At 36.9% G+C, this 72089-nt stretch overlaps 1 protein-coding gene and 1 long non-coding RNA gene across 12 annotated transcripts; one reads left to right on the top strand and one right to left on the bottom strand.

The window, feature by feature from the left end:
- Positions 1-26114: 26114 nt before the first annotated feature.
- Positions 26115-52476, top strand: LOC112175539 (MADS-box transcription factor 23). 5 transcript variants are annotated; one of them, XM_040511081.1, is made up of 11 exons: positions 26160-26270; positions 26410-26427; positions 26541-26761; positions 40089-40167; positions 46737-46798; positions 47569-47668; positions 47749-47790; positions 47874-47957; positions 48084-48238; positions 50416-50617; positions 51683-52476. In XM_040511081.1, exons 3-11 carry the CDS (start codon positions 26580-26582, stop codon positions 51791-51793), a joined length of 1017 nt encoding a protein of 338 aa, XP_040367015.1. In that variant the 5' UTR covers positions 26160-26270; positions 26410-26427; positions 26541-26579; the 3' UTR covers positions 51794-52476. The 5 variants fall into 5 exon arrangements, 3 of the variants coding, with proteins under 3 accessions (XP_024168989.1, XP_024168987.1, XP_040367015.1); XR_002926491.2 differs by lacking the exons at positions 26410-26427; positions 51683-52476 and adding an exon at positions 48332-48407 and having other exon boundaries at positions 26115-26270; positions 50416-50550; XR_002926493.2 differs by lacking the exons at positions 26410-26427; positions 51683-52476 and adding an exon at positions 48335-48407 and having other exon boundaries at positions 26115-26270; positions 50416-50543.
- Positions 32753-55201, bottom strand: LOC112175540. 7 transcript variants are annotated; one of them, XR_005803421.1, is made up of 6 exons: positions 54699-55201; positions 54483-54553; positions 48809-48882; positions 41155-41364; positions 41007-41028; positions 33137-33151 (listed from the first exon to the last, which is right to left on the bottom strand). It is a non-coding gene; the product is annotated as an uncharacterized LOC112175540 (long non-coding RNA). The 7 variants fall into 7 exon arrangements; XR_002926500.2 differs by lacking the exon at positions 33137-33151 and adding an exon at positions 37371-38652; XR_005803420.1 differs by having other exon boundaries at positions 32753-33151; positions 41007-41364.
- Between the last annotated feature and the right edge of the window lie 16888 nt (positions 55202-72089).

Below are 72089 nucleotides of genomic sequence, written 5' to 3'. Positions count from 1 at the left end.
GTAAAGGACAACTTTATGGCACAAAAAAATGTGTCAAAATGTGTCATAAAAGATAAATTTCTCTTGAGGCACACAAAATGTGCGCCGTAAAAAACATTTTTTACTAGTCGTAAAACACTCTTTTGCGCACCGTGAAAGATATTTTACAACTTTAATTGTGTGCCGTAAAAGACTATTTTGCGTGTCGTAAAAGACCATTTTGCGTATCTTAAAAGGCCCTTTTGTGTGTCATCAAAGATGTCTTCATTTAATCTTCTAATAGACAATACTTTCAATTAAACCCTCTCGATCATTCAAGCATAAAGAAATCGTACATCATGGAGCCTACAAAGACAAGCAATGACAAACATTAGTGAATTTGGCTCTTCATTTAGTTCAAATGAATAATCCATAAAAGTCAAAACAAATAATCTCAATCTCAAGGTGAATTTAAAAGATACAAGAGTTTAATCCACATGAGCAACTCTTTAACTTCCCCATATCTAAGAAATAATTCAACCACAAATAAAAAACAATTAAACTTAACAGAGATCATTTAGTGAACAGCTTGGTCAATTTCATCAATCTTTATGCCTGACTGCCAACATATGCAACAATTAAACTTATATAGAGAGCATCCCTAACATCATCCAACCAGTAAAGAATCCATCAACAATTACTTATTAGCCAATGAAAACTACAAATCCTTAAAGCTTTAGCATATTACCTATCGGATTAACTTACAAGTTGCCTGCAATGATCAAAAGAAAAACAAAAAGATTGGTTCAAAAAGTATTACATAGATAACACACCAATGTCTTGTACCATATCCAAATCTAAAAACAGTAAAAGAAAAACTGAAGGAAAAACTCTCTTTTATTTAGGGGGAGTAGGGGGATTTTTTAAAGCAAGCAGGCTAAATGTCCACAAATGAATAAATCAACTCAATTATTGGGTTTTCAAGCATATTATCAAACTGGTACGAAAAACCTTGGAGGAACTGAACACTAAGCTATTCACCTCTAGGAAAGAGCTAACTTACTGTTCGCTCAAAAATCGTCTCGGCCACGTGTCACTGGGCCGAGGGCTTCTTTGGCTTACACGTATCCTTCTGGAGTGGTAACATATGTGCGGGCGTGCCAACTTGTGACCGGTAGGCCATGCGAGGTTTTGTTCTAAATTGTAGCTCTTGCGTTGATCTGACTTCTGATAAGTTGATTGTGGGCCGAGGAAGGATCAATCTCGGCCGCGGGGTTGTCTCTACCTTGAATACAAGGACTTTAGCACGAATGGGCCTTAACTAGCCACAGTCTTCGTGCTGTGTAACTCGGTGATTGAGGTGAAAGTGAAGTAATGATGATTATTTTTGTGATTTTGTATAAAGTAAATGACGTAAAGTAAACAACATGAAATAAATAACATAAATGAAAGTGCAGGTAAAGAAAGTGCAGGAATGTAAAGGTGCAGCAAATAAAGTGCAGAAAGATAAACTGCATGAATGTAAAGAGCAACAAAGTAAAGTGCAGGAAAGATAAATACCAGTAAATAAAGCGATAAGATAAACACGTAAAAATTGATAAGTGTTGTTGAATTGTTAAAATGTATTGAGATAAAATTTGTGTAATCGCGTAGAGCGTTTGGTCGAGGACCACTAACAATGAAACCTATGGTCCTTTTTATAGTGAAACTAAACTACTGAATGACGGAAAAGAAACAATCTCAACCTTTGACAGCTAAGACCGCATTGATTACAAATAGAACAATATTCATGTTTGTGATATCGTTAATTATGAAGATCATGGCTACCAAAAAAGAATCATGGTTGCCAATTATGCAATTGAATCTTGGTTTCCAATTAACTATGGCACATTGGCTGCCAATTAATTGTGAACTTCATGGTTTTAATCAATGAACGAAACCATGTTTTGTCAATTAATTATGGAAAGCATGGCTGCCATATAATTAACAAAATCATGGCTGCCAACTTAATTATAAAATCCTTGGCTGCCATATAATTAAATCCTTAGCTGCCAACTAAATCTTTAATGCATCATTAATGCCTGAGTCGATACCTTTCACAAAAACTGGGCTTTCCAATTAATTATGGCACATTGGCTGCCAATCAATTGGGAAGATCATGGTTTTAATGAATCATAGAATCATGTTTGCTATCAATTAAAAAACATGACTGCCATGTAATTAACGGAATCATGGCTGCCGATTTAATCATAAAATCCTTGATATTTTATGCTATGTATTTGGATATGCATCATCAAGTCGATATCTTCGCAAAAACTGGACTCCCCAATTTTTAAGAAAAATCAGGGCAACATACAATTGAATGAATTTCAATGTGCCGCACTCCTTTTCTTATTGAGTGTTGCTAGAGACACCAAAATATTATACCAAATTTCAATCTCAAATGATGTGACATTGCCACCTCATTTATAGTTATTTCCAATGTAATTATGTCAATTAATTTTCATTTATATAGTTTCTATTATATATGCAATTACTTAATATTATATTAAATGAGAAAAATAATGTTTTCCTGCAATCCCAAAAATTGATCTTCAAATACCAGGGATATTCTCATATACCACCTATCATCATCATCCTCATCTCATGCTACACCAAAATTTGGAACTCAAGGGACGAAAAATCATCTAGGATTTGAATAAATAAAAGGTCTTGGCGTATGAAAATCCAAAATAAAAAAGATGATTATGAATATAGCAACCACAAGGCATAAATTGGCTTTGTAAATCATTATCATAAGGGATTATGATGAAAAACTGTGAGTTAGCTCTTAATAAAACATTAAGAAAGATACAAATCAATACAGAAGTTAATTTTACCAACTTGTTTTGAAATTTGAATCCATTGGATTGGTTCAAGAAATTAAAAGAGAGAACAACAAATTTACTTATTCTTTTTTTTTTTTTTTTTTTTTTTACAATAGAACAAAGAATTTACTGGTTGTGGATAGATGGCTGCGATATATGGAGGATGAGTTTTGCATTTTTTAGGGTTTATCAAGACATGAGTTTGCGTACTTGTTGGATTGATTAACTTCACCGCATTTTCTTCTTCCGTTTTTTAATATTTTAGAGATAAATAAACTATTTTGAATAGATATTCGAAATATATAAAAAAATGACAGCTTGAATATTTTGATATTCATTAGGGCTGATGTGGTCAATGCCATGTCATTTGGGATCCAAAGCATTTTCCTTTCCTATTTGGATACTACTTTCCTTCTTCCCATTATTTTCATGATTCTCTGCAGCCAATGAACAATCAAAGTCCATATTTGATGAGGACTCAACATCGAGTGTATTTTAACTAGGCCATATTCAATTTCCTTCTTGAATGTAACTTTCTTTCTCTCCCAATATCTTTAGATCTCCTGCGGCTACTTGAAAATCCTTTCAAGCCTTATTCAACGGGGATTCAATCAGTGATGACCCTTATAAATACACATTCCTAGACAACCCTTATGCTCACAAAACAAACAACCATCTTGAGACTTGCAAAACATCTGCACACAATGGGGAGCCTTTTTGAAGAAGAAGCCATGGAATTCTTAGAAAAATACAACAAAGCTTTGTCTTCTGTACTTGAGAAAATGCGAGGTGGAGAGATTCATAAATTGGCAGGGCAAACTCCACCAAGCCTTTATTTAGGTCCTCACTTTCCTGATGGTACACCTCCAATCATCACAAAAACCCTTTACAAGTATCAATCTGACCACTCTAGCCACTTTGTCCAACATGATTGGTCTTCCTGGGCTTGTTCCAGGCCTGAAGGTTGGCCGACCCTCACAGAAGAATGGAAAGCATGGGTACCAAGAATGGAGTTTTTCTATGCTGACGTTTGGCAGAAACTTGGCATTTACGATGCTATTAAGCTCACGGAGCAAGACATAGTCATTGAGAAGCCCATACTAGCAGCGGCTTTATGTTTTTGGTCATTAGCCATGAACACCATGAACTTGCCGCTGGGTCCTATGAGTCCTACAATTATGGATATGTGCACTATTTTTAGTCTACGGCCTGTTGGAGTTGAAATCAGTGTGAATCACAATCTGTCAACCGCTTTTAGAGATAGCCTGCAAGCTCCAAAATTCAAGGATAAAGATGCATAGCCTCACGCTACGAATAAATCCAAAAGGTCACGCAACTATAGCACCTTGTACAAGCACTATGCTTTGCCAGACAGAGAACCAGTCAAGGAGAACGAGCATGCAGCGTTTCTGTATTATTGGCTATGCAAGTATGTGTTCTACTGCAAAGCACGACAATGTCGATTTTGCAATACTAGCCGAGGCATTAGCTTCGGGCATCCAGTTAGCTCTTGGCCCATTTGTCCTTGCATACTTGTACAGGTGTCTGCACAAAATTGTGACTAATGACATGGATCCCAATACTAGTGGACCACTCTGGATGTTCCAACTTTGGTTGCGGGCCTACTTTCCTCAAATGACAACAGCCGCACCCAAATTCAACTATAAGATGTCGTATGGGCGGTATCTTATGGCTACAGCATCATCTCATATGTCAGTGGAGAAGTGTTTTACCACGTTCTACACCCTCAAACACTTTAAAAACTTTCATGTTTGCTACACCAAATGGAAAGTAGCCTTTTTCGCAGACAACTAAGAATTAGATCAATACTTGTCCGATGATGAATGGAAAGGAACCTAGGGTAGTTTCTTAATCTCAAGAGATTTGCACTACGGCCTAACACTCGGCCGTTATTCTAAGACAAGGGTAGAAGTCTATCTTCCCAATTACACTTCCTCTATATGCATCAAGCTTATTGAACTCACTTGTCGGTTGATACAAAGCTATATCATGAAAAACTTCGTGCACTGAAATTTTCCAACAATCATGGCCTAGAGGCACATGATGCACCAAAGCTTCTGGATCTTTTGACAAAATGCCACCAATAGCAACAACTTCTTCTTCTTTAGAAAACCAACCTAGCAAGTACACCTTTTCTCCTGCATCTGTCTTTTGGCTCTTTTTCGGTCTACCATTCCCAAATGTTTCTCCTTTCCGTAAATACTTTCTTTGATTTGCTCCCTACTGTCCTCTCCCTGTTAGAACTTATAAACTTGCACCTTTCTGTTTGCTTTGTGCTATATCACTAGAACAGTTCAGGTTTCTCTTTTCGTTTTCTCTGTGCAATCTAATTAGCATAATGTTGCACACTTATGATTTCCTTAAATAACCGCAAACAAAACAATAATTATTTAACCAATTAAATGAGATAAATAGCATGAACAAAATTGAAAACGGTAGCTTTATGCTGAAAACTTGCATTGACATTCTCCCCTTTATCTAGCCAAGCAACGAGACCTTGCACTAACTTTTGTCAATCGGTCCACCTGTTGTGTTTGAGTAGCAAGAGCATTCTCTAAGATAGTGACCTTATTAGCAACATGTGTTTGATGATCCACTTTTGAAGGGAGTGCACCAAACCCAAGCCCTCTAACTCGTCCTCGCGAGTCACGACCAAGTGACTTTGCAACAGCATTAGCTTTTATAGAACATGATTGTGTTACTTGTTCTTCTTCCTTGTATTTTCTTACTAGTTTCTGGAAAATACATAACGTAATGAAAGGGTGATTAAAATCAGATCCCTTTTTTTAGTTTTTCTTTTTTCAATAAAAAAAATGTAATATACTTTGATAAAAAAAAAAATATTTTTTATAACTCATTTACGGCATGCTAGAAAAGTAAGTTGTAAAAAACTAGTGAAATAACTCATTTACTGCACACATATTTGTGCACGCTATTAATAAATAACTAAATTTACGGCACACATAAGATGCACGCCATGAATGATATGAATAAACACATTCCGAAGGCGCATAGTGAAGAAAACATTCTTTCTTTGTGCTACGTACAAAGTCAGGCTAATCACTCTATGGCTTGGAAATGTATTCTAGATGCTAGGGACCTTATTTCTCAAGAAATGTGTTGGCTAGTAGGTAATGGCAAGGATATTAAATTTTTGACCTCTAATTGGGCTTTCCCTTTTCCTTTGATTAGTCTTTTATTTGCTGCCAACATAAATTTTATTAATATTGATGAAAATGTTAGTGACTTTATAGCCAATGGCTATTAGAATGTTAATAAATTATCTGCTTTACTTGATCATAATAGTGTCAAATCTATAATCAGTATTCCTATGTCAATTATGAATGTTATAGGTGAATTTGCCTAGGGTCTTGACTCTAGTGGAATGTTTTCAATAAAATCGGCTACTTGGCTTCAATGTGATTCTATTAACCCCATTCAAACGTTAAAATTATGAATGTTATTTGGCACCTGAATATTCCTTCTAAAGTCAAGATTTTTGCTTGGCTTTTAGCTAGAGGAAAGTTGAAAACTAGAGCAAGAATTGCTCGTTATTCTAACAATTTTGATGCAACATGTGCTCTTGTAACTCAGAGGTTGAGGATATCAATCACCTTTTCTTTTTCTACCCATTTGCTATGAATGTGTAATGCCCCAAGCTGCACCTCACCAGCTTAAGCACGTCACAGTGCCGCGAGTCTCTAAAACATAAACCGAACGCTCGATTTACATTCTAGAGAACCGCTAGGCATCTTGTTTGAAAAACTTTTTGTAAAAACATAGCGGAAGCTACAAATATTTTTGAGGTGAAAATCCTTGAGTTGCTAAAATTTATTTCATTCGTCTAGAACTTGAAATGAATTCTCACACACGAGGTACGAACTTCAAGGAAATGAGAACTCAACTAAAATTGACACAAGGCTAACTATCAACAAGTCTCGAAATACGAAGTTCGAGAAATAGAATTTAGAACAAGGTCTAAACGACAAAATTTACCGAACTTGTTCCGCACACCCAGCTCCGTCCGCTATTGTCCCTTCACCAGTGCACAATACCTGCATCCACACTGTTGTAGGGGTGAGCTTTCGTACTCGCTGCTCTTACAGGAACTACCACGACTAGGTTTGAAACCACTAAATATATATCTGGGATCCCAGTATGAAAACATGCTTAAACCAAATATTTTAAAGGAACGACAAACTTTAATGTTTTTCAACTTGAAAACTTATGCATGATGATTAAATAAATACGGCGCCAAATCCAAGTTTTACCTGATGGCTGGTCCCATAGACCCACTACACGACCTTACCTCAATTTAATTTATCACCAGGTAAGCGTAGCGAGAGTGTCCGCTACCTAGCTACACACGGATCGGGTCGTCATTGCGATCACTCACCGTCCGACCGGTGTAACTAACCCTCCGGAGGTTTTGGGGATCGAACCCAAGGAAGTCAGAGCCACCCTTCGCTCTCAAGCCATCACATTTCTCGCATGGTTTGGTTAGTATGTCTTGCATTTGAACATAACCAAACCATACCAACTAACATGCATCACTTAATAACAATATAAGAAAATCACTAACCGAGGAGAGTCCTGAATCCCCTACCTGGATTCCGGTGCTTGCTTCCACGTACTCCGAGAGTCGCGAACCTTCCGTTCCTCGGGTAACTAGAGTCCTGAGTTCCGACATTTCGATAGTTAATATCTTTTGAACAATTTATGTGAAATACTGACGATTACTAAATTGTCCAACCAGCCTTTCCTGTGTTGACCAGGAGTTGACCAATTTGACCACGTTTGACCAATCGAGATAGGTTCGATAATTAACTTAGATTATCTAACATTCACTTGAAATTACGATATTGACCAAACATATATTGAGTGCACCCGATTACTAAGGCCACCCAATATATATGCTTATATATCAATTTCTTTCACTTTCTATCCATTTAACATATGCACAAGCATAGAACATGTTTCCAATTTCGTCAACAATTTATCTCAAATTTACTTAACAATTTCGTCGCATAGTAATGAATGTTTAGGCTCTTGTTGGATTTAATCATTCTGACTATCACAATTTTAGTGTTGGTTCCTTTCCTGGTTCAGGAAGGATTACCAAAAGAATACTACTGAAAATCTTCTAACCCTCTAGAAAATTTGGGAGGCGAGGAATAACCTCATCTTCAAACAGACCATTCCTCTCCCAAATATGGTGGTTCATGCTGCAGCTTCCTTGGAGATAACTATAGAAGACACAATCCTAGCCTGCTCAGGTGTCCTTCTGTTTCTTCTCGAGTTATCCGCTGGACTCCTCCTCCTGATCAATTTACCAAGTTGAACTTTGACTGCTCTATTACCAACAATAAGAAAGCAGTGGACCTCATCTTCAGACAGACCATTCCTTTCCCAAATATGGTGGTTCATGTTGCAGCGTCCACTGGAGATAACTATAGAATACACAATCCTAGCCAGCTCAGGTGTCCTTTTGTTTCTTCTTAAGTTATCTGCTGGACTCCTCCTGACCAATTTACCAAGTTAAACTTTGACGGCTCTGTTACCAACAATAAGAAAGCAGTGGCTGGTTGTGTCATTAGAGATCATGATGGCTCCTCCATTTATTGTCGGAGCTAGAGATATTGGTCATGCATGCCTCGGTGCCTATTACTAAATATAGTGCAATCCAAGATGGTATTTACCATGCTTCGCTTAATTATTGTGGGAAGATTTGTGTCGAATGAGACTCCAAATTGATAGTCGACTCAATCAACAAGGTTTGTGAGCCTCCTTGGTGCATTCAATCTCTTATAAAAAGATATCCAAAGCATGGCTAGTAACTTTTAAGCAATGTCCTTCGTTCCTCGGGAAGTCAATTTTGTTGCAGATGTTGTTACAAATTTGGGTCACAGCTTGCCAAACTAGATCATCTGGTCTAAGAAGTTGCCTCTCTCAGCTTTGTCTACTTTAATTACGACCATTTTAGTTTTAGTTGTAATAGGAGCTTCCAGCTGTAATTTTTTTTTTCTTATAAAAAAATAAATTAATTAAATCATTAGTATGGTGAAAACGAGGAGCCATGATCCCTACTATTTCTGAATTGGTCATTGAAAATGTTGATAGTACAACTTTGGAACTTGTAATACGATCTGCTGCTGAGGGACAAAGTTCTCAATTGGCAGATAGGAAATTTGGCCTATCATTTCATGATCTCAGGTGCTTCGAGAACAGAATCAAAGTGAACTCATGGGCATTGGGCACGCTGACCAATTTCCTTGTCTTTTGGAAAGTTTGTTTTAATTGCTGAAAAACTTGTTTCAATTATTATCAACCAAGAGGTTCCAACTTTTATGCTCTTTTCCTTCTTTTTTTTTTTCTCTCTCTCTTTATCAACCACTTTTAATAGAAAATTAAATGAACTTGTGTAAAATACACGACTGATTGCAGGTAATGACGAATGACGACAGCTCTAATTGAATGTTGGCGAAGGAAACATCATTGCGCATATTAGTTACTTAAGTCTCAATCTATTTAGAAAACAAAACTCAAGTTATTAGAGACAAAAGACTAGTAGTTAAACGAGAAAATAAAACCCTAGTGCCGCGAGAGAGACCCAACCTCTCCAAACGTTCCTGTCCGGCGGCGGCCATGGGCAGCGCCGGCTTCGCTGCGTTGACCAGGTTTGCTAGCTGTCGGACGGGTGCTTTATTGCCCGGGGTTTTGGTCTGCAGAGAAGGGGTTGGCTTGAGGTTTTGGCAGGATGGTTGGCGGGGAGTTTTGGATAGCGTCGCTGGGCGTTTTGACGTCGCTTTTCTGTGCAGATCCGGCATGGGGCTCGAGTGTTTGGGCGCTCTCATGGTGGACTTCCATATCCAGCGGTGCTACCACGAGTGGGTGGAGGGATGGAGAGGGGTGGTGTTTGGGCAGGTTTCCTCTCGGGTCTGGATCCCCGATCTGGATCCAGGTTGCGTAGGGATGGGATCGTGGAGTTGGAGGGTGTCCTCCTGTGGTGGTCCGACGGCGATGTTAGAGCGGCGGTGGAGGAGACCTGACGTCGATGGCGGAGTGGTGGGCGTGGTGGTGCAAGCGAGATTTTGGGCCGGGCGTGAAGAATGGAGGCCGACTGCACTTGTGTTCTGGGCTCGGGCTTTGTTGCTTGGGCTAGATGGAGTTTGGGCCTGGGTCTGTGGTTGGGCTCAGGTCCCAAAATGTTTTAATTTTAATTTTGTTTTATTGCATGTTAAATTAGGGTTTAGTTTATTTTGGTTTATTTTTCAGCAATAAATTACTTTCTAGGTTTTGTTTTAAGTTTTAGCTGTTGGGTCGGGTGCACTGCAATTTTGGCATAGACAATCTTCTATTCAGCAGTCTAGAGGTCGTTCCTGTTCTGGAGTTAGGTCAGCAGCGGTGGCGAAAATGTCTGGCGGTGGCATACTAGCATAGACAATCATCCTTGGCCTTCTAGTGGGATTGTTCCTGTCTGATCTTGAGTCGGAGGTGATGGCGATTTGGAGCATTTGTGGATTGATGGTGTTGACATTAAGGTGGCAATGGTCTTGGGTTTAATTTAGTCTCAGGTCTGACGGTCTAGCATTTCTGTTTGGTCGGGTTTGAAGTCACAACTAGTGTAGACTTGGTCGATCAAAGGCAGGTCAGGAGGACTCTGGGTGGCGAGTTAGTGTTGACAAAGTTGTGTGCCTGCGCCTATTGTCCTTGCCTTTTAATTGTAGTGCAAGTTAAGTCTGTAGTTGAGTCGGAGTTTGTTTGGCTCCGTTAGTCAGTCATGTTGGAGTTCCAGTGTGAAGTCCAGTGGCCATTTCTATGTATGAGATGATGCCAAAACTCATTGTATCCAGTTCATTATTAATGAAGTTTCTTCTTGATCAAAAAAAAAAAAAGTCTCAATCTATTTAGTTAGTCATCAGAGGTAATGGCTAATGTCCATCCTATATATACGATCATTCAAATTAGATCTCTTTGGGAGGAGATTGAGATGAACATTGGCAGATTGTTAAGGAAGAAATTACAAAAATCTCTGTAAGTGGTTTAGTGGATGCACTGGGTCCCCCACGCAAATATTAAAGATGTGGAACCCCCACGTCCTACTTTCGAACACTGAGTTTGTTTAGAGTTATATATTGAATTATAAACGTGGCCAGGGGAGTAATGCCCTGTTGGCTGCTGCCTGCTGGGCCCCCAACATATTAGTTCTTCGGCCTAAAAAAACCTCTGGGATACCATGATTAATTTGAAAGGAGGGTGTCAGAAAAAAAAAATTACAAATATTGATTCTTCGTATTGCCAATTAATATTTTGGAGGAATCAATTTAAGTTTGATTAGTTTCAATCATTATCACCCTTATTTAGCTCACATTGCGGGTACGCCAACGAATCTCATTATATCATATTGCGTCTCACTAACCACTGCAAGTGGCTTAGTGGTTCTTGCCTAGTTGGGTGTGCTCCCCAACCTAGGTTCGAACCCCGAAGCTGTCCAAGTGGCCAAGCACTATGCTACAATGCACAGAGGAGCATTTCACATGCGCCGAAGGGGTTTATCTTGGGTCTAGGAAGACTTTGGATTCCCCTTGACAAAGTCAAAAAATATTGCGTCTCACTCATAAAAGCCCGACAGAATAAATAATATTTTTTTTATGCATTTAGAACAGACGACATAATAAAATAAAATTACTAGCTTGACAATGAATAATTCTTTTAATAATGTTATAAATATTTTATTTGAGCAAGAAAGTGATTGATGAGATAACTTGATTGTCTATCATTTTTTTTAAGGGTGCGTCTATTGCCACCCTACCATTTTCTTAGTTCACCTTACAAATATTTGAATTATTGAAAGACCATATTACCCAAGTGTAAAATGATTTCTAACTACATTAATTTTCTAAAATCCAAATTTGTAAGGAAAAATAAATAAATAACCAATGAATTAACCAGAAAGATTACTTAATTTCTCATTAGATAACATTAATCTTCATCTTCTCCACCAAAATTTGCATTTATTACTATTTTTTTGTCTTTTTGTTACCTCTTCATCATGAATTCGTTATTTAGGGGGGTGTTTTGTATATGGAATTAGTGGAACTTTTAAAGAAATCTATGGAATTTAAAAATCTGGGTTGTATTCAATATAGACTTTTAACAGTCCATGAAAGTCTTGAGGTATTCAATTAGGATTTTTAAAGACATCATGAATTCCACCAAAATCTAAGGGTATTCAATTAGGACTTTTAAAAATGAATAAAAGTACAGAGGTATTCAAAATATCATTCATACTTATGGAATTAGAAAATCATGGATAATTATGGACTTTGTAGTGTTAACTATACATACCAAACTCTAATAATTTTCCAGCCTCCAGACCAAAGATTCCAAAAAGTCTATCAAAGTTTCCTCTTAAAAAAAAAAAAAAGTCTATCAAAGTTCTTCTCTCTACGCAAGAAGAAGTTTGTCATTCATCATCTATCTTTCTTAATTTTTTGTCTTTTGTCTTTTCTCTAATATTTTATGATATCAACCCTTTTTGATACCCAACATGTTCATTGTACGTAGTTGTTGAATGTGATTTTTGTTTTTTTTTTCAATTGTGATACTTCGAACCCTAATAGCAATAAAAATGATTTATGAAACCCTAAAACTCAAATATTGTGGTCTAACCCTAAGACCTTGAACCATACTAAATTTTATTTTATTAATTAATTATTTTCACTAATTTGAATTTATATTATGGTTCAAAAAAAGGTTGACCAATTGAATTTCAATTGATTGATTATAGATCAAGACATTGACCAATATTGTTACAATATATGTTAATCGGCGAAATCAAAATTGATGAGAATAATTAACCATAAACATCAAGTGTTCTATATTGTATATTTATGTTGTTGGGAGATTAAGAATGAGAACAAACTCGCTAGACAGACTAACAATTATTTATTTGAGTCAATTTCTATTAGAAGATATTGGAGCATTGAAGAAACAACAAGTTATTATTTTGTTTTGTGTTTGGGCTGCATTTGTTTTATTTTTTTTTGTTTTTGTTTTTGTTTTTTTTATATTTTGTACATCCTAGGAAATCTGTAGAAATCATTCATAATAAAGTATATAGATTTTCATGAATCAATAAAAGTATGTTGCTAAAATCAATGGTTTTAAGAAATCCATAATAGTCTATCAACTTTTTAAAGAGTCTGTGGACTTTTCAAAAAGTATGTCATTTAAAAAAATTCTGCACAAATCCAAATACAATACACCCCCCTTAATTCACAAAATCATTAGTGTTAACTACATCAAAATCTTTGCAATACCTTTTGTGAACACTAAAAGTAAAAATTTAAAACACGCAAGAAAATCTCAATATCTTCTTCATTGCTCATAGTTGTTAACTAACTAATATTTTGATATAGATTGAAATAGATTAACATTTAAGTAGGAAAAAAAATATTTTTAAATGGAAGTAAATTAGATTATGATTTTGTTAGGAAACTTTAATATGTTATAGTTGTTTTATTGGTATAAATTAAATGTAAGATTTTCATTTTTTTTTTAAAATCTCTTTTAATTGGAGATGTTATATAAGGATGTTCTTAGAAATAGAAATGGGTTACACAAGTAAATTTAATAATTGAAATTAAAATGTAGGGTGTAATGAGCAAGTAGGGTGAACAAAGAAAATGGTATGATGAAAATAGCCACACCCTTTTTTAATCCAAATCAAAATGATTTATCATTGGTCTCAAGCCAGAATGACACATTACATACATTTTCACTGCCATAGATAGGCAGATAAGAAAAGTGGCATATATGTATATGATAGTATCACTCATTACAAACATTCAAAGTTTACTTATTTAAATCAAGGTGTTTTGTCCATTTTCCCCATTTCTAGGGATTTTTTTTCCACTTAGCCCATTACATTTTTTTAATTCGCTCTTACCAAAAACACTTTAAGGAAGTCTTCTCTAATACCCCATTAAGATTTTTTTTTAATTATTATTTTTTTTTAATACCATTTTACCCTCACCCCTTTATTACTTAGAGAGAGAGTGTGTTGAGTCACAAATTACTTATGCAATTATGCCCCATAATTATGAAAATTGATTTGTCTTCCATGCTATTTTACCCTTTTTAATCCATTTCCTTTTATTTATAGGAAACCTTGCATTGAGAATAAAATGACTATTTGAGGCTTGAAATGCGGAGATTTGAAGATAGGGGAAGAAGACACAGAGATTGGAAGAAAATTGCAAATCGACTTTTCCGGCAAACTTTTCCGGCGAGCCACCACTCATGGAGGGTCTTTTTTCCACCAAAGGAGGACCATAGTGGTGAGAATCTCCAATCACTTGAAATTCAAATATCTCCCTACACCTTATCCTTTTATCACCTTGCCAATTTGGGACCATTTGGGGGACAATGGTGTAAGAGCATCTCTTGCACACTTGGGGACCAAAGATGACACACGTACCTAGCTGATCAAAGAGAGGCCAAAGACTAATTCTTCAGCATTCTTGACTCCATTCAATCATCTTCATCCTATCCAAGATCCATTTTTCTCTCTAGAGAAAACACCACCATTTCCACCACTAAAACCACCATTTCCACCACTACAACCTCATTTTCCTCCACCATTAAACACCACAACTCACCTTAGAGATTCCAAATTTCACTTTTCTTACCAATATCAAGAGCTTGGAGCAAGGAGAAGGAGGTGACTACCACCACATCATATTCTTGGAGACCCATCTCTACCACCTCTTCCGGCATCATCAATAGTCACCCTTTACTCCCTATCTCTTTATGTATTTGATGTTTATAGAATGTTGAAGCTTGTGTATCTAGCTATGTGTGAGTAGTGAACTAGTTGGGGCTGGGGTTGAAAACCCTAGCCAAACTTGCTTGGATTGATGCTGTTGTTTATAAATTGATTCATGTTGTCATTCTCACATGCTAAGTCAATAGTTGAATGCATTACTTAGACCTAATCGATTTGAGTTATATGTTTGCCATGACATGAAGTTTTTCCTAGAGATTGATTACCTTTAGGCATAAAGGGAGCATGAAAGCACACCATGTGTGCATGTGAGGGTAGTGAGCTAAAATCACCTAGAGATAGGATTGGTTTGCTTGGTTGGTTACCTAAACTCTAAGCTTTATGCATTTAGGGGCAAAAGATTGAGACCTATCTGGTAATTGAATTTGTCTCTAGGTAGTTAGCTCTAGACTTATCCGGTTAGAGTTAATAAAATGAAAGGGGTTTAAGCCTTAGTAGTCCTATCCGGATGCTAAAAGGGTAGTTGGACAATTAGCTTTGCATCATTCATATTCAATTGCTTTAATGCTTGCAAGGGAGGCAAAAGGTGAAACCCGATGCCCTAACTCCTATCCATTTGATAACAACTTGTTTAGTTTAGCTTAGTTTATATTATTTGCTTTCATTGTTTCAATTTGAATAAAAACCAATCTCAAAATCAAAATCAAACCTCTACACACCATCTTGCACATACTCACCATGAACTTTGGTTCATTTGTGAGCCTTTGTTTGTGATTGTACATTTGCATATTCTTCTAGTTTTTCCATAGGTTTTCCCTAGCTAGGAAAGGATTTACCAATCCTCGTGGGTTCGACATCCTTACTTAATTCCCTATTCTATAACTTGTACCTCTTGCACTTGAGAGTGGCTTCAATGCTAACAGAGAGAGAGAGAGAGAGAAAAAAAAACCATAGGAGACTTTGCCGGAGCCCTTCACCAGTCCCCGGAATCCAGTCACCGGTCGCGCCCACCGGATTTTTCTGAAAACCTTTATTGGCCCCAATAGACGTCTATTGCCCCCCAATAGATGTTTAAATTACCGAAATTCTAACTAATCTTCCTAAAATTACACAAATAAAACTGTAATTAAAGAAAAAAAATGAGAGATTACATCAATTTAAAAGGTATATTGCCCCCCCAATAGAAGTCTATTGGCCCCGAATAAAACCTTTTTTTCTTTTTCTTTCTTTCCAATGTGCAAAAAAAAAAAAAAAGAAATTGATTTGCAGTCGAACTCGTACCCTCTAATCCTCCGGTACGACGACTTCTGCCAGGGGACCTACAACACCAACTCCAAGTACGCCAGGTCCAACCGTTATGGCCACGCCTCCTTCTTTGACAAAGTGATGCTCCAAGATGCTGCCAACTACGATTCGCTTCCTTCCTCCACGCCATCACACGGGTCAGCGTCCCGGAGGCCTTCCTCCTCCACTTCATGTCCCTCGAATCGTGGGACCGCGAGATCCGAGTTCTCCACCGGCGAGGTAGCTCCTACCAGAGCTTCTTCGTCACTTCAGGCAAGCCAGCAGAGAGAGAGAGAGAGAAGAAGAAGAAGAAGAAGAAGCCGAAGTAGGCGCCGGTAGAGAGAGAGATCGAGGTGAAAGTGAGAGGAATGATGGCCGGCGAGATCGTCCCAGTCAGTCAGCGCAGGAAATCGTCCGCCGTGGTGATCGAGAGAGAGAGAGATTGAGGTGAAAGTGAGAGGAATGATGGCCGGCGAGAACGTCCCAGTCAGTCAGCGCCGGAAGTCATCCACCGTGGTGATCAAGTTGGAGAGAGAGAGAGAGAGAGAGAGAGAGAGAGAGAGAGAGAGAGAGAGAGAGAGAGAGAGGTGAAAGTGAGAGGAATGATGGCCAGCAAGATCGTCCCAGTCAGTCGGCGCCTGAAGTCGTCCGCCGTGGTGATCGAGTTTGGGAGAGAGAGAGAGAGAGAGAGAGAGAGAGAACGCGTTTGCAGATTGAAATGGCATGATGTAAATTCAATAATTTGGTTAGGGCAAAATTATCATTTTGTTTCAAATTGGGTTAGAGGAAATAAAAATCTGTTGATGGGGTAAGTGAGATAATTTTGGCCAATTTTAGTGCTTTGGGTCAAGGACCCTTAAATTAAACCTATGAACTATGAAAACCACAGAGTAAATAGCAAGCCTAGAAACTAAAGACACATAGAGTGTGCAAAAGTGCATAACCCTCTTTAAAGATGTAGGGAATTATTGAAAATAAGTAACTAAAACAATAGCTGCCCATTTGGGCCCAACAAGGAGAGCCCAAGCCCAAAGATGAACATAATTGTTCCAACACAAACCCAGTCACCCTCCCTCCACGCACACAGCAGCACAACCGTTGCGGTCGCCAGTCCAAGACGTCGTCGACCCCTAGAAAGTCACAACACTAGAACCCCAAGAAGATCCGAACCCAAAACCGATTCCAATTAACTGAAAAACCAAAATGCTGTAGAAACCACCCATAATTGGTGTCGCACATGGAAGCAATGAATACCAATCATCGTAAAGGCTGAAACGACCACCTCAATGCCTCAAAATTTGCACTGTACTCTGACGTCGATCAATCCCGTCAATCATTTGAGTACAGCACTCCCCATCGAGCCACATCCGAGCCTTAAAAACCAAAAACACTCGTCCGGCAGCAGACCACACAACGCCTGCGAGGTCAGAGGCCGGTCCAAACATCAGACCACCACCGGACGTGAGAGGATTTGCAGAAAAAAGAGACTCTGGTCTTTGGCAACTCTAATCGTAGGGCGGCTAGGGTTTTTATAAAAGTATGTAATATTTCACATAAGCATGAATGTTTATATTACTAGCTATTACATAGTGTGAATTATCTCAACTTCTTGAAGAAAAAACTACATGGATGCTGTTGTAATCAACGAGATATTGTTAATAAATAAGTGAGTCATATCGGTGCATGATGTCGAAGAATTGAATCCTTTAACAAGTGGCTATAAATTATCATTCAACTAAACGTGATTTTTAAAGAGAATGACCGAAAAAGAAAACAAAGGGCAAAATGAACTTTTTAATTAAATGAGCATAACAAGTACCAAGTAACTAAGTCTTAGTATACTTGATAGGATGAGCCATTGATTCCTACTATTTTAGGAAAAATCATACTTAATGGGTTTGATATATACATAGTGGGTTTGGAACTTGCACTCTCAGGTGAGGGACGAAATTTCCATATGGCAGAGAAGGCAGAGAATCCTGGAACTTCAACTCAGATGCTTTAACAACATCAAATTATTCAAATTGAAGTTTCCATTTCCCAATTTAGTAACCTTATTCTTTGGAAAGAATAAATAGAAAGAATTATTATAGCAAATGCATGATGATGGTAGCAAATTAAGAAAGACAGTGAGTCACTATACAGCCATTTCCACTATTAGATGATAATGTAATTAATAACCAAAAAAAAAGAGAGGATCTGGAAGGTATGACCGTATGATGGAAAACCAATTTTCTTCTTTGGTCGTATGAAGAAAAACAAAAAACAAAAGAACTTTCTTCTTTGGTCTTAGCTGATGACTGACACATGTTCTACGTACAGACCTACTCTTAACTACTGAAAACATGGAAAGCTCTAGTCTTAGACAATATCTAATATAGTGCTTAGTGGAAACTATTGTCGAAGATATTTAGTAGTTTATTTACCCAAAAAAAGAGAGAAGATATTTAGTAGTTCTCTTCATTGGTCATTTTCTAGTATGGATCGAATCTTAACCAATATCCCCGTGGACCAAAACGAAAACCCTAACATAATTAATAATTTGCAGCTAACTTTCACACTGGAGAATACGCAGTACTACCACCATGTGTTGTATGAGGAAAAGATGCACCCAGGAAATTCAAAATCTATACTTACGTAGTTTAACTGTCGAACTAATTTTGAACGTAGGAATAAACTCTCCTTGCATATGGTAGCGCTACAAATTAACCATGGAATAATATTAATGTATTCATTAGACATGGGAAATTACAACCGCATAATTTGGGTTCCACTTAATGTATTTGGTATGACACAACTTTATAGACTTCTTTCACAAAAGACGCCACGATGAATATTAAAAAATTATTTTATTTAGTTATTATATTTGAACAAATATCAAATTGCAAAAGCTCATATGTCATTTTATCGTTACGCAAGATCAAGTTAGATATGCATATATGATTACGTTACTTTTACATATATTATCTCACACTTGATTTTTCTTCTTTTTTAACAATAACATTAATTCATTAATCTCACACACTTGATTAGACCAAAGATTTCAAATTTCTTAACGATACATAACATCTATACTCTGACAAGTAGCAACATATTTAATAGCATATACATCGACTATATTATTGTGCTCAATGTCATTTCGAACATAACTCTTCTTCAACAAAGGCCATTCTGCTTGTAAGCTTCTTCAGGTTCTTTTCCTATAGGATAAATAGAAATGAAAATGGTGTGTTAAAAAGACCAATTGTAATTTATTTCATTAATTTTGGTTAAATAGGGGGACGTTTTGAAAAATTTAAACAAGGTACATGAGGTTGGGGAAGGGGATGGGTGCTATGGGCTCAGTGCGGCAATTGACTAGCACCGAGGAGCTAAACTCACATAAGTGACATAACACTACAACATAAAAAAGAAAAAAAATAAGAAGAAGAAGAAACCAATTTTCTCTTACATTTGAATTCGTTGTAAAATCTCCAGCACCACCAATCCACCATTCTTTTGTATTCTATGCAGCCAAAGAATCTGTCCCAACTATATGAAAAGTGCGCAGTACATGGTAGACCAATAATCAATTGTTTGTTATCTGCTCTTTTCACAAAGTATGTGATTTGAGAAGTTTCTGGCAACAATAATTTAAGTTGAGTATTATATTTAAGAGTGTGGTAATACACCTGTCATTTTTATCGTTATACTAGATCAAGTTAAATTTATACATAAAATTTATGTTAATTTTATATAGTTAAACCATCTTTCACACTATTTGTTTAAAGATGTCAGATTGCTTAAAATAAAATAAAATAAAAAAATTGTTGACAAATCCCGTAATATTTTATTAGTCTATAAGTGGATCCTACTATTTATACTCGATGTCCTGTGAAACAGGCATTCAAATTGCAATAAACACTATAAACTAAGTGGAGAAACTGCTTACAATTTTAAAATACACATAAATTCAGAGTGGCGTGAAAAATTATATGTATGGTAAAGGAGCCATTGGAAATTATTCTATGCACCGACGGTGTAAGTGACCCAACACTTATAAAATAATCTCAACCCTTGATAGTTATTATCAACTTTATTTTTAATAAACAAAAAGTGTATTTAATGCAGTCTAACCATTCATTTATGTTGGTGCAAGTGCACGGCGGTGCTCTTAATAATCTCTCAGGAGTCATAACCACCAAATATGCTATGGGAAGACCAAGAATTGTTGATTCTTTTGATTGAAATCTTTACAAACACGCTAATAAGTACGGTTGAAATGAGAAGTCATGCTTCCTACTATTTCTGGTTATCTCATATCAAATTGCAAGTGGGTTTGATATATACTGCCAAACTGCCAACTTGGGAACTTGTTTTCCTCAGGTGAGGGACAAATTTCCCCACTTGGCAAAGGATCTCCAGTACTTCGAAGTCAGGTACCTTGACAACATCAAAATTGAAGTCCTTCCCCATTTAGTAACATTATTATTTCGAAATAATATAGGAGACTTTACTGAATTCTAAACCCTAAGCGTGATGCTACCTGTACGGTATCTGCTATATATAATTAAAAGTAATAATGAGTCTGTAAACTGGCATTTCCACTCCTAGATAATATCATAATAAAGTGCTTAGTGGAACCTATATATAGTCGTAATTTAACCAATAAGAGATAACAAGGGTGATGGATATCGAAGTCTTCTAGCTGATGATTGACACTTGTCCTATTTGAACTGTACATATCATGGAATGGTACAGATCTTGAAGACTTTCATCATTGGTCGTTCTCTAGTATGGATCAATTCTTAACCAAAACGAAAACCCTAATATGAATTTGCTGCACCAAACTTTCACGCCGGTGAATCTGCAGCACGTACCACCAGTCTGGTGTGTGTCAGTAATTCACAATCTTTACTTGGGTTGTCTATCATCAAACTGATTGACCATGACATAATAAAGATTAAACAGGTAAGGTAAAAGCAACAATTTTTCTATTAATGTATTTGATTTTACTTTAATAATGACCCTAACCACCATTCTTTCATGTTGAATGAAGAAATTTTTCCAAATGGCGGAAGGCAGGAAATTCCAACCGCATAATTGTGGGTTCCACTTATAAAGTTTGCTGTAACACATTGTGATGGACACATAGAATCGATACTCAATTCCATGGATTTCTTTGACAAAGCACATAACGATTAATGTAAAAAAAAAAAAAAAAAAAAATCAATTTATGTAGTTATTATAATTGATCAGACATTAAAGATTGACCATTGGATGTCTATCTTCAAACTGATTGATTGTGGGATAATAAAGTCTTTCTGCTAATTTATTTGATTTTACTGTAATAATTATCCCAACATCATTCTTTCATGTTCAATGAAGCAATGTTTGCAAATGGCGGAAGGCAAGAAATTCCAACCGCATAATTGTGGGTTCCACTTAAAAAGTTTGTTGCAACACAATGCGCTGGACACAGAGAATTGATAATAAATTCTATGGATTTCTTTCACAAAGTACATAACGATCAATGTAAAAAAAAAATCAATTTATTTAGTTATTATAATTGATCAGATATTAAATCATGATAACTTGTTTCATTTTATCGTTACGCGATTTCAAGTCACATATGCAGTTTAGGTTACTTTACTTTTACATATAGTATAAATTATCTGATCACATGCTTAACTCGACCAAAAACTTCAAATCGCTTAAGGATGAATAATATCTATATTCTTACAAAAAGCGATATATTAATAGCATATATGTAAGTTATATTATTGGTGCTCAATGTCATCTCGATCACAAGCTGGAAATTCTTCAACAAAAGACAATCAATTAAGAAGTGGTGAGATAGTTGAGTTCTGAGTACAGAGTCGAATGAAAAATCACACGAATGATAAATGTTCTCTAAACTGCCAATCAACCAATCAAAATTTTCATGGAAGATGACAGTTAACTCACACTAGCTAATTACAAGTCACCAGGTTTAGTATTTGTTTTGCGGAAAGTTACCTGGTTTAGTATGGTTGAGACGAGAAGCCATGCTTCCTACTAAATTCTGTATATGGCCTTGGATTACAAGTGCAAGTGGGTTTTTGATACTGCCGACTTTGGAACTCTTTCTCTGCTCAGGTGTTCTCAATTGGCAGAGAGGATCACCACATAGCACTTTATTTTGTTTCAAATATTAGCTGATACCAAAGAAGAAGGAAGGAGACCTTTGGCGTACTTTACAAGCACTTAACATCTTCAATAGGTCATTATGTTTTAAACTTCTTCAATTAGTAAAGGGAAATTTGAATTCATTGTAAAATCTCCACCACCATTCCTCGCATTCTTTGAAGTGATTCATCCAATGGCTAGAAGAAGTTTTTAGACATGGGAATTTCTACCCCAAAATGGTGGGTCTACCTATGAATTTCGACACGGTGCGTTGTACATATGGAACCATTAATTATTTTTTTATGGGATCTTTCCATAAAGTATGTGACAAGATAAATTTCTCACGATAATTTGAATTGAAATTTATATTCGAACATATAAGGTTGCGACAGCTCATATGTAATTTTGTAGTTATACCAGATCAGGTCAGATCTGCACATAAATTTATGTTATATTTAAAGACATTGAATTGCTAAAGCTTTAATAATATTTAAATTGTAGATAAGTATTTATATAATTTATTAGTGTATAACTGGGTCCATATTACTATTGGTACTTGATGTTCTCTCTGTAAATGAACTGGAAAAATTGTTGAAAATTTTAAAATACACATGAGCTCAGAGTTAGAGAAAAGTTATATAAATTAACGACGAAGAGACTTGTCATGAAATGTGATATGCAAAAACCAAGAATTCTTTACTCTTTTGATTAAAATCTGTACAAATATGCATGCTATTAATTTGAAAGTTACCAGGTTTGGTATGGTTGAAATGTAGAGTCATGCTTCCTACTATTTCCGGGTATCTCAGATCAAATTGCGAGTGGGTTTCGATAGTGCCAACTTTGGAACTTGTCCCTTTGCTCAGGTGAGGGACAAACTTCTCAATTGACAGATAGGATGTACTATCTCACATAGTACTTCCATTGTAACCAAAAAAGAGAGAGAGGGTCAGGGTTGGCATACCAATTAGGTGCACACGCCAAATTTCCTCATCTAGTAACCTTATTCCTTGGAAACGAAAAAGGAAAATTTCTTTTTTAGTAAAACGTGATAGCAGCAGTACTAAAGTACTGCTATAATGGGGAGCCGTGATGCACGTGAACCTGTGCCCTTGACTTTTTCGGAAATCTCCAGGGTATCCAATCCCTACTATTAGTCGCGGGACTTGCTTAATTAGGGGAAATCATGACAAAAGAATAAAATAAAATCTTGGCTGGGATCCCCTTCTAGTTGGATATGACGGTACTATGACGCATCATATTGCTTTTTTATTTTTTTATTTTTTTTTTACAAGGAAACTCACATTAAATTAAACCAACAAGAATTTCTCAAAAAAAAAAAATTATAATAATAATAAAAATAATAATTAAACCAACAAGAAAATTACAATAGTAATTACAGGACCCAACAAGCCGGGCCAAAAAAAAATACAAATGCCCACAAGTAAAACACCCTATCAGCAACCGACAAGGGGAAGAAGACGTCACCGTGACAGTGCCACCAAAAACCAAGAACACAATTGCATGCCAGACGACAAACCGACCAAATTTGTACACCAATTCCAATCTCGATCAAAGAACACCCATGTAATCTTAAACCAAAATCTCCAGTACAGAACAACAATCTCTAGATCACTACACACCGGAAGAGAAGCACAGCCACCAATCGGAACGAAAAGACCAATGAAAGTAACATAAGGCAGATCCAACAAGGGATCAGAGAATTAGCCGCCATAAAGGTGAACAGATCGTTGTTGCACAACCGGATAGAGACCCAAGTGCTCTAGCAGGATAACCCTGCTTAAAATCAAGCTCCGAGGAGCAACTACGGCTGAGGAAAGACGATATAAGGCACTAAAATCCTCGGTGATCATATGAATTGGATCAAGAAGAAGTAGAGAAATCAAACCTGGAATAAAGACGTAAGGAGTGGACGATAGGAAAATTGGAAGATCAAAAGGGATAAAATTAAAGGAAAAGGGCAAATTTGATTTTACCTCCCTGATTTTTAGGCCCTAAATCATTAATTGTGTCTCTACATTTTTAGTTTTATCATGGGTGCCCCTATACTCACCAATTTCAGTTTAGTTTATCTCATCTCTCGCTTTCATGGTAACTATTGTGTGATGTATTTTGAAATCGTAGTCACATACAATATAATTTTGTATACCGCATTAGTGAATCATCATCATACATAGGAGCTCATTACACCCACATTTTCATTCACAAAATATATACTTGACAAAAAAAAATAATGATTGGACATGATTGATTAAATTAGAGAGCACAATGGTACATGTGATGAAATTATAAGTGTAAGGCCACAACTGATTAAACGTGTAAAGATAAGGAAGGTAAAATAAAATTAGCTCAAAGGAAAACAAGAAGAAAGCAAGCAAAGCAGGGAAAAAAAGAGGCATCAGGCCTCAGATTTGGGACAAGCCCAAGCAAAAACCACCATAATGCATCATATTGTTCTATTATGCTTTGTATTTAAGGTGGCACCTTAATTTGATTTCATTGTTTTACAATGTTATTGTACCACAAGTGGTTAATACTAACTTATTATCATTCATTTTGCTTTGCTTTGTATAATGTCACCTCAAAAAGCTATTTGAACCTAAAATCAAGAGCCCTTTACCCTTCTGCTCTTCTCAAGAGTCTTAATATCATTTTGTTACTCACCCTCAAAAAGAAACTTGTTAGAACTGTGTTATCGTGATTAATATTTTGAACGCATACAAAATATTATGTAAGACTCCTTTCAAAAAAAAAAAAAAAAATATTGGGTAAGACATTAACAATGGCTATGAGACTCACAAAATACACTACTAACCGGAATGAGAAGTGAATGCATTCCTTACATTTTTTTTATTTTTTATTTTCTTTAACTTTCTTTTCTTTAGAAAAAGAGAGATGGAATCTGGTACTTCATTAATTAGAGACATAAAAGTAATAGGTAGGATGATTTCTTTGTCCAACTTTCATTAATCTTTAACAAATATAACTTTAATTGTTCAAAATTTAATTCAATTCATTTTATCATTGCCTATTTACCTTGGTAATAATCTCAATCATTACAATGTCACATAGTAACTAGCATTTATATATGGACTACTTTTATTAATACATCTATCAAAGGGATCAACCTTTCCCGTCTTAGACAATCTTGTTCCATAGCACTTCTATATACACCTACAAAGACCAACTAAGTATATATACCTACACAGATTCCATTGAAGACTTGAAGTAGTTGTTTGTTAAGTGGGTGGGTAATTCACTTTGAAAGTCATCTCTTTCTTTTGTTTTTTTGTTGTTCTTGTCATCCTGTAAATATTTTTTGTTATTGTAAAGCTAAGTTCTTTTAGAGGTTACTATCGATCTTCACCACCAAAATAGATATCTAGCATCTTTTCCCTCAATAATAAAAAAGACAGCAGTACCTTTAATACTTGCTAAACACCTAATTAGTTTGATTAACATTATTATATAAAGCGACTATGACTGGAAAACTTCATAAGCATTTGGGGAGCCCATTTTATATGTTTAATAGTAGACATGTAAATTAAATACTTGATTATTAAAAGGCTAATAGTTATCATAGTGCACAAAAGTACCAACTTGTGATTAATTAATTAATTTTGGAAAATTCCAAAATGAGAGTGGGAGACTTTGCCCACCCTATCTCTTTGCGGAAAGCTCCCATGAAACAAACCTTAATAAATCTTCCCCTTTCGATCTTATTTAATCAGAAAGCCCAGTGTTAGAAAAACCATGATTAGATTTTAGGAACAAAATGGCAAAGTAAATGTCAAGCTTGAAGCAAACAGGACACAGCGGGCACCTGAAAAGTCTGAAAAGGGCAACTTCGTCTTCCCAATTTCGAAAAGGGAAATTCCCTAAAATAGGAACTACGGTATTCGTATTGGAGTACACACGTGTCACTGATCTATACGACAGGCGGCTCTCGACCCAAACCTAATTAACAATTCGGCTAACTCGCAATGCTATTGGTCCACGTAATCCCGAACCGGGAAAACCACTAACCACTAGTGGTTTTTTGTGCCCGAAAAGAGAGCGGTTTGGAATTGCTCAGGTAGACTTTCCTCATATAGCTTTGTGCTGATGTGAATCATCAGTACAACCAAAGCTATTTTCGGGAGAAACCTCGGTTTGTCTTCATTACTTAAAAGCTTCCAGTTCCAGTAAGTTTTGGTTTTTCCTTTTTAAGTTTTTCTCTTTATTTTGTTCCTCGAAAAAAATCAAATTTCTCCTTTGTTTTTCTTCCATTTTCTCTCTCTTTGTCGGAAAATTTCTCCTGCAATCTTCATTTTCTTCTTTTAGCAGCTCATCCTGAACAGAGTAAGCTCAGATTTTCCCTCTTACTGTATCTGTATCGTATGTTTATACAGTTTTGTATTTTTATATTAATTTGCTCGAGCTGAAATTATTTTTGTTTAAATTTTGGCTGGCAGCTTGAAATTAAGGAGTTAGATCGATTTGGTAGGTGACTGATGGGAAGGGGAAAGATTGTGATAAGGAGGATTGACAATTCAACGAGCAGGCAGGTGACGTTTTCGAAGCGGAGGAATGGATTGTTGAAGAAGGCCAGAGAACTGGCTATCCTGTGCGATGCTGAGGTCGGAGTCATGATCTTCTCCAGCACCGGCAAGCTCTACGATTTCGCAAGCACCAGGTAAGTACTCACCTGATAATAGTTGGTTCATTTTTATGATACCATCTGGTCCTTGATAGCCTGGCCTTTCAGTCGTACCTTCAGATCCATGTAACTGGATAATTTAGATTTTTTTTTTCTTCTTAAATTCTTTGTTTTATAATTGAGTAAGAATTAAAGTTGATTTTCCAAAGAATAAGGGAAGTCAGGCGATGCATGTCTCCATTTTTTCAGAACAAAGTGTAGAGTAGAAAAATTTGGGCATGAACGGACATGTACAAGGATCAATATATAGAACTACTTCCTCATTAGTTTCGAATTAGAAGATCGATCGATCATCAAGCTTATGCAGCTATCTACTCATTTTAGTAACAATCATCTGGATATATAGATCGATTTGTATGACATTATGATATCTCTCTCCATATAATTTACTCGATTAGAACATGGGAAACAAAAATTTTACAAACAACTTCTAATTGACTTGAAAGCAATGTTTTATATGTAGATGCCAAACATGAATATGATTAGAGACAGAGATGATTAACCCCTATTGTGTAACACAATTTACTGACCTAAAACAATTACATTTTCACCAGTACCCTAGTTGTATGCATACTTTACATATACATTAAACCTAGAACTTGTAGGAAGAATGTATTAAGAACATAACACTATAAACTAACCAACAATTGTTTAATTGTCTTTGGGTTCAACAGGCTAATGCTTAGAGGTAAGTGCATGCTTTACTATTGGACCTATAGATCCCCCCATTGCGCTAATTGTGTGTTTGGGGGAACACATGTTGTGCATACGTTTCTTTGAAAATAACCAAAACTATATGCTTGATAAGATTTATACTTTTAAAATTTTCTTTTTAGAAGTTGAGAGTTAATTTATATGAAAGAAATCATAGGTACTAGTTAATATCTGTTGATATATGAGCTGGTAGCTATGATAATCTTAATCTTACCATAATCTTATCATTTCAACTTACAGATTTTCTATTTCTAGAATGCTTAGCCCCAAAATGACGATGTTTCAAAAGTACTTTTTTCTTTCTAAGACTCTTGATTGAAAAGAACAAGGACTACTGGTTTAGATCCAGTGATGAAGAAAAAGCCTTGGTATCAAAATGTAGGTCAAGTTTTGAAGCATGCATGCTCTTTAGTTTATTTCATTTACAACAGATCGGTTGCATGGATACTTCCTTTAACCCCTCCCATTTTCGGTATACCTCATTCTATAGTCTCTCTTTATCAAAAACATATAGAGAATAGATCAGGCGTATCTATAAAGTAGGCGAATATACTTCAGTTATATGTTTTCAGATTTCTTTTCACTTTATTTGCTAGATCATATTTTTTGATACGAGAAGAAAAACACTGTTTTTCTATGATAGCATAAAATATATACAAGAAGGTAGCATATATGCATGTTTGGCTGGCTAAGTACTATAATGACATGTTTATTTACTTGGAATGGAAATAATCATGAATCGGAGACAACTGGAATGAGAGAAGAAATGAATCGGTATTAATTCCGGAGGAGTTGATTCCTAAACCCATCTCCCCCCTTCGGAATCAAATTCCTGAGTTCAGGAATCAATTCCTTATAAAGAGGTGGGACCTACACCCATTTCGATTCCTTCATGTGTTAGTAAACGCATGAATATTTTTACCCGGAATCATTCCAATTCATTTATGTGTTAGTAAACGCAAGAATAAATTTGCCTTGTAATCATTCCCTTCCATTCCAAGTAAGTAAACATGCCCTAAATCTCTTTGACGAAATTTTATATTTCTGAGATCATCGATCTCGATCCAAAGATCAAGTATTTCAACATACAACATTTAGGGTGACGAATTAGCAGTTTCATGGCAACATTGATGAGCCAGTAGGTTAATAATAATGCTCTTTCTTACATGCTACCATTACTTGCCAAAAACTATATGTTTTACATTTATAGTAGGTTTTGACTATCTGTCCTTACTAAGACCTAAAAAGTCCATTAAAAATTAAGATGGCAAAGCCGTATTTTAGCTATTATTATTTAGGATTAAATTCAGTTTACTCCCCTGAACTTTGGGTCTAAAATCAGATTGGTCTCTCTTTCTGAAAATCTATTACGATGGTCCATGTACTCTCAAATGACATTACCCGAGTCTAAAATTTAAATTTAGCTCGAAACATGACGTCAGCGGCTGAGTTGGAGCCGACATGGGGGCCCACAATGAGGGCAAAATGGACATTTCAAATTTTGCTCTCTTTTTTTTAAAATTTTTTCTCACTATATTCTCTCTCTCTCTCTCTCTCTCTCTCTCTCTCTCTCTCTCTCTCTCTCTCTCTCTCTCTCTCTCTCTCTCTCTCTCTCTCTCTCTCTCCTCTCTCTCTCTCTCTATCCCAGATGCTCCGATCCATCAATGCCCTCGCTCTCCAGCTCTCCAACCTCCACACCACCTCTGAGCTTCTCCACCACACTCCCCGCCCTCCGCCTCTCCAAGAAGCTCCGCCACCTCGCCGTCGACCTTGGAAAGATTGACAGCAACCAAATCAATAATCACAATCAGCCATTCAATTCATAGTATAACTTGAATTCACAAGCCCAACCAGGCATTTATCAAGCTCCAAAACGCCAGATACAAGCCCAGAACCTCCTGAACAACTGCCAAAAAAATCCCAGAAAACCATTGTGCACAGTGAGGTTCGCCAGCACCGAAAGCAACCAAAAACCAATTCGTTCATAACCTTAAGCAATCGAAAACCATGTATACGATCGTGTAGAATGTGAAGAAGAGATTGATTTTTGTACCTCATGCATTGTTGATGATCACCGGAGTCGCTAGAAAACCCATCGAAACTTCACCGTAAAACCCCGAAGCTTCAAGCTTCAATTCTCTCTCCTAGATCAATGATTAGACAAACCCATACCATGGGGATGTCAAGGAGGATGAGACGAAAGGTTTGGCCCGGGTGCGTTGGTTGGACGTGGCCTTTCCGGCCTATCGGCCTCCAGCTCTGAATTGGGCAAAAGTGAAAGATTAGGGCTTGAATCGGGTTTGGGGAGATAGAGAGAAGTTACAGAAGTTTGTGCCTACGCCATCGATTCCGATCGAGGAGGAGCACGAGGAACGAGATGGCGTGGTGTGGAGCTTCAGATCGAAGGGAGGTGGAGGTGGAGTTGGAAGTGTGGTCGTCGATATAGAGAAGGGGAGAGAGAGGGAGAGAGAGAAGAAGAAAAAATTAAGAAAAGAGATAAAAAAAAAAAAAATTAGAAAATTAGAATTGTCTATTTTGCCCTCTCTATAGGGTTTAAAATCTAAAAAGTGAGCCCCCATGTCGGCTCCAACTCAGCCGCTGACGTCATGTTTCGAGCCAAATTTAAATTTTGGACTCGGGTGATGTCATTTGAGAGTATAGAGACCATCCTAATCGATTTTCAAAAAGAGGGACCAATCTGATTTTAGACCCAAAGTTCAGGAGAGTAAACTGAATTTAATCATATTATTTATTATCATTATTTTGCCTTACGGCATTCCATCATATTTTTTTTTGCTCAGCCTTGCCTCTTCCTCATCTAGTCATCTCTGTCTGACCGTCTCGGATTGCACTTTTTCCTCCTTCTCTCTCTTCCAAATTTGCAATCACTCTTCTCTTCGTTCTCTCTCCGCCCCAAACATTTCTCTATTTCTATCTCTCCACGCATGTATCTGGCTCTCTCTTCTCTCTACGTACCTCTCTCTCTCACCCTCTCAGATTTATGCCTTGTTATTAAACCAGCATTGCAATCACCAAATACATAGAATTTCTAAGACTTGCTACACAATGTGCAGCCATATCCCTTCTTATTGTGAATGGGGAAGACATGATTAGTATTAACCAATTGGGTAGGAAGTTCTTCCATTATCGTCATCGAAGAAATTTAAAAAAAAAAATTTTAAAAACCCCTAAAATCAAATGCTATAATTATACTTTCGATCAAGGAGTTGGTAATTATGAACAAGCACTCATGAAAAAGAAGTCGTCCTTATAGTAATTAAATCAACCACCCTCGACTTCTACACTGGCAGCTTGAGTTTGTTTCTTAGACATAGGGGTAAGATAAAAATTTTAAATTTACTAGAAAGTAGGTTGCTTATTAAACAAATAAAGATGTGTGAATGTAATTATGCTTCTAGTTTAAGGTAAACACATAACTATAGCTAGAGTCTTACAGCTTCATTAAACCACCATTTTATTAACTGTATGTTTTCTATTAACTCGTTTTCAGCTCTTGTTTTGTCTCTTTCTCTTTCTAGATTATGACTCTTGTATCGGTTTTCTATTTTAAAACACATACAAGAGTATTCTATGCACCAACGGTGCAAATGACCTACCACTTAGAAGATGATCTCAACCCTTGATATGTATAATTAATATTTTTATTAATAACTTAAGAGTGTATTTAATATAATCTAACCATTTATTTATGTCGGTGCAAGTGCACGTGGGTTGCTCCCACTACGATGTACGCGTTCTAATTCGTATGTATGAACCTCTTGAAAGTCACTTGTTCAAGCTCGGTGATTAGAGCACCACTATCTAAGATCGAGGTCATGAGTTCGAGTCACAATGGGGATAGGAGTGAAATCTTTTAATCCTCTTTAAAAAAGAAGGAAAAAAAAAAAGTCTAAATTGCTTTTGCTGTGGAACCTAACTATAGGACATGATATCCAATTATACGTTGTCATGTTGATTGGCTTTGCGGATATTGTCAAACACTTATAGATGAGGTGCTTTGTTCTTAAGGCGTATTAGTAGCTCTTGGAAAGCTTTGGAGGCTATGTATTGTAGGTTAAGGCCAGATAATAATAATAATAATAATAATAATATGAAACAAACACACAAATTTGGTAAGTCTAAATAGATAAATGACTCTAAAGTAAAGACTTTAAAGCAGAGTCGTGTTCACATACTCAAATTAATTTCTTACTTAATTACCCTCAACTGCTATTGGATTTATAATTTATGGTGGAGAATAACAACGAGCTAGGCAAATAAATTTATTCTAACTAATCTTAACCCTTAGCTTTAGATTTAGTAATAGTTTAGCACAACTGACCAGAGTATAAATTGAGTAGGCAGAAAGGACTGTTCTAAAGCATGATGTTATCTTTTCCAACGTTATGAAGCTGGATAAAAAAATCATTGCTTTTAACCATGTTTAAGCTCTGCTAGTTTGCACACAAAGTGACTTTAATTTATATTATTGGTCAGTTAGTTTGCACACAAAGTGACTTTAATTTCTATTATTGGTCAATCGAATTTTTTATCATATGGAAGTGGGAGTTAGGGTCATAACTCTATCAATTATAGAAATAAATACTATCAAAGCTAATAGCATTCGAATTTGATTAACCCTTTGATTTTATGAGTAGTGATTACCATTTGATTTCAAGGAATTTAATTTGAACACTTATAAATTATTCTTTTAATCTCAACCCTTAATATTAAGTTTAAAAGTGAGTGACCACAAAATTTTTAGTCACCAGTGACCGTGTGAACATTACTAATGATTTTATTCCTTCATTTACATTAAGTAGCTTTGGAATTAAGATAATGCTTTAATGGTTTCAAGTGACCTAGCCTAATGACACGCACATGCCTGCCGATTCACATATTTTTATTATTATTTAATACATATTATTATTATTTTTTTTTTTTGCAAACGAAGGGCATATAATTCATTTATCAAACACCATTTTGCTTTAAGACTGATTATATGAAAATTAACATAGAGTGACCATTTTCCTTTTGTCAAAATTAGAGAACATAACCGAACCAAGAGAACACACAATCCACCACCACCATAACCGAAGAGATCCAGACCCACTAACTTTAAACATAACACAGAACAACTAAACCAGTCCCAGAGCCACTACAAAACCCTAATAGATCTAACTCCTCCAACTGCTGTCATCAGATCTACGGTCTCGACCACCACCTTCATAGCTACCTCCACTCTCGCTTCCATAGCTACCACCTCCATGGCTGTAGCCATTGTCTCCACCCTCACGACAGCCACCGCCGCCATAACCTCCACCGCCACTTCTGTAGCTACTGCCTTCCCCTTTACGAGGACCACCACCACCGCTTTCGCGGGACTAAGCCTCATTGACGGTGATGCTATGACCGTCAAGGTCCTAGCCATGCCTTTGATTATGTCTCTCATGGCCTTCTCATTGCTGAAGGTGACGAATCTGAAACCCCTGGACCTTCTGGTCTCACGATCGTTGATGATCTTCAATTCGATGATCTTGCCAAAAGGAGTGAAGGCCCTTTCAAGCACATCGTTGTCGGTGGCCCAGCTGAGCCTTTCAATGAATCAATGGAACTTGATCTCAGCAGAGGCCATAACGAGAAATGAAAACCCTAGAGAAAAGATAAAGACTCAAACTTTGAGGAAGAGTTTGAGAAACTGAGACTCAGATTTTTTTATTACATATTAAAAATGCTGTTGTTTTGAAAAATTACAACAATAAATGATATTTTTCGTTAATAGGATATGCAAACAACTCCCCTGAGAAAATGCAAACTACTTGGGCTTGGTAGTTTTCTTTTGTTTTTTTGTTTTTTATTCTTTTATTTTCACTTTAATTTATTAGAATTCTTTTTTAGAATAATGTCAACTTATTTCTTATAAAATTACACATAGCGAGCCATCTCAATAGAACTGTTAGAATAATTATTATGTAATTAAGTCAACCTTTTTAATAGGACAGTAAACTACATCCATAACTATCCTACACAACCCATGTGATAATCAATCGAGCCATAGGAAATGTCGGTACTTTCAGTCACATATCTCAAGCTTAAGTAGAAGCAGACTCCTTCTAGAAAGGAGAGAAGTTTATAAGACTTGCAACATCCATCATTACAAAATAAAAACAAATTTAGAATTTGCAGCAGACACCGAAATACTTCTGTCAAATCCCAAAAACCCAACCTAAGAGAAGAAACCCTAAAGATGTTAGTAGCCGCTGTCACCATCACTAATCCTTCTCCATACACATTTAGGTTTTGATCTTCGGCCATCCGACTTTTTTTTTCCTTATATATTTCCTTTAAAAGATGGGATGAAGAGAAGGACACAAATAAGAGGTATGCCTAGCGTGCTTGCAGAAGAACTTATAGTTGCAGGATGGTTGGGCGGTATCCTAGAACCTTGGGCACTTCCTTCACCTCGAACAGAAATTGGCACAAATTGATGTGAACCAAACCAAATGCTAGGCATTTCTGCATGTTGCAACCACCATCAATGACCAGTTGCACATAATAAACACCAGCAACCGTACCTTTTAGAGCCTAAGGGTTGCAAGTCGAATCAAAGATATGATGGAACTAGTTGCTACCAAGCCCCCTAGCCAAAGCCCTACCACCATAATCGAACACTCGGTGAATCCTTAAAGTTACACACTACTGCCTCAATTAGCAACAGCAGAAGGAACAAGAGCAAAACCAAAGCCCTCCAAAGCTAGGTTTCCTTGCTAAACTAGAAAAAGCATCTCCTAACTCACTTCCTTTGGGCAATTCAGGTCCTCATGTTACACGAAACTTAAAAAAGCATTGCCCCTCAATGCCAAACTATTTCTAGCTTGGTGTAGGTTCATTTTAGTTTGTTGGGCACATTTGCAATTTTGTTTGGTAGTCTTGTTGTACTGGTAGCCTATTCTTGGGTCTTTGTTTAATTTATTTTATTGAATTTGTGAGTGGTTGATAAACTACGATTGCAGTTTTATTTAGGAAGTCCCATAGCTGTAAGGCTTAACAGACAACGAAAAGGGTGGATACTTCCGGGTTGAAGGTGACGACCCTAATGAATCGACTATGAAGGCGGCTGTTAGCTACATCAGCCCTCAAATTCCTTCATCGTCCACCCTGGCACATTTCGGTTTTGATCTTCGGCCATCTGACCTTTTTTTCTTATATATTTCCTTTAAAAGATGGGATGAAGATTTGATCTGTCCTATCCACATAGAAAGCTTACCATACACCACTTCGAATGGTTATTTCCCCCTTACGATCGGAGTGCGGGTAGATTCTCTCAGAGGCTAATGACTGCTTATAGAAAGTTATTTTCATAGGGGACCCTAAAACTCTTTCTTCTTAGGGGTCCTCTAGATCAGCTTTTCTCTTTTCACAGTCGAACCAGTGTGACAGTTTGTCTTTCATTCAACTGCTTCGAGGAAGACCCACTTCTAATTAGTAGGAATCTTCGCCCGGTTAATGAATGTTTCTAGCTTTTTTTCTTTCTTCTAGGCGAAATAATCTTGTTGTCAAGCAGAAGAGAGAGAGTGACTCGAATGGAAGGAAAGATCCGCGAAGAAAACAATTCTCATCCCTTTGGCCTTTCCCACTATTGAATAGAAGTGAGTGAATAGAAGCTGAGAGTTGAGGCATGAGGATCTTCGTTCTTGTTCGATTATGTAAGTGGATCACGCGGATCCTTTCTATATATACCACCTCGTCTCTGTATGACCCTGTTTCTAAATGTAAAGGACAAGCGCTCGGGAAAGGCTTACAAAATTCCAGTTGTTCACTCTTCAAGATTCATTCAAGCTTGCCCCACCCAGTTGGAGCTTCTCGTTCAATTACCGTACTTGGATCTCACTAGGCTATACACCAAGATTAATGGCGGGTCGACTTCTTTCGTTTCGTTGCTCTCTACTCGATCTCATCAGCTTGTGATAAAATGAAAAAGCTATGGCTTTTGTAGCATTGGAAAAGGCAAGATTCCTATCTCCATAGGTCTCTGTTTTATTACTTTCTTTCCTTCATAACCTGCTTGGCATTCTTTCCTAAAAGAAGGTATTCCCCCGCTAAGGACTTATGACCTATCAATGTTACTGAACGTAGCAGGAGAACGTCAAATATAGGCCAAAGGGTTGTTAGGTTCTTTCATAAGCCTTGTCTTATCCGCACAAAGCATCCTGGGCTATTAGAATCGGATAGGCATCTCCTCTTAAACCTTCTCTGCATAGCCCTTATGCGAATGTGGCCCCTTCGCCTCCTCTTTTTCGTTGTCCGAGCTCTTTCTTTGCTTCTTCTAGTTACTGTCAAAAGTGGAATGATTTTCTTAGTGAAAGCATGCTTGCTCGCTCGCAACCTTTTTCTTCTCCTTTCACGTCCTTTGTCTATTTATTGAAGTAGGAGACTGTAGGGAGAGGCACTGTTTCAACTCCCGGAATTCCTTGCTTAAAGAATGTCCCGCTTGTTGAAGACCTGAAGACAAATCTCCGATCAGCTTTGTGAAGAAGTAGGAGATGTTTGGTTTAACAAAGAAATATGTAGAGTCGATGATTCTAATGAAAGGGAAGTGCTGACTGGTTTAAGATCAAAGGACAATTGCTATTGCGCAAATGCAATAGAAGCCACTGATGACAAGGTCTGTCATAAAGCTATTAATGATGTCTTGGAGTTATGGCACAAGCGTTTAGGTCACATAAACTTTCGCGATCTTCTTAAGCTAAGCTCTCCCATGAGAGGATTGCCTTAGTTGGGAGGCAAGCAAGAAGGAGCATGTGAAGGATGTAAATCGGGAAAGCAGACCAAAAGTCCTCATAGCCCTAGGGGCGATAATATCATTCATTACAAGCCAGAATAGGTCGTTATATGCCCTTCCGCTGCCATTTATAAACAGACAACAAAATAGTAGTAGTAGTACCCACAGTGATACATAGACAATAGACCTACTCATTACAAATTTAAATACGTAGACAAAGCAGAAATCTTCCTTTCGTACTACTCCAGAGGCACTAGAGGTACATAGAGTGCATCCAAAAGTGCATTAGGTTCCTCAAAGGATTTATTGTAAAAGACAAATTAAGCTAAACATAATAAAGACCTAGGGCAACAATCCCAGCCCAATATACTGAGACCAAGAGCCTCTAAGGGAAGAGATCCAACTCAGACCCATCAAGTTGGCTTGGTCTAGACCCATCATCTCCAGCACGCCATGTCGAACGTAGCAATCCCCACACCTGCGCCTGACCCGTACCGCCACGATCCACGTCGCCACTACCTCACGCTGCTTCGACCCAAAACACCTCGCACACGCCGCCACAATTCATGCCATTAAGACCCTATCCAGAATCACGCTGGTCCAGTGCCACCATCTGCACCACCGTTGATTTAGAACCCACGTTGCTAGACTTGATCAGCACGACCACACTGCGGATTTTGATCGAAGATGTTGCCAGAAAACGAAGCCAAAGTTGTCTGGTACTCGAGCAAAAACACCCACCCAAGGAGCTCCCTTGAACAATTACATATTGAACACATGTCCGGTAGCAGACCCTAAGATGACGGCGAGACCGGAGGCCAGCCCAAACGTCAGGGCGCCGCCAGACAAGCACGATTTCTCAATCGGAAAAAAAGGGTCTTAGGGTTAGGCTTCTCGAGGAGAGAGGTAGATAATGTCAAGGTTATCCCGCATTGGATCTATACTATTCTTGGGTTTTATATGTAATAGTTATTCTTGTTGATAGTGTATTTTTAATTGCAAAAAAGAAATAATAATAATAATAATAATAATAATAATAATAATAATAATAATAAAACTATTATTTAGTAGACAGTCATATGACAGCACCATACTTTGGATTCCCGCTTTCTACATGTTCTTGTTCCTGGCTACTTTGTCTCATCTTTATGTTGTATTAAAGATGAGTTAATGATTTAAGTGATGGCGATTTGTGTTTTAACGAATGAGTCATTGGTAAAATTTTGATCTCAAACCTCACCCCCACCCAATTTATAAACTCTGAACTTCCACATCTGAAACCCCAAAAGACTAGTTGTGTGAAACCTTTTACCCCAAAACTTTTGAACTCCAATAAAACTTCAAACCACTTAGACCTAATAGATACTCCACACTATAAAACTCTTAACATTAAGCCTCAAAGCCTCAAATACCAAATAACAATTTCCATTCTACAAAGGCTCGATGCTACTGTATGTTACTAAGAGATATCGGGCCTTTGGAATACTGATTTTGCCATTAATCTGGTAAGTGGTACTTGATCTAGGACTATCACGGTCTTCCCTAGGTTAGGATACTTTTTGTTAAGATGGATAATAATATCACTTTTATCAAGCAGCTTGATGTATGCCTTCATCTTCATCTTGTGAGCTTTCTCAAATTTACTACAAAAAGAACTTGGCTTTAAGTTGATACCACTGATAATATCGGCGTCGGTCATTGCTAAACTCCAGTCCTACAGTTTTATAGCAGCCCTGCTAGTTGTGTGAACTTCATTGGCCTGACCGTTCCCACTAACCCCTCATTGGCCACTAGCAGCAACCCTTACACTAAAATAATGTCAATTGTAAAAGTTCCCAATTTATTCAAAATTATAATGCAGCTGAGTTTAGTTAAGTTGGTCAACTAGAATAGGCTCTTGTATAACGAAGTTCATAAAAGTATTGAAGGAAAAGGCTTGCAATTATGACTAAACCCCTAAATTCCTTGGCAGTATGTATCAGCAAATCTGGATATGCAAATGACTGAAATCAGCTAGTAAGAAATCATTGGCAGCCAATTTACAACAGGATGTGAGGGAAAAACAGATAAAAATTTTTTTTTAAAAATAATAATAATAAAGTAGTTTACATGCATCTTCAGTTTCCTTAGAAAGCGTCTAATGATCTTAACTGAAGATACTGAATCATAGACTTTAGACCTTGTCTAAAACAAGATAAGACAGGGACAGAGAAACTAATCTTGAAGGTTTTACATTTTCAGTTTCCTGAGAAAGCGTCTAATGATCTTAATAAAGATACTGAACCATAGACTTTAGACCTTGTCTAAGACAAGATAAGAAAGGTACACAGAAACTCATCTCAGAGGTTCCTGCTTCAAACTGCTTGCTGAACTGAAAACCACAGAATTTTCAGATATTACAGCTCACAAAATATATTACTTTTAGGGATATAGATCAATAGTTATAGTCTAAAACTTAGCACATGTCAATTGTCTTTGGTTACATATCCATATGATTCTCGAAAGAGTAAAACCCACCAATAGGGTCAAAACTTTTCTTCACCGGACAAAATGATACCCAACTTTCAAAAGTGATCAAAATGATACCTAAATTTTTAAAAGTGATCAAAATGATACCTAAATTTTTAAAAACAAATCAACTTGATACCCAACTTTCAAAAGTGATCAAAATGATATCTAAAGTTTTAAAAACAAATCAATTTGATACCTCAGTTTAATTTTTTGTAACTTTTTGTTAAAATTGATCATGTGTGGTGCAGTATTTTATGAGGTTATAATAATATTTTACACAAAAAACTATATTTCAATTATTTTTTATTTTACTTTGTTAATTCTCTTCTTCTTCTTCTATCTCTACCTCTCTCTCTCTTCCCATTTTTCTTTGTTTCTTTAGAAGTTGGGAAACATCCGGACTTTATTTGTTTCTACGATTGATGGTAGAATTGAAATTGAATGGAAGATATATTTTTTTAATTCTATAGAAGAAGATTGGGTTATAGATGATTGATGGCCCTCTGACCACAAATCACTTCAATTTTTGTGCTTGATTTTGCATTTGATTTAACAAAGAAGTTAAAAAAAAAGGGCTAAATACTGACTACTACGTAGTTTGGGTCCAAAATCAATTCAATCTCTAAACTTCTAATTTCATCAAGAACACCCCTGCACTTTCAATTTTGAACTAATAGGTTCAATTTGTTAGTCTTCAGACAATTGAGTCATTTAACTTATTGAGGTGGCTCATATATGGCCTATGTTTTATGATGTGGTGTTGAGGTGGCCTGCATAGTCAATTTTGGAGTGAGTCCTACTATTAGAAATCTATTAAATAAATAGTTTTTCAACAAATAATCCAACTATAACTTGAACTCATAACAGAATATTAATGAATTGGACCTATTAGATCAAAATTGAAAATACAGGGGTGTTTTTATTGAAATTAGAAGTCCAGGGACTGAATTGATTTTGGACATAAACCACAGAGTAGTAACTAGTATTTAGCCCTAAAAAATAAACTGAGGTATCAAATTGATTTATTTTTAAAACTTTAGGTATCATTTTGATCACTTTTGAAAGTTGGGTATCAAGTTGATTTGTTTTTAAAAATTTAGGTATCATTTTGATCACTTTTAAAAATTTAGGTATCATTTTGATCACTTTTGAAAGTTGGGTATCATTTTGTCCGGTGAAGAAAAGTTTTGACCCTAGTGGTGGGTTTTACTCTTCTCGAAAATATGTTCTATAGTTTCTCTGTGCCAAGTCATCGAAGGCAACTAGTAACTCTAACAAATGTGTTGTTTATTGCAGCATAAAGTCAGTGATCGAAAGATATGGCAAAGCAAAAGAGGAGCATCATCAATTTGGCAACCCGGCTTCTGAAGTTAAGGTATTCATTAGTACCAAACCAGAAGTTTAGTTTAGTTTATTTTTTTAATGTTTTATATTGCAGATATCTTTTGCATATGCTACCAATGAAAATAAACTAGTTTCAGAAAAACACTTTTGCGTCTTAAAACCAGATTAATTCAGGATCACGCTCAGAACTGCCTTAAATGCTGGGTTTACTATTAAATGTAATTAGGATACCACAAATACCAGCAACGGAATCCTAATTACTTTATCAATGAAAATGTGTATTGCTCGGAAGGAGATAATACTAACACTTGGCGAACATAGATACATGTATAAGAGGGGCACTTGGTCCTTAAAGAATGTATACAATACTGAAGAGTTGCTTAAGCAGAGGACCCCTACTTGTTTTTTTGGTGGGGCACTGGGTCCAATTTTAGGAATCTTTACTTAATTAGAAAATATACACATAATTCTAACCCAGAAAGGAAGATGAGTTGGTGATAGTCAGAAAAGACAAAAAAATTGACTAGGAATCAGGCATGGCAATTTAAATGGACAAACAAAAAAGTAATGATGGTAAAGTTACGTACTCTACCATTAAATTTCTCTCATAACAAATTATCTGGAAACATTTGATAATGGATATAAAACTCTAGTTTGGCATAGTAGGATGAAAGAAAACAAACAAAGATTACATTCACCTCACAAAAATCACGACCACTAATATTCAGAAAAGATAGTGCAATTACATAGATGCAACAAAAGTTGACTAATTATACAACAGATCTGATATCAAACAAAATACAAGTTTACAATGTCTTTTTAACAAAAGATATATGCGTTCAGAATATCTTTCAAGCAAAAGATTCATACCTGTATGGTATGATGCTTCAAACTTTTCAGGAACAACACATGCAAAAATTATTCACACGTGAGGTATTATACTATAATATTTGTCCAAACAACAATTTAAAAGAGCAAATGTAATAAATTTAAAAGAGACATCAATTTCCAAACAAACCTGAATTCATGGTTGTACGTTGGAAGTTGGAACACATAGCATATGAGGTACAGCTTTCATATAATGGTTCAACCCTCTGTGAGTAGTGGATGCACCAGTCTGACGAGTTTCATCCTCAGTAATTATCAGACCAGCTATCCCAAATAGACATACAAACTTTTGCTGCATGCTTTAATCAAATTGCAGCCTCTCATTCTAAGAAATGAATAACTGCAGATTGTGATAAACATAATAAAAGCATATGAATTGATAAACAAATAATTTACGAGACTATCAGAAATTCTGAAAAAAGTTAACTGGTAAAGCTTCATTGTTGACAAATAAAACTTCAACGTTAACCACAATATGCTTTATTGCATATTATTCCTTGATACACAAAGTGGAACAGAATAAAAAAGTGAAGTATTTAGACCAATCAGAAGTGCTTCATACAACAACGATAGCGCGCAAGATATAAAAGAATAAGCCTAATATATAAAAGGATCCTAACAGTAAGAAATTACACTTCAAGAAAAATCATTTGTAGCAATAGATCAAGTAATAACATGGTAAATAATAATAATAATATATATATATAATAATAATAATAAACAAATAAAAAAAGAGGACAACAGAAATTTAAAGAGATAGGTATCCCTTATCCCATAAACATATATCCTGGGGAAGTGTGAAGTACGTAAACACATCAAGTAGCCACATTTCACAGCTTAATAAAACCACCAAAATTTAGAAAGATCTTTTAAATCACGAATCCAGATTTCATTATTGATAACTGTCAATGAACAGAAGTAATTTTTGTTTCTATAACAAGAAAAAACTAGATACTATCAAACCACTTATTCCTTCCAACTGGCGAAGAAGTTTAGCCCTCTTCTTAAACAATACAGTTTGAGTCGTGATCAAGGGTTAATCACAGAAAGTTAACAGTGAAAAAATTGGGATTCTATGTACGACTAATAGTGGATTCAATATCATGTCTCCTACACTAGCCAATATAGATTCGTAGGTTTGAAGCACTCCAACCTTGATGATTTGGTCTTAAACATTATAGATGCAAACCGCAAGAAATGGATTACTTCCTTCCACTTGTCTCAAAAATGAATAGCCCGAAGGAGAGGAATTTATTGGACATAGTAGATTACCGAAGTCAAGTCAGAATTTAATGTTGTTTCATCAGCCAGAGCCATGATACCATCATTTGCAGTTGCAGAAGGAAAAAGCAGTCAAGAAATCAACACCTGTGATGTAGATAAAGCCCACCTATAGCGGCACAGCAGCACCAGAGTTTCAAAAATTATTCCATTAAAGATAGTTCGTTCCTCTTTTCAGATCATAGCAACGAAGTTGCGAATTACTGAATAGTGGAACCAAGGAGCAGACATGAATGGCTAACCTCCCACTTTCAGTAACATGGGACCAAAGGTTATTGCTAAGAGAGCATCAAATATGTCTGTTCCATATGGGTGAAATTGTTTCCACAACAAGATCTGTTTCCAATCTCCAGGAGAGCTCTTCTCAATATGAGGTGTTTCAATTCAAGCATGGAGCTCTGAACAAGGCTCGAAATGCAATTGCTGGTAAGAATCAACCCAGAGGCAGTAAAACCTCTCTAAGGATTTTCCAGATCCCTTTATTTTGTCACCACACAAAGTACTCTGATCTCTTTAACCAGTTCAGGGGAAATGAAATCAATCAACAAAATGAGTAGAAAAGATAAAACTATCATTGAACTCTCTTTTAGTATTCTCTTGTCCTGGATCACATATTCAAGTTCCATATCCATATAAAAGCTCTCCATGGCATCAACTAGTGTCAAAACACCTAATCATGTCAACAATTTCAACAATACTACTCTATCCATGGATTGTTCTGGTTAATAGAAGGATCCATTTAATTACTAAAAACAAAACCCTAAATGCTAATGCTACTATAATTCAGTTCCACATTTTTTTTACGAATAATATAATGCCTAATATTTCATGGAGTAATGAGGACCTTAACAATGAGGACACTATAAGGACTTTTATATCAACGGTTGGATGACTTGTGTGCTGAAGAAATAATGTTGCAACTAAAAATTAGTCCAGTCATCCAACTGTTGATTTAAAAGTCCTCATTAGATATTCTCCCGGAAAAACAAAGCATTACTATGTCTGAGATCAATGTAAGATTCGCAAGAAGACGCCAGAGAAATAACCAGAACAAAAAAAAATGTCATTTAATTACATTCCAGAATACAGATGCCTCCTTCCACAATACAGATGCCTCTAAGTTAAAATGTATCTCATTGAACAATGAAGAATAAAATAACCCAATTCGACCTTTTCCACCAGTTTATGCCATAACTAAAATCAACTGAAGTGAAAAAATTATGGTGGATACTTAGAGCCTTCGTTTCACACCTGATAACCAAAAGTTTGGCCTTTTAGAATTGGGCAACACATACCTAGAACTTAACTCTATAATCTCCCATATCATTGCCAAAAAAAAAAACACTGACGATTGTCAGACAACAACAGAAATACGATTTACAATCAGTTTCCAAGAACCCTCAACCAATGTACAGAGACATTTTGGTAAAGATAACAAAAGGAAGTACTGAAGAAAGTTTTCCCAACTTCCTATCATTCAAAATCCTAAGGCAGTTGAAATTCCAGTTCATAAATGAAATGAGTCCTACTATCAATTGATAAACTATAAGGTTAAGGGAACATTAAGGGACTCATGAAGTCATGATACTCCAAAGGATTAAAAAAAGGAAGAGCAACACTAAACTTTGATATATGATATTATTTTATTTTTGGAAGATATGACCTGTCTAAACTATACGTTGTCCCTTTTCATTAGATACTAGTAGATATTTTATCAATACTCCTGCAGTACAATGATCACTCTTCAAATTTCTATTAGTTTCTTAGCACATCACCAACCCCTGGGTACACTAACCTGAACAGATCCTTTCACTATCATTTGATTGCAAGACCATTCAGTATCTCAAAGTATCATTAATTGCATGCACCAATCCTTTTTGGAAAAAATGCGTCTTCTCAGCAATACAAAATTAGCTTCCTGCTCGTGATAGGCTATGACAAACATCTTAAGCCAAGAGTTGTTGACAACATTTAGAACGTGTATGGGTAATCATCCTGTTAAGAACATGTTTTGTTGTTTATACGATGAAGGCTAGTAAGATTTTGCACGTTCTATGTGATCATACCTCATGCTCCGCTAGAAGTGCACACCTCCGCCAATTCTGTGTTTCAGTCTTGTGAACATACTCCCCAGGTTGGAGTTTCATGTGTTAACTATGCACCTGATCTACATAGAAAAAAGGCAAACAATCTGGCTTAGTTCAGTTCACTAACTAAAGGACTGAATGCCCTTCCCATGTTTTCTAAGTGAAAGCTAACGTGTTGCATGGGAAAAGGATGCACCAGAAAGGGGGGATGAAATAGAAACCCTTCAACCCCCTTAGGCTCCCTTTTCCGTACGAAATGGAATCATTTCCATTTTGTCAACCAAATGGGGCCTAAATATTCACAATGGTCTACTAAGATATTTAATCCCATTCACTTGCAATGCTTCCGCACTCTGGCATCAATAGGATCCAAAGAGCACCCTTCGCTATTGTCATTCCATCATGGATCTCCGTAATTCATCCACTACAGAAAAACTATCCTCTCTTCATCGAACAATGTGAATTGATTTTAAGAGCATTCCCCCACTTCTCTTACCGTGATTCTGCCATGAAACTAATCGGGTTTCCTCCAAAAGTCCATCATGATCCAGCACTTGACAAAAGCAAGCAACACTGCCGATTCACTTGCGAGATATTTTGAATTGGGCTTTCTCCCATTGTCAAAAATCCCCACTGCTACCGCCAGTGGGAGTCAGCACCATGTCCAGGTTCCAAAATGGCTGATTATCTGAAATGATCAGCTAAGAATTACTGCTAGGATAGCCTTTTCTCTACCAGCTACCTATATACTAGAATACCATCATACAATGTTTCTTAGTTTTACTATAATATTTGGCCCCAGCTAAGTACCAATATGTTATGCACCTGTTTGCCACTTTGCTCTCAATTATTGCCAGCTCCTCGGCAAGGATAGTTTACATTAGCTAGCTAGGAGCCTCTTTTCCTTCTACCCAGTTCCCCCAAAACATCTTTTTATGTATCAAGCGTACAGCTAGGTTTTTTTCTTAGCAGGATCAACTCTTTGATAATGATTGGACTTTGCAATTGCACAACCTAATGAACCAGGAAAACTATTTTCCAATTTTCTATGGACCTATTCTCCTATGATTTCAGATAACTGATTTTTATTTTTATTTTTATTTTTGAAAAGAAAGAACATAGATTGATTTGAGCAACTCATTTTCCTTTTTTCTCATGAGAATGAGGTTTATAGCAAAAAGACTAAAAATCAGGGGAACTGCAGTTTAGGGACGCTGTGCAATAATACAGGACTACTCCATGGGGGCCATAACCACGCATACTAAAATCTGAGAGAATGATTTCAAAGACCTCTACATAACATGTGCTTGACATATATGACAAAAGCTAAGTATGCTACATAATGGTCTTGATCTTTCTGGATCAGTTCCCATAGCCTCCTCCATCATCTTTTCCTAAATTTGGTTAGCGAGGATAAGGCTTGTGTTCAACGTAAGAGTTGGCTTTTACTCTTTTCCCTTCTTGGATCCCATTGAAACTAAGATGATTCAACACACACATAAAAATTACCTGCCTCCTCTACCCTATTAGATCCTTCAGTCACTTATCTTAGAAATAGCAACAGAAATTTAGTGTGATTCACTTTCAAGTCTTCCTCTCTTTATTGAACCTCTCCTGATTACATAGCTGCATAAGGAAGCCTATAGCATATGAAGGCATAACAAATTACTATGAATGGAGAAACATGCATATAAGGCATTTCCATATGACTACAATCTTTATGCATGAATGTGGCGGCCATTACCAAATCTATTTTCTGACACAAGCCACCACACCCACCGTCCCTCCCTCCCTCCCTCTTGGAATTTCTATTGCCTGTTAATTTCTAAAGTTAAGACAGATGAAAGAACAAACAGCATTAATGGCATTCGAAAACCGTTCAAATTACAACATAAGCTTAACCATGCACACATGTTGAAATTGTCAGAGAGTACACATGGGAATGCCATGTCCTATATCAGAAACACATACGTGTCTCCACTAGATCAGGAGCAGGATCTCCTCAGCGCGAGAAAACAAAAAGTAAAAAAAACAAAGCACTCTCATCACCTATCCTCTTGCTCATCCAAAGATGTTAGGTTCAATTAGATTGAGCTAATGATAGTACTCAAAAGATGTTATGTGTGAATAGTGTATGACAGTTCTATAACTTCAGTATTTACATTGCATGTTTACATTCGTATACGAGACAGAGTAAGAAGTAGTTTATGGGACATTTTCTTTAATTAAAAGTATTGTTTTCAAACATTGCTTCTATTATACTGTAGTTGCCAAATTCTACTAAAATATGTTCACTGTTATAGTTATTACTGGTTACTAAAGATGCTGCTTTTTAACTTTCCAGTTATGGCAAAGGGAAGCAGCAATGTTAAGGCAACAACTTCAAAACTTGCAAGAGAGCCATAGGTACAACCATTTCCTGTTAATTATTAATTTTGTAGCTTATATTAACAAGAAACCCTAGCATTAGAGAACTTGGTGCAGTAGAAATGACAAATTGAAAGCCAGACTCCAGTAAGGATTTTTCCCATCATTGAGAACTGCAAGGCCTTGCCGTTAAATACATGATGTCAACATGCACATGTATTAACACCACTTTCACCAAAAAGTTAATTTCACAAATGTTGTGTGCAAAGAGAAAAGAATAGTCATAAAGGTGAGATAAGCCTATCACCAATTGCAAAATGATGTTTTAACAGCTTTGATTTTAGATTCGTTAGAGGATCTAATACCAAGAAGTTTGCTGTTTGGATTATCCAAAGGCCCTAGAGGGCACTTAATTAAGATCGTCAGGAAACAGATTCCTACAAATAGGTCAGACTACAACTACTTCCAAATGAATACAGAAAGCAGATGGAGTCATTTTTTAAGTTTGAACACACTGCATTGAGCCAAATAGAATGTTCCATGATTTGAAACCACACCCAGATGCCATCAAGGTTTAAAAGGCGGTGCCTTGAGTACAGTAGCACTGTAGAACTTGTACTTGGAATTGACAATGTTTAGGCTCCTACAAGTTAATCAGTAATGTATATAAACCCATCCTAAAATGGAAACAGATTAACAAGTGGGATCAGGTATGGCTGAAAACACAGCATTAATCCTCCTCTGCTGGATTTAAGATTTGCAAATCTATGTTCAGGGCAAACATAATGTTTCCCTTTCAATTATTACAGGCAAATGATGGGTGAAGAGCTTTCAGGCCTGAGTGTGAAAGACTTGCAGAATCTGGAGAACCAATTGGAAATGAGTCTTAGGGGTGTCCGAATGAAAAAGGTTTGAACTTCCATTATATTCTGACAATCAGATATTAATACTTTTTTGCATGGTACTAAATGAAAAGTTTTGTTTTGTAGGATCAACTTTTAATGGATGAAATACAAGAGCTAAACAGAAAGGTTGACCTTGAAAAACCTTGATCCAAATTTCTGATTCTCTCTCTTTATTACTTAAATAACTAAATTTCAACATATTTGTGCAGGGAAACCTCATTCACCAAGAAAATATCGAGCTGTATAAGAAGGTAAACCTAATTCGTGAAGAAAACATGGAACTATATAAGAAGGTACTGGTTTAGATTACTACGACAAGCCAACTATCCTCCAAAGACTCATAAAATTCAATAATCCAACCTACTCAAATTGCAACATTTTTCATAACCATCCTCAACAAAAAAAGTTTCAAATCCCAGGTTTATGGAACAAGGGATGTAAATGGAGCAAATAGAAATCCCTTTCTGACAAATGGTCTAGACATTGGAGAGGACACACATGAACCAGTCAATCTCCAGCTTAGTCAGCCACAGCAGCAAAACTATGAAGAACCAGCAAGAGCTACAAAGCTAGGGTATAATGCCCTTCCTAAAACTACAGTGTCTATTATGATTATCAACTTTTAATTTTCCAAACCTTGACCAACTTGTTTCTATGATGATTACAGCAGACTTTAGCTACAATAGCAAAGAAGCTGCATCAGATTAGGACAATGTTACTTGACTTTATCAAGCACAAGGCTGGTGCGTACAAATTTACATTTCTATCACAGAAATGTGATAAAAGAGCCACAGACCTTGATTTGAAACAAACAATTATTTGCATGTGTGTGATGATCAATGAAAACTATTTATGTAAAGAAGAGGTTTCTATATAAGTTTAAAAGAATAATTGTATTGCACTTCTAGTGCAGTACAGCTTAAAGAATCTCTAAGTCTGTCTGCATTCTTGCTTTGAAGGCTGGTAAATGTAATGGATATGAGATGTATGTTGTTGATTACTAAGGAAAACATGTCAACACCAGCAGTTTCTTGAAAGACAATAATACAAAGTGAAAGAAGCAACGTTGTTCAGTCATCAACACATAACTGTATTCTAGTCAGAGTCTACTCAAATATATTACAAGATGTTATAGAGGTTTTACCTTCTTGTTCACGTAGTCTGATATTGTTTAGAGAGCACTGCAATGATCTCATGTCTTTGTTGCAACATAATATTCTGCACTGAACCAATATAAAGTCAGCCCAAAAAAGGCTATCTAGTAATAGATGTTCTTCTTGATATTATACTATAAAACATAATGTTACATCCAGACAGGGTAGATAGTGCTACAAACTGCATTTAAAGTGCACCATATATATATATATATATATATATATATATATTATATATATATATAGAGAGAGAGAGAGGGATTTCATGCACTTAGACTAACTGAAAAAATCACCATACAGTTAGGAATGACAAAATGCGAATTGGCAATATAATGATTATAAGTACACTTCTACGACATGTCAAATTCACCAGACTAAATTTTAGTTTATCAGCTGGAAAGAAAAACCAAAAAAAAAAAAAAAAACCATGCATGGTCAAAGCCAAAGAAAGACTTTTTTATTCTACTTAGTAACGAATCTATGTCCCAGACAAACTTTCATCAACACAAACATATGCAAGTAAGGTTTTATTTATCAGATGAAGTAAAATGAAGCCCAATCCATCTATCTTAAGGTCCATAGCCATGAAGCAATATATCTTATTAGGATAGAAAACAATATCTAGATTGCAGAGACCACAAAATGAGAAGTCAAACAACAGTATTTATTTACTTAAATGACATAGCTTGAATTGAGATAACCACAGCCAGTTCCATATGTTCAATGTTGGTTTCCAAATTGCAGATTCAACACCAAATGACTAGCAACAGAAATGATCAAGTTACAATAGGAGATCTATGAATGGTGGCATTCAATTGAATATAAGAGATCTAAGGGAGACTACAAGACATAAGAGAGATTTCTTGTTAGAACTGGAAGATGGATAATCATTTCGCACTTGAGATTAAGAGAACTTTTGGCAAGAAGGAAAAAAAAGCTATTCTCAAGATCAGCTAACAATGAAATTGGGTATAAACTACACAGTCCTATGGCAGGGCTTGCAAGGAAAGGGTGCTTCCTTTTTACCATCTCTTATACAAGAAACCAAGTTCTAACAAAATATCTCACTCTTTAATGATGCTGAATCATATAAATGCTTAAATACTAAGAAATTACCCACCTACATATACATATTTATTTTATGCTTAACAAGAAAACAAATTCTACAAAAGACCTAGATGGTGGGGGAAAGAATGCTGATATCTTATGTTGGTCGCATACTTCTAAACTTTATGGAATCAATCTAAAGAATAAACTTGAGATGCTTCAAGAGTCAGTAAATCCAAATTAATAGGAAACTCAAATCTTGTCGGATCAATAGATGAAAAAGGAAAAGACAAAACTGGTAATAGTGTCAGAATTATAAAGCATAGATCCAAAATACAATCTCATCTCAACAGACAGAAATCTCAAATATTTAAGCAAAAAAATAAAAAAACAGCAACAACAACCAAGGTTACCAAGAATCTGGTAATCATGAAGTTTTCTGCACGCTTCATGCTACACTAAACCGGAGTTTAATTTGTAGTGCTGAAGTGGCATTTTTAAGTATATCATATCTAATGCTTCACTGATACTGGACTCCCACTTTGTGTAGTTGTCAGTACTCAGGGTCAGATTCCAGCACAGTTCTGTGCTATGTTGAGCAGTACTTCAGCGAAAGCACAACACTACCTAACCAATCTGCACAATGGCAGCTACCATTGCTGATCAAATGCGTCCACAAGCTAGCCGGTGGTTCTTTTCTCTTTTCTTACGATCTGCTTCCTGGTCCTACACATGGCATCACCCAACCAAGGGTATTTTGTGCTCCTAATAGGAGCCTTTTCTGTTCTAGTTATTAAGAGCTACCTCTAGATATACCTTAACATATTATTTTCAAAAGTAATTACTGTCATATGAGGATCCCTTTCAATTACTGTTATTTAATTCCAAACATAAGGAATCAGATTCATTGTTAATTATCCAAAAATAAAACCAAAGTCATCATCTGCTTCCATGCTTTATAGAAGGCACTTCTTAAGAGTGATCAACAGGGAGCGCAACATTGGAGAATACATGTATATAAGTATATAGATATATGTATATGATACACACACACAGACATATATATAGGGGTTAATCAGGTTTCAAGCTCCCTACATATAGGGAGCTTCAAGTTCAGACGTCACATTTAAGGAAATGTGGATGTCCTTCCCATTTCAACCATCCATTTGATAGTCCTCAGACAACGAGAACCCTTAAAAAAAAAGAAAGTAAATATTAGTCAAGTGACTCAAGTCACAAAACCACCCAATTACTTGTAATCATCATTACATATTGTTTGCATAGTTTCGGTTTAAGTGACCAAACAATTTGTGATTTAGCAGGTTTTTTTTGTGTGATCCTTAAAGAAGGTAAAAGATGGACGGTTCAAACCATTGAACTGCAATGTGGCATGATGAGGTTATAGACATCTACATTTCTCTTATGCTATGGGCATCCACTTAGCACACCCGCACACACACACACACATATTGTTAGGAAAGACTTTACTGTTTGTATCCAAATTTTAAGTTTCAAGAAATAAGCAGACAATATCTGTTAAGCTTATCCTCAAGGCCAACCTAATCCTGGCATGTGGAGCAGTAGACAAATGCAACCAAATTGAAATATTAGAGAGGAACCCCAACTTGTATCTAACCAACAAATAAATGAAGAATGGGTGGGGAACAAGAGCTCCTGCAACCAAAGCTCTAATACCATGTTAAAACACAAGTACAACCAGGAGCATAAGCTTTTAAAGAATTGATAACAATGTATGTCTCAAAGTGTGTAAATTTTTTTCGTATTTGTAATCTAGTGAAATGACTTTTAAATTTTAGGTTCCCTATTGCTGCAAGAATTCAGAGCAGGTGGATAAGGGAAAGTCTGTTGTCATTGACACCACTCCTGCTATGGCAGATGATGGTGAGGGTCCATCTTTTGACCGATAATCTCCTCCTCCAATTGAAAAGGCTACACTGAATACCTCTAAATCGATACCAAATGTTTGTATTGAAAAAGCTGCAGTGAATAACTCTTTTTTAAGTCGATACCAAATGTTGTTGTTGAGCAAGCCATTGTTCCAATAGTACAAGAGGTAGGACAGAATATCCCAAGCCCAGTTGCAAGTTTAGTTCCAACAAACTCTCCAGGTAATGTTAATGTCAATATTTCCCTTGGTAACAGTTTTGGGTTTCTTGTTCAAATGCAGCAAGGCATGAGCATTGTTGCAGATGAGCAACGGATAGTTGGAGAGCGCAATGACACTTTGGTCGGCACTGATAATATGAATTTTACTTTGGTAGAATCTAATGTTCATCAAACCAAGTTATGTTGGGGTGATTTTGAAAATGAAAAACCCCTTGGCCATCACACTTATGCTCAGGTTGAGATAAGTCCTTTGAGTTCCTGGTTTGATGAGGGTGAAACAACTCTGAATTGTGAAGATTCTCAAGTCTCCCCCAAAGTCTTAGAATAAAAAATTGAAGACAAAAGGAGCTTCACAAGATCCTTACCCTAACAGCAATCGGACACCCGTTGTCAGTCTTGATCTTTGATTCAATCAGCACTACTTAATCTTGTTTACGTTTTGCTTGCCTACTGGTTTTGTTGTTTCTTCTAAAGAGTCTTGGCTTCATGTCTCCACCTTAGGTGTTATCTTTTTTATTTAATTAATAAAATATTTTTCGATTGCCAAAAAAAAAATAATAATAAGGGAATTGTTATTACTTTTATTCTTTCAAGGGTTCAAGCTTGAGTTCAACCTCGAGCTCAACTCATTTATAGAATAGTGATCTAAAGGTCACCAATTCTCTAGCATGCCAATCTAGACAACATTAATTCAAGATCGATAAAAATATTTGGCAAGTTGAATATAGTGATCCGTGTGGGCGGGTGTTAGAGGGGACGGCTACCTTGTGCACTACAATCCCACATTGCCAAATGGAGGGAAGGCGATGTACTTTATTGTGTGCAAACTCAAATCCCCATAAAAAGATGTGTTTTTGGGTGGAAGCCCGAAAACAAAATCGTGCCAGCAGCCCCAAAGCAAACATCTTGCAATGTGGACTGGGCTATGACATATTGGTATCACGGCCTGTCCCGATCGGAAGTGTGCCAACAATGACATCGAGCCTTTGTGGGCAAATGCTAGAGGTACTGGCAAGCTATCTTGTGCAATATTACAATCCCACATCATCCAGGAGATGAAAGGCGATGTGCTTTACATGTGCAAACTCACATCCCTATAAAAATATGTTTTTTGGAGTGAAAGCCGAAGAACAAAACCATGTCAACAGGAGGCCCCCATTTTGAGCTCTGGTCTGAGAAGTGAGCTTGGGGGAGAGTTTCTTTCCTACATCCCATCTCCACAAACTAATGCTCCACTATATATCTTAATAACCACTTACCGGTTCAAATCAAGTTGCAAAAACAATCGATACTAAGCAAAAGTAAGATCAAACCAGATGTAGAGAAAAATAAGCAAATCTAAACATTAACGACAAGTTTTGAAATCAGTGAGTTTAAATCTTAACCCTTGTAGAAGGCTTCACATATACTTTCAACTAATTTTCTTTGAAAACTTCTTGTATTTTCAATTGGTTTAATTCTCAAAAACATTCTACAAATATGAAATTATGTGAGACCGACAATATTAGTAAGATGGTGCTTCAAAACTCTCATAATCTGTTCGACAACATGAGACAACATCTAGAATCAACTGATCACATCACTTAAAACAACAGGCATTTTATGGAATTCTCCCATATGCATTTTATAGGTATAATCAAAATTTGAGGCCAATCAGAAAACCTAATAACACTCTTTATTCGAACAAAACAAAATTTCTGAAAAATCATAATGGTAAAAGGCTGGTTCTGTAAGTGAGTGGCATCTGGTATAACGATCATGTTTATAACATGACGTAGATACACAAGATGTTCCATATTTAGTGCATTAAATTCAAAAATCATACAGAATGATACCGTATTCTAAAAAGAGAGAATTATATTGCATTATTGGTAGAGGGAACATTGATGCACCTAGTGCCACAGCATTAGATTTTGCCCCTTATATATTGAAGCCTTAATGTAACATCCCTTAGCTTCAACGCCACCGCAGATTAACTGATGTTGAACTTAAGCAAAGTTCAAGATAGTAACAATCCCATTTTAAATTTCAATTATATTCAACTTAGCAAGATGATTAACAACACCTACTCAGGAGCAAAGGAGTGTTAACGATACAAATCTATATGTGCTTATACAAACTTCTATATACTAAAGCATATCAGGAGCTACTGTGGGGTTTACATCTTCTCATAAGAAGAAACAAGGCCTCAATACATGAAAAATTCAGTTTTCGCTCCCATGTCCAATTCTTAGCACTATAAGTCATACAACATACCAAGGAATAACAGCCTCAAAATAGTTACAGACCAAAATCAAAACATGTAATACAGGAACGAAAGAATTCGCATAGTTATGAGAAAAATAAATCGGATGCATTCAGCAAGGTAAAGTATGAATTAAAGCTAAAAAGTCACTAAAAGCAAGGTAAAAGCGATTAACACTGCAAAATTAGCAGGAGCAAAATAAATGATCGCCGATCAAAATAAAGGCATCAGAAGCAGTATCTTACCTCGGAGGCTTGGACCTGAGAGCTCCATATCTCCAACAAGAAATCACTTTCCTTTATTATAATACTATCGCCTGAAAAAAAAAAAAAAAAACACATATATAGTACCCATATATAGTACATATTACCAACTAAGTACGAAAAACAGAGTAATGCTCCTTTCGTAAAGCTAGATAACATCAGGAAAAAAGAAAAGAAAAAAAAAACAAGGAAACTTACGACGTTCAGCGGTTAGGGCTGACGATTAGTCCTTCACGAAATTCTGAGCTCCATTTACGCTCGTAATTTCTGAAATTTTGTTTGCAGCCAAACAAGACGTTCACTCTCTCTCAGACGAATCAAAACTCCGTCGAGAAACGGCAAAATTGAGAGGTCGGAGGAGGTGGGATGCAATAAGATTAGAGCAGAATGCAGACAGAGAAACGCAAGGGCTGCAGGAAACTTGACGGCCGGCGACGTCCATCGGAGAATCGGAGACGAAAGAGGCGACGAAGGGAGGAAGGAGAAGGGATCTGCGACAGTGCTGCGGTGGAGGAGACAAGTAAAGGCGTGTATGGCTGACGAGGAAGAAGCTAGGGGAGATGAACGAGAGGGGGAGAGAGACGAAAATATCTCAGAGGAAATGAATAAAATAGAGGAGGAGGAAATAATGGTGGGGGAGACTAAGAGGTTCAGAGAGGGATGGTGGGGGCGTGGAGGCGTTGATGCCCCCACTTGATCTAACACGTAATCAAGTTTCACCTTTTGCTTCTTATTTGCTGATTCTGGTTAAAATACTAAGTAAAATACATGGGAAATGATCTAGGGTTTCGGATTCGTTGTTTTTTTTTTTTTTTTTTTTGGCAAAATCAGAGACCTGGTATTGCTGGCTTCTGGCTTCTGCTTCACCACAACAAGCAGCCATATTCTATTCGGCTTCACCAGCCTTGAAATCTGGTATTGTGCGTAAGCACTGATGTCATATCATATACGACCTTCTTTTTTTTTTTTTTTTTCTATTACATCTGGGTTACAATTTGCAAATTGCTCTAGCTTTTATCATTCATCTAAGAAAAATAATTTGATCTACTTTATGTCTTTACCAAGAGATGGGTGAATTTCGCCCCTGGAAAAGAAGAGTTGATAACTAGTGGCGTTTTATGACTATGATATGAAATATTGTAAAACGGACATAGAGTTTTAAATTAGAGTAAGTCGAATTTATAAAATAAATCACGAAAAATGAGATCAATAAGTTGTATAGTGTAAAAAAAAATATTTCTAGTGCCGCATTAGGGTTTCATTTTCGGCAACCTCTACGCACCTTTTCTCATGGGTGCGAGTAGTCGCGTATTTCGTCGCTTTTCTTGTACTCCTTGATGACTTAGCAATCAATATTCCAATGGGGTGAGCCTCCATCCGTCGATCTTCTTTTTGGTTGGAGGGAGCTGATTTCTGACCTTTTAGCAAAGCTTCTTTCATAGCTCATGTGAGTCGTGCTTTTTTTTTTCAATGGTGATTAGTGTTTCCATATGCAAGCTCCGTCATGATTGTTTCCATTCATGTTTGATCTCAAGGTGGATAAGGGTAGCATCCTCTCTCAAAGTCATTGGTTCTTCCACCAATTTATGGTCATTATTGGCTTCATTATATGTTTTCCAACATGATACCAGTGTAGATAACATCCGCTATATAGTTGGGAGCTCCAAGTCAGGGCAACTAACTTAGTAGAATGTTTTTAGCACGCACCACTACATCTTTATTAAAGGTTGTAATTTTTTTTAACAAAGACAAAAATTGACAAACTCTGTAAAGAAATAAAAACAAATCACCACTCAAATTAGTTCATGCATTTTCTAACTCGAGAAGATTTGATTCAAGTATTCATAGATCTATCGAATTGGTTTCCTATTTATTTTTATTTTTTGTCCAGGGACGAATGCCCAGCAAGGCAGCAAGGATTGGTCTACTATTCAACCAAAAAAATCTACGTCTATATACAAAAACATTTGAAAAAAAAAAAATTAAAAAGAGTATAAACAGCTTTGATAAGAACGATCTCTCTTATCAAGTAGAAGAAAGAAGAAACCTCGTATATATGTAAAGTGGGTTTGAAAGTACAAGACGGCGAAAGTGGCTCGGTCATCAAGCTGCTGAGCCGTTTAGAAAACCACTTTGGTCGACGGGTCCAGGCGATCAAACTGCGACTGCACCCAGGAAAAAGACTCGTGGCCGGTATCCTCGAGACTCGGGACACGTGTTGATGCTACAAAGGCATCTACCAAAATCATCTACAGGCCACAAGAAAATCTTCACCTGCGTATTCTAATCACTAAGCGACACGTATAGATGGCCCAAACGTGGGTTATATTATATATTCGCTTCCGGAAGCATCAGAAGCGAAAGTTCTCTATAAAAAAAGGTATAAAAGAGGGGGCCGTCCCGTCCCACACACCAGTAAGGGACACGTATCGAAATTTAGGTTATTCAATACAGTCATATGTTCGTCATTATTCATTTAAATATTCCGAAGGGGGCCACTTGTAATCTGATATTACGCTTATCAATTATTTCGTACAGTTTCCCTCCAAAAGTATAATTCAATTATTTTCTACATCTTCAACCTGTATTGTTTTTTTTTTTTTAGCAAATTATCAATACTAGGGTGTGCAAAACACGGTACAAACCGGTCAAAACTGACATATAAATATAGTTTAGTTAAGGTTTTTTAGCGTTAAAATATGAAAGCCAGTTCAATACCGAACCAAACCGTTTATGAATTGGCTTGGTTTGGTTTTTCTTTTACTTAAACCGCGAAATCTGAACCGACCGGTATGTATTAAATATAATAGAAAAAATTTAAAATTATATACATAATATATATATATATATATATATATTTATTTATGGGTGTTAAACAGCGACAAGCGTGGCCCATGGCCCACCATTGTACCGATATTGTCCCAACTTAACCACCCGTTAGGTGTTGGGTTTTAATCATAAAAGGCCTCGGTACAATTGGGTGAGATCCACCCACTTATAAGTTATATTTTATTTGTCACTTTTCCAATGTGGGATCTTTCCTCTCCAACACGCCCCCTCACGTGCAACCTAACTCTAGGTCTGCACGTGAAATTAATTAATCCAATTTCCACATTAGAAATTGGGACACAAGTCTCATATCGGAGACTTGGTCGATACAATCCAAGGCCCACATTGGACACTTGGTAATTTCAATGGCAATACAGGGAACCCCAATTTGGGTTCATGATACATGCCTACGTGGAGACGCAATTGGAGAATGACCCGCTCTGATACCATGTTAAACAGCGACAAGCGTGGCCCATGGCCCACCATTGTACCGATATTGTCCCAACTTAACCACCCGTTAGGTGTTGGGTTTTAATCATAAAAGGCCTCGGTACAATTGGGTGAGATCCACCCACTTATAAGTTATATTTTATTTGTCACTTTTCCAATGTGGGATCTTTCCTCTCCAACAATCGGTAGTCTTTTATAAGTAAGTTCTAAATCTCTAATTATAATTTGATTCTCAAAATGATATACTACCATATTGAATCCTAGACCCAAAGGCTTAAAACTTAAATAAGTGAATCATTTTGAAACTTTTTTTTTTTTTACAAAATTTTGAAACTATTTTGGATTTTGTTCTTTGAATATTAGTTTTGGATTTTGATTATTAAATTTTTATTATTAAGATTGAGTTTTAGTATTTTACTATGAGTTTTTCGTAAACAAAACGTTAATGCTATATAGATTAAAACCGCCTTACCGACCGAACCAAACCATCTTTAAATGGATTGGATTGGATCGGATTAAGCTTATTTTTTTCGATGACCGGTTGTCTAAAATGTCTAAACCGCTTACTTTGGCATAGAGATGGTTTGGAGTCAAAACCGATCCAATCCAATTCGCGTACAGCCCTAATCAATACCTACAAATTTAGTCTAGATATTACCATTAGCATGCCCTTTTTTGAGGAAATCCATGCGGCTCAGCGAATTACTCATATAGGTAGTAATTTGAGATCACTTTTGTCTCCATTATATATATATATATATATATATATATATATATATAACTATAAAACAAGTCCTCTCCCTCTAAGACACGTGCCTCACTCTACCCTATGGATAGTTAAATTAGTCTAAATTTTTGAAAAAAGATAGAGGTCCAAATATTAAATTTGGAGGTCTAACTAGAACATACCATTATCTATTTTGCCAAAACTGCTCCACAAATATCAGAGGAAAAACTTGACGCATCTAGGGTTTGCTGGGTTGCTCGTCCGGCGGCGTCGACCTCCTTGTGCCTACGCGGGCCTTTGGCTTTGGCGGGGTAAGGTGGCTGCTGCTGGACGGGTTTGGGCTATTCTCCAACGTGTTATGGTAGGTGTAGGTAAGGAGTTTGTGATAAGTTTTTCTTCTTTTTGGATGGCAGCGACGACAAATCCGATTGGAACACGAACCATGGGTTGGATCGTGTTGGCATTCGATCGGGGATGGAGTTCTCTACGGTGGCTGTGTAGGTGGTTTGGGGCATCCTCTAATGGATCTTGGGTGGAGGTTGGGTGGCGGTTTGCAGGTGGAGAGGGTTGGTGGCAGAGGTATTTCGGGGTCGATCTGGGTTGGTGGTTTAAGACTCAAGGTCGAGCGTCTTTGGGCGGTTGGCAAGGCTGGGGTTGCTGGGTGAGTGGTGAGTTGGTGGTGCGCGAAGGAACTGGTGGAAGGGATGTTGCAGTTGCTTACATATCTCCGGCGGTGAGAATTTCTAGGTTGCTGTTAGTGGCTTCAATGGGAAGTAAAGTTGATTGCATTAGTGTCTTTTCGGTTATTTTTAGGATTTTCTTTGTTGGTTTTTTAGGTCTGATAATAAGTCCCTACTCACTTGAGCTAGGGTTTGGAAGTCTTGTTCTTGTTGTGCCATTTTTATGGTGTTCTCCCCAGGGACTATTTGTTAAATTGTTGGTGCTTTATGGTTATCAATGTGATGGTGAATTGCCCTTGCATGTGGTCTGGTTTTGGGACACGGTGTTGAAGAGGGTGAAGCAGTTCGTCTTGATGTTGGTGGCGAGGTCGTATCGTGATACTCGGGATTGGTTAACTTCTATTGTAGCCCTCAATTATGGGTGTAAAACTTGGTTAGGGGTTGGGCTCTTTCGGCTCATGGATGTCTCTTATAGGGACGGACGAACCCGCCGCTAGTGATCATGGTGGGAATATGTGTTGCGGTACTATACCGCAACTGGTTATTCCAATGCGTTGTAATCTTTTCGTTTATTAATGGTATTATCTTATTCTCAAAAAAAAAAAAAGTCTAAATTTTTATAACTTTATGTTGAATCAGTTAATAAATTTAGGAGAAATGATAAAAAAAATGTCACTTAATGACATTTTTTATTTCCAATCTGCCCCTGTAGCCATATACTCGTTGAAAACAAAGCAAACTCGAAAATCTCAGAGTTTTTCGGATTGAAGAATCTCAGAGTTTCTATATCTCCGTTACGCCTCATTTTCTTTGCAAATTTGATCGGAGGTTTTCTATATCTCCGTTGATGGCGCAGCTTCAAGTTCTCGTTTCATGTATTGTGGATATCGGCTATTTTACATAACTCAATCAAAACATTTCTTCGCCTTAATTTCTTCACAAATTTGATCGGGAGGTTTCATATAGTTTCGGCGACGACACAGCTTCAAGTTCCGGTTTCGTGGACTGCAGATACCGGAGATTTTACATAACTTGGTTTCTATATTCTCGAAGGTGTCGGTTTTCCATTTTCAGAGCTGGCCTTCTTCCTTCGTCCTTGATCATTTCTAAATTTGCAATTGATTATCTAGGTATTTTTTATTTTGTTTTCGGTTAATTCTAGTTGATTTGGTTGGTTTGAAGGTAGTTTCAATCATTTTTTAGGTTAAATTTGTCACGCCCCGAATTTCGAATAAAGAAATTCGAATCCAAAACCCGATAACTTAACAAGCAGAAGAAAAACACTACAAAACAAACCGAGCTCATAAATGTCAATACCGACTCGTTCTTCAAAGTCACATATTATATTACAGAGAGTTTACAAATTAAACTGAATAACAATTCAATGAGTAAACACACCCACCACACTCACTACACAACGGAAGACTAAAACCAAAAGTACACTTCTACGTCCAAGCTACGACAACAACTAAGCCTCAGCTTCGACGACAATTACTCGTCACTCTGACCTGCACAATAACCCCTACACCATGGAATAGTGCATCGGGTTGAAACAACAAACCCGGTAAGTTTTTGCAAGCTCGTGTAAGTAAACTCAAATAACTACAAAACACCTTTCCGACTCAAGGACAACAAATCAACATGATGATTATTTCCAAAATCAAAATCCTTTTTTTTTTTAAGAAAACACAAGTCACCACAGTGACAAATCAAATCATTTATAATCTCAACAATAAAATCAAGAAATCACACTTTTTTCCTCTCGACATGAATCATTTATCACCACAATGACATGCTAAAACATTTCTCAACTCACTACGAGTCTCAACCACAACTGCACTAACAAATTAAACTAAATAAAAAAGTAACCATTTCATAGAAAATTAGTTTAGAAGATCACCAAAAAGCACACCATCCAAAATCATAGTAATCCCTGCATATAGTTTAGTTCAGGAGACTACATTAAAATCAATAAATAGAAATCATAATAATCTTTGCATATAGTTTAGTTCAAGAGACTACATTAAAATCAATAGGGGTGCATTTGGATGAGAAAATTATAAAATCCATAGGAATTTATAAATGATGGAATCTTTAACTCCATCAATCTAAAATTCCATTAATTGTAATTTCTGTTGTGTAATAAATTAAGAAAGTTTAAAACAAATAAAAAATAAAATAGAAAAAAACTTTGTTTATGAAATGGAAATTGAATACTGCAAATGAATTTGTAAATGACACATATTTTGGTGGAAATTGAAGTGGAGAATTCAAATAATGAATTCCTTCTTTTTTTCCACAAAGAAATTTAAAATTTTCAATCTGATAATGTCAAACGAGGGAATTTGTTTTTAGGTATTATGAAATCCTCACTTTCAGTTAAATTCCATCATTTTTTCCCTCATCCAAACACACTAGAGAAATTTTTAAGAACAGTACATGAACTTAAGGCCACTCCGAATTAAGGTGGCCAACATTTCTAAAACCCAACATAAGTACATGGACTTTTAAACCCGACCCACCTTTCATACATGCCGTCATTAACATCGTCAACTCTATATTTTTATTCATTTTTTAAAGGGTATTTTAGTATTCTCTCTCTCTCACACTCACACACCCACCCAGCTTCGAATCACTAACATCTGAAAGCAAAATCAGCTGTGGAAACTAGAAATTCATGCTAGAAAAAAAAATCTGAAATGCACACCAGAACTCAAAAATTCACACCAGAGCTCACACACAGATCTTGTGCTATAAACCGAGAACGTTCTCTTCTCCGAATCCCCAAATCCTATTCTCTCTATCTCTCTCTCTTATCCGAGAAGACCCACATTCTCCAAAACCCTAATTTTCACTCTCTTGGAACCCACATTCCTTTCTCTCTGCAACTCGATCATGACTGATTCAACCAAACCCACCACAGTCGTCACCTCCCAACCTCGTCGGAGCACCTCTATCCCAAAAGAGCTTCAAAACCCTACAGTCCCTTTGGAAACAACCTCGTGAACTGCACGGGCATTTTTTACCTCTCCGACGAGACTGTCAGACTCTTCCAAGGCGCTATTCGGGGACTCAAGGTCATCGGCGGCTCTGGCGAGCTTCGGAAGGTCAGAATGAGCTGGGCTTTGAGCTCCGAGGGCGAGGGGGGTTAGAGGTACTCGAACACTATGGGGGATGTTGATGCCACCGATGATCAGAGGGTATACGGGCTCTAATCGGTGGTCGAAGTTGTAGTGTTCTTCAATCTTCCTTAGTTCTTCAATCTTCCTTAGTTCTTCAGTATCCTTCTTCGTATGTCCCAGCAGTGTTCAAGCCAATTTTCCCGAAGCCATCGCCACCACCAAACCCGAAGCCACCACCACCACCAAACCCAAAGCCACCCCAATTCTTGATTTTCGTGCGGGGATGTACTTAGAGAAGATGGTGAGGAGAGAGAACTGGTGTAGAGAGAAGCCTTGAGTATCCATAGCAATTGTTAGTGTTACATATCAGTTTTTTTTTTTTTCATCAAACTTGAAGAGACGAAATTACCTTTGTAAATATAACAGGCGGCACCCTCAGTAACGGAGGAGATAACGACATGTATGGAAAGTGGGTCGGGTTTCAAAGTCCATGTACTTATGTTAGGTTTTAGAAACGTTGGCCACCTTAATTCGGAGTAACCTTAAGTTTATGTACTGTTCTTAAAAATTTCCCAAATCAAAAAATAAAAATCATAGTAATCCCTGCATAGTATAGTTCAAGAGATTACATTAAAATCACACAATTTAGATCATAGTAACTCCTGCATAAAGTTTAGTTCAAGAGATTACGTAAAAGTTAAACAATTCAAATGAAAAAGGAAAATAAATAAGAAAATCAATAACACGTTGTGACCATATTCTAATAGCTGTTGGGTCACCCCATAAAGGCACGTACGAATGGAAAATGTATTAAGTATGGGTTGATGTATTATCACAATGTTGTTGGTAAACGGAGTGAATCTCCACCGTACAAGTTATATGAAAAGGTTATGAATGCTTCTATTCCAACTGAATGGTTTGTAGTATTGATACTTTGCGTCATATATGCTAATAATTGACACGAATTTCTTAACACCGAAATTCATGCACCTGTGAGTATGAGGTGCTACATAGTTAGGTAAGACAAAGTTATTCAACTTGGAACATTGATAAATTTGGGTTTTAAGCATATGTTTTATTTGCTTGTATAGATGGGATTGTCGGAGACTATCAGTTGTTAGGTAGCTGACTCGAGATTGTAAAAGAAAACTTAACCCAAGGATGAGTCAACAAGTTTCAAGGTTTTGGAGGCATTGAATGAGATTTTTCTTCGATAAGTCTTTTGGGGATTATGAAGGAAATTCTTTCTGCTCATGGATTATATCGTCGATTCAATATCTCGTTTTTCCTTGATTCGCGAATCGATTATTCATTATGCAATATTTAAGATTGCTTTAAACTTAAAAAGTTTTGACGATATTCTTCCTCAGTTGATATGAGCTATCAGTGATGATTGGAAGTAAATCTATCTCCTGAGACAGTAAATGCAACAGGAACACTATGGAAATTGATCATGTTATAGTGACCGGCCAAATTTCACTTTAAGGATTATTTCCTTCTACGTGTTGATCTCTCAGTTTAAGTGGTCAGTTTATGGATCAATTTTGAAGCAAAATTCTACATGTGTTGAGCAGAGTTGCACATCATTCTATGTACTATCATCCTCACTTTGTTATGTTTGGCGTACGACGTATCTTTTTGAGGATGTTGTATTTAGGACTAGTGTATGTATTCCACCTTTACTTCGGTAGTATGAAATTTCGAGGACGAAATTTTATAAGGAAGGGAGACTGTTACGTCCCGGATCTCAAGATATCGGTTTATTAGTCTTTTGGACGGTAAACGATATTTATTTTTACTTTTGACTCTATTTCGAACTTTTATGGGGCCCTAAAAGATGACATTTTGTTCGGATCAAAATTTGAGAAAATTTTCTTCATGAAAGTCATAGAGGACGTTAAACCGAACGCGTGTATTTGTGGTTCATAAAAATCAGAGTTTGTATATGAAAGTTATAAGTGAAATACTAAAATTACTGTTTAGAGGTAAATTCTATAAATTTGAAAAGTCACTGTGGTAGGTCAGAATCTACCCAGGTAATTCTCTCTCCCTCCTTCCCGCGTTTTCTCTCTCCCCGACCCCGTCTGCTTTGGCCGGCGGTTTCTCCTCCGTCCAGCCACGGATTTGGACGCCTCCAGTGGTTATGGAACAACCTCATCTTCCTCTTCCTCCCTGTGGCAGTGATGCATGATGATAATGGCGGTAGACGACGCAGCAAGCTCGATTTTCCGGCGAGCTCGTTTTTGGTTTTCCGGCCAATTTGTGATTTTTCGGCCATTTCAAGCTGCGCCACACCTGGGCTTTGTTGCCCCTTCCTCCACGGCCTTAATCCACCAACTTTCTTGCTTCAATTTAGCCGGAGGAAGGAGAATCGAAGTTTTGAGCAAATTTTGGAGATTTCGGATTTGAGGTAAATTCGGGTACTTAGACTTGAAATTGAGCTTTGTCACAGTTATGAAAGATGTTTAGAATGTTGAGATGATCATGCTCTGAAAATTTGGTGGCCGGAATGGGAGTTGGAATCTGCGGAGCGTGGGGCCCACTCGCATCCTCTTGTGGCGGCGCATGAGGGCACGTGCGGTTGTTTCTGGAGGCTTATTTTGGTCTGTTGGGTAGTACATGTTGTTACGGTTGTATAAATATAAGTTTGGTTGAAATCGGAGGAGGCTTGGGTATTAATCAGAATTTTCGAAGTTTTGGAAGGTTTGGATTTTGATTTGGGAAGATCCGACCGTTGAATCGATCCTATTTTTCGATATGTCATTATAATTATTGAGTGGATATAATCTATGAAGTTTGGGCTCGTTCTGTATTGATTTCGAGCATCCAATGATTTATTGGTTTTAGGGTTTTAAAATTATAAGCGTAAAGTTAGTTTCGATTCTTGATAAACAATTATTTATAATATCAAATTGTTCAGGACGACGTGTAGATTCAGCTTGAGGAGGAAATTGTTGGACGGATGTTGGAATGTAAATCTGTGAGTGGAAATTTATTTTAAATTAATTAAGCATGCAGTATATTATTATTTTCTGATTGAGATTTAATTTATGATTTGAATTATTGAGTTTTATGGTTTTATGAGTTTTGATTTATTGAGATTTATTTATGAATTACGAGATTAGTATTGAAATTCCTTCCCGAGGGCTTTTAGTAGATTTTCGAGCTATTTATTTATGAGTTATTGAGTTAAGAAGTGAATTTTTGGAAGCGATTGATTAAGAAAATATTATGAGAATTACTTATTTCGAATATCGATTTATATGCTGATATACGAGTACAAATGATTTATCAAATATTGAGCATGATTGAATTATCGAGATTTCTTGAGTTTTGAGCTCCGCACTTATCAGCTTTGAAGTTATATTGAGATTTCTTTCTGAAAGCATTTATTGATTTACCGACTATTTGATTTATGGTTTCGTGGATTTATTGAGATATTGAGCTTTGAGTTATCGAGATATTCTTAAGTTATGCTTTTGATGAATTATTGATGATTTATTGAATTAATATCGGGTTTTTTTCCGAAATCAATTATTTTAAAGAGATTGAATCCAATTTATTGTGGAGGTAAATAAGTCAGCGCTTGCATGCATTACCTGGTCGACAGTCCCCTCCAGGTAATAGTTTGGTCGGCAGTCCCCTCCAGACAATATTCTGGTCGGCAGTCCCCTCCAAAATATTTCGGTCGGCAGTTCCCTCCGATGCGCCATCTGGTCGGTAGTCCCTTCTAACTACCTATGGTTAGTTGGCAGTCCCCTCTAACCATTATCTTCTCGTCCAGTCGGCAGTCCCCTCTGATGCGTCACTGGTCGGAAGTTCCCTCCAGGTGGCATGAGATGACTAGTTGGCAGTTCCCTCTAGTCATCGCCTATTTTAAGAGATGAGCATTTTAAAGAGTTTTCGAGATGCTTTACCATACGTGTTTGAGATTTCAAGAGTTTTGAGATAAGACCTATAATATGATTTGAGTTATCAAGTTATTCAGAAGATTTTGAATGATTTTAAGGTATTTTTCTTATGAGCATTTTAGTGAGTTTCTAAGAAGGTTTTCAAGATGACTTGATTTAAAAGTAATTTATCAAATTATACTGCGTGCTAGATTTTAAGAGTTCAAAATTGGGAAAGCATTAAATCTTATATTTGTTTTCCTTTGCGATTAGTTATTTTTTCGTCCACTCACTCTAACGTTTTTAAATGCTTTTCCCCTAGGCCCTTCGGTTTCCAATGCCCAGCTTGCAGGCTAGATTAGTTGAGGTCGGGCGTACATGGAGTTGAGGCATATCCGTCATTGCTTCCGCATTGTAGGACTTATCGATCCTTACATTTCTATTTTATTTTCTTGTAGATCTTGTATATTAGATTGCTCTAATCACCTTGTAGCTAAATGTTCTTAAGTTGAGACTTGTGTTGTGGTGGAGTTGTTGAGAATTGGGGAGCAGGGTGGTTCCAGGAGAATAAGGATGGATTTTTAGAAGTGTAATTGTCTTTTTCAGGTTTTTGGGTAGTCCATTATTAGGAGAAGTTCGGCCAAATTTTTTGTAGAATTTCTTCTAAGGTGGGCCCCGCAGGGCCACTTCGTATTTCATGGTGAAATATGGGGTGGATCCTGTCAACTTGGTATCAGAGCTTTAAGTTGTCAGATTCTGTAGACTCGTTCCTATTTTGTTACCTTGTATGTTTGATGTTACTCGGTACCTCTCGAGTGATGACCTGACTGCAGCGGTTCCCCATCATACACTCTTCGGTGCAGACGTATTCATCAAGTGTGTAAGGTACATGTCGAGTTGGTTTTTCCTTCAAGTGCTATGCCTCATGTACGCCAATCTCATAGGGATTTCACGACGTATCGGATTGTTTACATGTTTTGCACCTTTCCTTGGTGATGGTAGAGTAAGATTACATGTTCGAATTGTGCTATGAAATGTGATTCGTCGAAATGTTGTGATTATTTATTCCTCGATGCCAACAAGTTTGATGGGGCATGGTTTAAGGTGTAAGACTGAAGTTTGAAATTATCCTTGATTGTTAGAGGTGAGCGACCATGGTTTTGGGCTATCTCTGAATATTATAGTAGTTTTGAAATCAGGATTGCTGGTGGAAATGGAATTGATAATAATGGTGGTTCTCACTTTGAACCAAGTTTCGGAAAAAGTGTTTTGTAATGTATAGGAAGACGAACAAAGAGTGGGCTTTTGAAGTTGATTTATGGCGGAAGTTTGAGTATTCGGAGAGATTATAAAGTTTTACAATAAAGTTATGACCTTGGTCAATATTTTTAATTAGGAGAGTTGGAATCAACTCTTCGTATGTGATTTTGTGCAAGTGAGTGTCTTTGGTTATTTATTTTCGGTGATGTGGTTGAACGTAATTTTGAGATACGGTCACCATGGCATGATTACTAGCAAGATGACGTGAATATGAAGTATGAGTTTGGCATGAGATTGTTGGTCTACACAAGGACAGAACCAAGAAATTAAATTGAGTGGGCTAAATATTAGGTTGCCAAATTTGTGATAAGTAGTTCTGTCATAAATATTAATCGACTTAGAACATCAATATTTCTCACCTCATGAGAGCATAAGCTCTGAAATCTTGGGGGATTGTGTTTCTCTATGTCTAGTGTTTTCATGTAAAATAATTTTTCATTTAGAATGGTAGAATTTATGGAATATTGATTGGAGTACTGGAGAGACAGAACATGAAAAATTATTGTGGATTGACCTTGGAAATTTATAGTTCCCTAACTAGCAGGAATATGGAGCCTAAATTTTGCAGGAACTTAGACATACATGTCTCCATATGCTCGAGAAACAGTTTTTAAGCTTACACAATAGCCGATCAAGTACACCAATATCAGAATTCGCTTACAGCAGAATCTGTTTATTAGAAATGTGATTTTGCACACCTATAGTTTTCTACTTAGATTTATTTAGAGTGTGAAATTCTTTGTGAAGAAGAAGAAATGTGTCTAGTTTTTGGTCCATGTGGTTTCATCCTTTTCCATCTTCTAGATTTGGAAAAATAACGGATTGAGTGATTATAGGTCTGCAGCAGTTTGCGGAACAGTTGATCAAATATGATAAGCTACCATTTTCATTTAAATCAAAATTGGGTAACCTACTTTATAAAGATGGAATGCTTGTTGAGTGTATTTTCTAGTTTAAATGGAACCACTCCATTTGGACTTTCTTATCTCAAGTTGTGAGTATTTGATGAAGTAGTGGTCAATGCTGAAAATTTCCGATCTCATTATTTCTTATCTAGCTCGAGTTTCTTTCAATGAAAATTTGGGGTGAACTGCAGCACGACTCAGCCTCCCTCTAGTTCCATGCCTGGGCATATACTACAATTTATTGAAAGTCTAAATGGACAGTTGGAGTGTGAATTATAAGTCCCATATGGTTTAAATTGTGTGGTAGGCTACTAGGCTTACTTCTTGGCAAGATGGGGTTTGAGAAATTTTGATGCAATAACTGTTCGCGTAGTATGGTCATTGAGATTGTTATTGTAGCTAGAATTTTATTAAATAAATATTGTTTGGAGAGCGGATCTTCAGCTACCTTCTCCCCAGCTCAGTAAAAGACACTTGTCGTCGGGTAGTGTCGATTTTGAGTCAAGGAAGAAGAGTTTATTATATTTAGGGCTAAATACTGGTTACTACCTTGTGGTTTAGGTCCAAAATCAATTCAGTCCCTGGACTTCTAATTTCATCAAAAACACCCCTGTAATTTCAATTTTGATGTAGGACAAAATACTGTTTACTCCCTATACTTATAGGGAGTCGATGTTTCAATCCCTCACCTTTCAATTTCACCTAAATACTCCCTATACTCTCCAATTTCATACAATAGGTCCTTACCGTCCAGCCACCGTCAGAAAAACCATTATCTTGCTGACGTGGCAGTAATTTCACACCAAAATGTCTATTTTACCCTATGATTTTTTTTTTTTTACCTCTTCTTCTTCCACCATGTTGCTGCTCTTCAGCCTTCTCTTCCTCTTCTCTCTCTAATTCGAAGTGAAACCCCGAAGCACCCGGCCACAGTTGATTATTCCCCTCACTCTTTCCCCAACCTCTCTCTCATTATTCATTTATGGAAAACAATATTTCGCTAAAAAAAAGCCATGAGAGAGCCAATTGAGTCCTCAACCTTGTCGTGTTCAACCAAAGACCCAGTCTTTTTTATTCACCTACAGCGCGAGCCATTAGAGCATGGGCTGCTCTCCATCCCCAAGCTCATCTTTGTTGACCCCACGCAAACCCTAGTTCCTCTGAAGCATAAGCTAATCGAACAATCGTCGAGTCGCCGGGTCGACACCACAACGATCTCCGAGTCGTTGCAGATCTCCATTGATCTCGCGCCTAGCCTCGGTTCTTCATTTGACCGAGTCGACCCAGAAGCAGACTCGCCCGCCGCTCAACACCACCTGCGTGCCTCCGCATCTCTGTTACTCCGGCAGCGGCGGTTACAGCTCTTATGGAGCGATCCGGGTCATGGCGGAGGACGAGGAGGAGCTCTTGGTGGTGTGTGTTTTTCTCGAATTTTGGCGACTTAGAGGTGTTGATGGGTTGTGGTTTTGGTATTGATTTTGTTTAGGGTGGAGGGATTCTGCTGTTTGAAGATGAGGATGGAGGGATTTAAGGTTACTGTAGATTTCATCATTTCCAGAAGTGACGTTCAAGTGTTGAAAATGGATTTGTGAGATGGGTCCGGATATTTGCATCTGGGTTGTGGGAATCAGTTAAGATCGAAAGTGGGTCAGGTATTGCGATGTGGATGTTGTTGGTTTTGGTGTTGAGCTTGAAGAGGAGGCCACTCATTCACTGGTTGTCCCCAAGGAGCAGAGCATTGCGACTGTAGGTGAAGAAGGAGAGTGATGAGGAGATGAACAGAAGGAGGAAAGAGAGCCGGAAGGAAAGAAGAGAGAGAGAGAGGGAAAAAAAAGTCATAGAGGGTAAAATAGACATTTTGGCGTGAAATTACTGCCACGTCAGCAAGATAACGGTTTTTCTGACAGTGGCTTGACGGCAAGGACCTATTGTATGAAATTGGAGAGTATATGGAGTATTTAGGTGAAATTGAAAGGTGAGGGATTGAAACGTCGACTCCCTATAAGTATAGGGAGTAAACAATATTTTGTCCTTTGATGTAATAGGTCAAATTCGTTAATATTCTGCTATGGGTTCAACTTATAGTTGGATTATTTATGAAAAACTTTTTATTTGATAGATTTCTAATAGTGAGACCCACTCTTAAATTGACTATGCATGCCACCTCAACACCACATCATAAAACATAGGCCATATATGAGCCACGTCAACAAGTTAAATGACTCAATTATAGGAAGATTTAGCAGATTGGACCTATTAGATCAAAATTGAAACTACAGAGGTGTTTTTGATAAAATTAGAAGTCCAGGGACTGAATTGATTTTGGACCTAAACCACAGGATAGTAACCAGTATTTAGCTCTTATATTTAAGTACTTTGTAGTTTGATGTTGATTGTTAGAATATTACAATATGGAAACATGAAAAAGGAAGTGAAATGCTCTGATAGCAGCCCTCATACGAGGATTTAAACTTGAGTAGGTGAGTGGTACCAAAGGGTTTGCCTTATGACAACCAAAGAAGTTGCATGATTAGGAACTTATTTGTATGATCGAGGCTATCCCATGATACATTTGGTCACAGCGAGATTTTTACGTGAACCGACATGTGATCAGAAATCCAGGCACAAACAGATGAAAGGACGGTAATGTTTTGTGGTAGCGAAGGAAACTACTTGCTTTGAACTCGTTGGTAAGTTGTGACCCTTGTGGTATTCTAATAGTGGTTCGGTCACCCCATAAAGGCACTTACGAATGGAAAATGTATTAAGTTCCATAGGAATTCTGGACAAGTATGTATTTCCCATTTGGCTCATCTTCCAAGCATACGAAAATCACACAGTGAAAATCATCTCCATACGCACAAGAGGGATACAGGTCTGTAAACTTCTTTTTAGGGCTAATACAATCAGGGTCATTCACATAGTCATTATCACGATATTTGCATTTAGCCTTCACTATTTCTTTGACAACTCTTTCATCAATAATGCCTTACAAAAGAAGTTTATGATTACCAATATACATGACATAGACATAGAGGAAAAAAAATAATCAAGTGGTTTTTCATTAACAGATTAAATTAAAGGTTAGCTCATGGTGAAATAAATCGGCCAAGTACACTATTATAACACAAAGAGGATGGTCTTTATTTAAATCTCCCATTATGAGTATAACCACTTACACAGTAAACTGTTTTTATCCATATCCTTTCCCCATTAGGATGTTGGAGAGGAAAGATCCCGCATTGGAAAAGTGACAAAAGAAAATATAACTTATAAGTGGGTGGCTCTTACCCAATTGTACCGAAGCTTTTTGTGATTAAAACCCAACACTTATCGGGTGGTTAAATTGGTACACTATCAGTACACTGGTAAGCCACGGACCATGCTTGTTACTGTTTAACATGGTATCAAAGCGGGTCTCTCTTCAACTACGCCTCTATCATGGACCTGGATTTGGATTTATTAATTGATTCGCAATCTCTTCTCCAATTATGGACCCGATTTGGGTTCATTAAATTGGCCATCAGAAGATTCCTATTGAATTATTATCAAGTGTCTGATGCGAGATTAGATTGTTATGTGATTGGTCAAGTCTCTAATGTGGGACTTGTTTGTGACCCGATTTCCAATGTGAAATTGGGTTTGTCAATTAATTGCACATGCATA

The sequence above is a fragment of the Rosa chinensis genome, chromosome 7 (assembly GCF_002994745.2).
Source record: "Rosa chinensis cultivar Old Blush chromosome 7, RchiOBHm-V2, whole genome shotgun sequence".
In the NCBI taxonomy this organism is placed as follows: domain Eukaryota; kingdom Viridiplantae; phylum Streptophyta; class Magnoliopsida; order Rosales; family Rosaceae; genus Rosa; species Rosa chinensis.
The sequence above is the reverse complement of the archived record's forward strand: the minus strand, read 5'-3'. Positions and strand labels throughout refer to the sequence as shown.

Bases quoted from the DNA above. Each gene is read 5' to 3' on its own strand.
- LOC112175539 (XM_040511081.1), top strand. From the start codon at position 26,580: ATGGGAAGGGGAAAGATTGTGATAAGGAGGATTGACAATTCAACGAGC. The intron at 40,168-46,736 runs GTATTCATTAGT...TTAACTTTCCAG, and splicing joins ACCCGGCTTCTGAAGTTAAG to TTATGGCAAAGGGAAGCAGC. The intron at 47,791-47,873 runs GTTGACCTTGAA...ATATTTGTGCAG, and splicing joins TACAAGAGCTAAACAGAAAG to GGAAACCTCATTCACCAAGA.